The 72,089-nt window shown below is 38.9% G+C and overlaps 2 protein-coding genes across 6 annotated transcripts; one reads left to right on the top strand and one right to left on the bottom strand.

The window, feature by feature from the left end:
* The first annotated feature begins 9,762 nt into the window (after window positions 1–9,762).
* On the top strand, window positions 9,763–50,679 carry LOC117298339 (histone demethylase UTY-like). Of its 5 annotated transcripts, none has more exons than XM_033781543.1 (23): window positions 9,763–9,877; window positions 20,902–21,077; window positions 23,072–23,106; window positions 23,897–23,990; window positions 25,812–26,037; window positions 26,727–26,858; window positions 27,996–28,124; window positions 28,542–28,635; window positions 29,985–30,221; window positions 31,679–32,014; window positions 32,648–34,078; window positions 34,656–34,904; window positions 37,512–37,688; window positions 38,876–39,010; window positions 39,482–39,537; window positions 40,173–40,283; window positions 40,841–40,989; window positions 42,372–42,486; window positions 43,815–43,959; window positions 45,837–46,021; window positions 46,834–46,960; window positions 47,653–47,829; window positions 48,596–50,679. In XM_033781543.1, exons 2-23 carry the CDS (start codon window positions 20,984–20,986, stop codon window positions 48,620–48,622), a joined length of 4,461 nt encoding a protein of 1,486 aa, XP_033637434.1. In that variant the 5' UTR covers window positions 9,763–9,877; window positions 20,902–20,983; the 3' UTR covers window positions 48,623–50,679. The 5 variants fall into 5 exon arrangements, with proteins under 5 accessions (XP_033637434.1, XP_033637429.1, XP_033637430.1 ...); XM_033781538.1 differs by lacking the exon at window positions 9,763–9,877 and adding an exon at window positions 19,856–20,167 and having other exon boundaries at window positions 23,072–23,112; window positions 27,981–28,124; XM_033781539.1 differs by lacking the exon at window positions 9,763–9,877 and adding an exon at window positions 19,856–20,167 and having other exon boundaries at window positions 27,981–28,124.
* A 10,795-nt stretch (window positions 50,680–61,474) lies between these two features.
* On the bottom strand, window positions 61,475–68,220 carry LOC117298831 (F-box only protein 36-like). Its single transcript, XM_033782173.1, has 5 exons — window positions 68,090–68,220; window positions 66,771–66,879; window positions 65,078–65,250; window positions 64,267–64,398; window positions 61,475–61,995 (listed from the first exon to the last, which is right to left on the bottom strand). The coding sequence occupies exons 1-5, from the start codon at window positions 68,189–68,191 to the stop codon at window positions 61,924–61,926; spliced, it is 588 nt and encodes a 195-aa protein (XP_033638064.1). The 5' UTR covers window positions 68,192–68,220; the 3' UTR covers window positions 61,475–61,923.
* Between the last annotated feature and the right edge of the window lie 3,869 nt (window positions 68,221–72,089).

The following is a 72,089-nucleotide window of genomic DNA, read 5'->3' on the forward strand; positions in this document are numbered from 1 at the left end:
GGGTATCAAATATAATGATGATTACATTAGTATGATGATTATGATGCAGTATGATGATTACATGTAGGTTCAAATCCGCAAGGTTTCCAACGGTTCAACCACAATAGTCAATTCATCAACTAAATAAAAATGGTTTAAAAAATTTGAATAATGTGGTATGATACTGCATCTTGGTTGCATTAAGTTCTCTGAATAATGAAAACAATGCTTTATACAATACCCCTGTGTTCAAGTTTCCAGTTCCAGTACCAGAAGTACAACCCCCACCATTGCATACCCAAATCAGAGCAATGAATTTGATTGTCTAGCACCCTTCTCATATTGTACAATTCAACATGCCTTCCATTCACACTCCGATCAAGGCACCATGAATGCAGCCCTAAGACACCCGCTGTGCACGTTGGTATTTTTTGTTTCCCCTGTGAGATTTTTGTTGACCATGCATTATGACATCTGAGCTGTACAGGCGTGCGTGCGTTACATTTTCATGAAAGATGAAAAGGGGGGGGGGGGGGGGGGGGGTTGGACGTATCAATAGGGTTGGGTGATATTTCACATGTCATTTGGGAGAGCCAATGTTGAAGTGGTAAACAGGTAGTTGACTAATTCACGTAGGAATAATCAATATAGTGCATTGAATCATTCACCCACTGTGTTTTGTTCATATTTTTTCATTTCATAATAGATACAGGAACACACGGTTGAGGCAGAGATGATACAGTCAGACTACCTTATTGTATTTTGGTATTTTTATTCCCAAAAGTTCAATTGACACTCTAATGTTGCATTCTATTTATCTATTAATCAACCTCTTCTGATATATAAAGTTAACGTTTCTCTGATTATGGCGTTTCGTGGCCGAAAGGTTAAATGCACTGTACTCTGGTGTTTCAGAGAATGTGGTTTCAAGATATTGTGGGTTCAAGTACTTCCATCAAATGATAAAGGCTAGCCCTTGTACACCATAGAAGTGTTGCTACTTTCCCACAGATCATGCCTGTGTACAAGTTAGTCACTGTAACCATGGATGTAGAAATAGCTGTAGCTTATAATAAGTCACATTGTTTAGGTATGGACTAGACTTGCCCAGTATGTACACCTGTTTCTCTGGCTATGCAATGAGAAGTCTCATACATGTACAGTCTACACTGTAGTAGAAAAAATGGACCAAACCAGCTTTTTGGTTAAAAGAATCAGGAGATTGGGACTGTTGCCAATGTATGCTTTCAAGTATTAATCCCACAAAGCTGTGCTTGGTCAACCATTAAAGCCTGAGACCCCACTACCCCAGCCCCCCCCCCCCTCCCCCACCAGAACAATATATACACACCCTGTATTGAACATGTTATTAGAGTAATAAGTCTGTGAGCCAATTAACTCTCCAGTCAGGTCAGATTGAGGACAACACTGGGGGAAGTTTACCTTCAAGCATGGAGCATGTGGTGCTTAAAGGCAGTGTATACACCCTAGGTCAAAAACATCTACAGTGCATTGGACCAGTTTACACTGGACAGCCAAGGCCAGATGTTCTTCTGACTTCAGTCTTATTTTGTTTTTTGTTGGCCCTTTATAAAATCAGAAAAATTGTGATGAAATAGTCTGAAAAGTCTATTTAAGCAATATGAACATGTAGGTCAGCCCTTGTGCTCAATAAAATGCTCCCAAGGAACACGTATCATGCTCCTAGAAGGATACAAGATATGCACCGTTAAGTACTAGAGAAATGCATGAATAAAAGGAATGATTCGTTAGTTTTCCAGAGCAGGGTTTTTGTATATATCGCAGCCTGATTGTACTTCAGGTGGGGCATCTAAATGGGATGTAACTTCATTGGTATGCAGGAGATTGCATCCATTTCAACTCTCTCCTACTCCACAAATGCTCCATAAAGGGACGCTATACATTATTTGTGGATTGAGTTTCTGAGTATGATGTTCTTGTTCAATTTGTTCGATTCAGTTCATTTCAGTGAGCCATATGCGAGGTTTGATTTGATTCCTGGCAGAAAAAAATAATGAGGTATTCTGTACCCAAATTTGTTTATCCGAGGCATGCTGAATTAGAACAAGGTCTTTGAATGTTTTCTACTTGGTGTTTATCTTGGTTTTTAAACGCTCTCCGGTGCAATCTGGAGCATTCTACATTGTTTTCTCTTTGATGATTTTTGTGAAATTTTATCAATATTTAAATATTATTTTGTTGGCGTATCAGCAACAATTTGCATGTATCGATTCGCAATTTGTGCTTATCAGCCTGATGACACTGGAAGCTTATATGCATTGGAAGATCCTTGAATCACGTTCCTCAAACTGGTACAAACCAATCATCACTTAGTCCAATGCTTCAACTCGGTTCACCATATTGGTAAAACATTTATTTGGCCTACTACCTTCTTTAAAGAAATTAAAAAATTAAAAAATCTTGATAACAATTATAGTTCTAGAAGAAAATGGAATATTCAATTGACAGCGTTTTCGTTGTTTCTTAAGAATTTCTAGCTCTGCCAGCTTTTTGTAAATTTTTAAAATTGTTTGGTACTATAATTATGTTAAATGAACCTTTGTTGACAGAAGATACATGTATTTGTGATTTTGCTTTGCTTACTACAGTAAGACAAAATTAAACAATAATATTTGGTATGTTGTTTCCAAACTTTCTTCTACTTTTAGCCATGGCAAACACCTTTAAAGGGAAGTTTATTGATGTGGGTTTTGGTTTGCATATATGAACTTTTTCTTTACAGGCAATCCAAAGAGCAAGGCCAGGTTGTGGTCAGTGTGGTTGAGCAACCCAAGCCCTAATTAACCATGATGGCTGGCAGGCCTGGGACATTCTATTCACCAACTGTTTTTTGTGTAGACCATTTTAATTGAGAAAGAGAAAACCATCGCCTGGGTGATATTGGGGATAAAAGAAAGAAAGCTTTCCGCCTGTGAAAAGGTTTTCATTCGTTTCAATCGGTGGCAAGTAACAACTGTGATATGTGGTTACGTGTGCTAAGATTCTTAGGCCTGGCCCTGGGTTGGCCCCTTTTAAAAGTTTCTCACAGACTTCAAGATTTTCCAATGAAAATGGCAAATAAGTTCCCAAATTAAAATAGCCTTGCAAATTTCAAAGATGAAATTCAAGGCTTGTTATTGACAGTAAAATGCGATGGCAAACAATTTTTTCCCTAATGCATCTTGCCTCGTTGAAGTACTGCACATCATATGCATTGAGGTCGTACTGACCTCCATTTGACTGAGGAACGTAATTGAATATTTTTTTCTGGGACATTCTCCTCTCCACGCTATCCCAAGCCTTGAGTGAGGCCATGTTTAAAGATACAGTAGAGTTTGCGGGAGGAGGGAAATTCGCTATCCCCAGCCTTGAGTGAGGCCATGTTTAAAGATACAGTAGAGTTTGCGGGAGGAGGGAAATTCGCTATCCCCAGCCTTGAGTGAGGCCATGTTTAAAGATACAGTAGAGTTTGCGGAGAAGTGAAAGTAGTAAAATAAAACTAGAACCTGAAGGAAATTCATGAAAATCCACTGGATTGTCAACGCATAGTGCTGTAATTTTAGCATTGGGCCTGGCAACCCCATGCAAACAAACAAGTCATGCAGTCTTGAGTACCCCAACCAACCCCCTAAATCCACTCATAGAGATTTAACTTATTTACACATTAGCTTGTCAAAAGTTCAAGCAAAAAATGTGAACCAAAACAAGAAAGTTGTTTTCCCTGTAGTAAATGTTTTGAGGGACCAGAGATGTGGTCGCTTGGAGATTTCCTTGAACTTTGTACTTTGACCTCTTTGACCTCATAGGCCTAAAGCACAAGGACAGTATAAATTTGAAATAACAAACCTTTGAAAGTCTAAGCTAGAATTGGACATCAGAGTCTCAAGGAAATAGTTCAAATTCAACCCTTTTAATGACTGTTTTTGCTTGCAAACACTAAGTTTTGGACTTGCGAGATCAGATCTCATTGTTTTACTAATTTCTCAAAAAAATGTAGCACTTTATATTTAAAGGGAAGTTTTTCACCATAAACGGCTTTAGATCAAGTAAGTTATGTGCAAATCTGTGAACAGATGTATGGTAATCTTACCAATGTTATGGGTACACTTCAATCAATGGTAATGGCAGACATTCAAAATGCCTAAATGCAGTCAAAACAGCTCTATTAAAAAAAGTCAAACAAGGCATAAGAACGCCTCAAAAATGTTCTTCCATATTACTTCCGATAGATTGTTTTTAATGTAAAGGATCTTTAATGCGTTAGGTTTCCAAGTAACAACAGCAAATCTATGAAGAAAAAGCTTCCAAGTTGTCAGAAGTTGAGAGTTTTTTCAAAGAAGTTCACAACATGAACAGATTGATGACATTTTCCCGCATCGAACCTCCTCTTTAAGGACAGAATTTTAATCATCTTTTTCCATTTGTACATGCATACATCTTCATTATCTGGTATGCTTGCTGTTGGTGTGTTAAACATTGGGTCCTATAACCTTCTACATGTATGATCTATGTTGGGCAAAAATTGCTCTTTGCTGAACATGCATTATTTTGTCTCCCCCCCCCAAAAAAAAAAAAAAAACCCCACACCCACACATGTTTGTTGACTCAGTAAATTAAGGACTTCTCAACTCGCATTGTTTTGTCTGAGTTTTTGGGTGACTTCTTCATTGGTTTTGTATGTAAAAGTGAAGAGGGCAACAAAATGATTGCTTAATTGTCAACCCTTTAAAGCCATTATACACTTTCAGTACAGAAAAAAGAAAAAAAAAAGTTCACGGATTTACAAATAATTTTTAGGGTTTACAGAAGGTAATGGTGAAAGACTTCTCTTGAAATATTATTCCATGAAATGCTTGACTTTTTGAGAAAACATTAAAACAATAAAAATTCTCGTTAGTGAGAATTACGGATTTATTTTAAACACATGTCATGACACGGCGAAACGCGCGGAAACAAGAATGGGTTTTCCCGTTATTTTCTCCCGACTCCGATGACCGATTGAACCTAAATTTTCACAGGTTTGTTATTTTATATATAAGTTGTGATACACGAAGTGTGGGACTTGGACAATACTGTTTACCGAAAGTGTACGTATAATGGCTTTAAAGACCATTGTACTAAAATGTAGCTTGTACTAAAATGCCCATAGCGACCGCAAAGGTCCGCAAGTTGGCAAGGTTTGACCTACATACGTACAAGTTTCCATTCATATAAAGAGCTCAAAGTAAAGGTGATGTCCGGATATGAAATTATCCAATGTTTCGTATTTATGTTTACTACTCACATACATTGTAAGCATCCATTGTAAGTCAGTCAACTGCAAACATATTTGTGAATTTATCTTTTTTTGGTAAACCAATAACTGTATTGCTAAATTTTTAATGAATATTGAATGGCAGTGATCAGTTTTATTATATTGTGAAGTAAATGGATCCCACAACTTGTGTGCTTCCTTAACAGCTAATCATATGGACATTGGTTCATTGCTAAGTCCAAACCGCTGTGTAGGCGTTAAGTCTATTGCTTTTGATATGTACTTGAACGCAAAGACACAGGATTAACAGTAGACAGTGGGCCGACCTGAAAGTGGGTATGATCAGAGGTAATGTTTTTGTTGTGTGTGTGCAAATTTGATGCGCGGTTTACATGGTTTAGTGGTTGGTTGTGGGTGTCAGTTCCAGAACAAAAAACTGGTTTTTGTCTGATCTTAAAGAAACCAGGTGTACCTAGAACACCCAGTGGGTGTTTTTATCCCAGAAAGGTTAAAGTAACAGGACTTGCGGATGTACATGTTTCTGAGTGGGCGAGATAATATCAACGCATGTAATTTAAGTTGTGAGTATTTATTGTTTTGTTTATACCCATTTCAGCCTAGATTGTGGGCGTCGATCCCAGAAACTCTATACACCTTTTCTGGGTACTTTTAATGAATACACCACAGTGGGAGTCTTTTTTATTGTGTTGTTGATAAGTGCACAGCGGTGTTTCTGCGTAGCCTGTGAGGATTTCTACGTAGCCTGTGAGGATTTCTACGTAAACCGTGCTGAGTGAATGCATGGATTCAACGTAGCTAGCTCCTCGCATCTGCCTGGCTGATGAATGAAACATGACGTCCCATGGAGTAGCTTTTTGGTTTGCACTATGTCATGAGAGGTTTCGTTTCGTATCACAGTGTAGGTGATTGTCCCCTCCCCTCCTCCTCTTCTGATCTTTTTTTTCTTCTCCGTCATTCATGGGACTCTTGTTCCAGACTCGGAAGGTACCATTTTCCACTTGAGGGAGTACACAATCACACATGTGATGATTAACAAATCAATTTTAGAAAATGAATACTTTCATTAAAAAATACTGTTCATTCGGCATGTTTTCCTTGTGAGGCACTGTAACTCAATGGAATTCTAGCTTCACGCATGTAATGTTGGCAGATCATATTCACATACATCTTTTTGAAATGTTTCGTTTAAATGGGATGATTTGAAGACTAATCAACTAGTCTAATGCATGGCTGTCTAGCCCAGAGGACTAGTCAAATGCCGTGAATAGCCCAGAGAGCTAGTCAACTGCATGGCTGACTACCCCAGAGGACTAGTCAACTGCACGGCTGACTAGCTCAGGGGACTAGTCGAATGCATGGCTGACAAGCTCAGAGGACTAGTCAAATGCATGGCTGACTAGCTCAGAGGACTAGTCAAATGCATGGCTGACTAGCTCAGAGGACTAGTCAAATGCCTTGAATAGCCCAGAGGACTAGTCAAATGCATGGCTGACTAGCTCAGAGGACCAGTCGAACGCACGGCTGACTACCCCAGAAGACTAGTCAAATGCATGGCTGACTAGCTCAGAGGACTAGTCAAATGCACGGCTGACTACCCCAGAAGACTAGTCAAATGCATGGCTGACTAGCTCAGAGGACTAGTCAAATGCATGGCTGACTAACGATGTGTTTTGTATGAGCTCAGTTACGTGCTGCTTTTCTTGTTTTCCTGGGAGAAACATACAAACAAACCAACAAGCAAACAAACAAAGAAGGAAAGAAAGAAAGAAAGAAAGAAACAAACAACTAAACCTGTAGTTTCAGTTGTTCACTACACAATCATCAACAAAACCTGAGGCTGCGAAGAAAACAGATTTAAAGACTTGCTCCTTTTATTTATTGATTAGCTGATGACACTGGCATCCCAGGAAACCCAACACAGAGTCATGTTCTTGTCATGTGAAAAGAAGTCTAATGTTATTTCTTGGGTTTCCAGGGAGAAACCATGGACCAGGTGTGTCTTGAAACATTTCTACACTAGATGTTTTTTTTTATACCTACGTTTAGCATGTGCGTGCATGTGTGTGTTCACTGTTGAGGGCTGCATTACCAAAATAGGTCACTTTGAAAGAGGGCAAGTTGAAACCTAACTCCATGACTGAGTTTAGATAAACCAGATTCTTGTATCCACTCTGCACACTAAACCTACAGTCCGAAGGTTACAATAGAGTATATAAGCCTGCTTGTTATGGAACAATCTACAAAGAATGCAAGCATCTACAAAGTTGAGGACCAGCAGTTTGGAATTTTGTTTATTTATTTTTAAGTAGCAGGTAACTGGATTACAATTTTCATTTCATTCGGTGTTGTTAAAGTTTGACTTTGTTTTTGGTGCGAGCTGCACGAGAAAACTCGCCATCAGCTGCAGGCCTGTATGCTTCGTTTTTGAAAGGGCAAGAACACCAAGACATTTTCCTCTGGTAAAGGGGACCCTATGAGGAAATTGTATATTTCTACTTGAGTATTTCAAGGGCACCATGACAATAACCAGGGGGTGTGGAGGCAATCACCTTCAATGCCTCCTTAAAGTATCAGTAGGGCCTAGGCTGCATTGCCTGCCACGCCTGACCTACACGTACATGAGTAGGCCTACATCCAGTAGACCTACATCCACTACAGTGTGTGAAATCAGCAGTTTATAGTTCAGTTTTTAGGTTTTCACTGGTCTAGATGTACATTAAAATGTGCACAATGTTGTTCGCACGCAAGGCAGGGATAGGCTGTTGTCAGTGTGTTGAATGTTTAATGTTAATTTATGACTTCATGATCGTGTTACGCTGTAGTAGGTTTGACTGGTTAAGAGAGTGAACTCTTTGCAAACGGTTTGTACTCCTAAGATATACAGCCGTGTAAAAGTTATACATAAATCATAAATCCATGATATTAGAGACCCTTTGTTTTGAAATTGCCTATTTTTACCCATGAATGAAAGGGAATAAGTGCAGCACGCTGTAGGCATTTATAAAAGCAAAGTTCAACCTTCAAAAATGTTAATTGGATGTCTTCAAATCAGCGACGCTGTCGAGGAGTATTTTCTGTCCTTCCATAAAGCAAAATCTTTCTTATAGTGGAAGAGAATGTACAAATTTAGGGCCCTACATAAAATGTAATAAAACGCATGTACGGTAAATGAAAGCATGCAGCTTATTATGGTGTAGAATTGGTCTTTGAACCTGTTGTGGTAGTGTAGTTATTATTATAAACAGTTCATATTAATCTAGTGTCTTTAGATGGTTAACATTTGGAGGAAATGGTACAAATTCCAAATTTTAGCGATGGTCGACGTGTTTGTTTATGTACCAATGCAAAACCATCATTCTCCAACATGACTGCATTTGAGGCGGGAATATTTCTCTGAATTGTAGGCGAGTTCTTTATGTACAGTTGACATTGAAAATAATATTGGTAAATTGTTTTGTCTGGTAAATTGTGTTAAATGGTCTTTGAAGATCAAATATGGTTTCTTGTTTTAAGGAAAGAGTTTATGATGTCAGGACCATTTATGGTTAACCATAAGGAGAATCAGAATTTATTATCCAAATACGTGCATAAATCTACCATTTATTTTGCATGGTTAGTTCATGTTGACATAAACACTGAAGAGCTGATTAGAATTGCTTAAGTACATGCGATTATTATCAGTGAAAATTTGATGTATTATGAATGTGTGGTCTTCACACTCGGGAGTCTAGTGTACACTATAACTCGTCATGTATACATGCAGACAGTGTGATGTTCATCATTGTGAAACTCTGTACAGTACATCATTATCTATCTGCTTGTGGATTATTACCACCACCCCTATAATGATGTGCATTTCCCTCCCTACCCTCATCCCGACAAAATCCAAACACCCCCTTGTGATAATGGACCAAGCCAGCTCTTTGATGCAAACACAAAGAGCACTGGGAAGCCAACAGCATTATGCACACAGACTGTTCCCAATATAGCCTGTCCAATCCACATGTGCATAGCTAATGTATGTGAACTGGCTGTGATAACCATAACCTTCTCTCCAGTACACCCACACTGTTAGTTAGCGCTCTATTTCACCGGTGCCAGGGAGTGTGGCACCCGAGAGGTTGCTCTGGGTCTGATACAGCAAGGGGGCACAACATCTAGACATCACCACCAAGCACATTTCACCAAGTCTAGCCAGCGTAGGTGGAGGGAGTCCCCCACCCTTTTTCCTTTAAACCTTCCATCTCTCCAGCCAACGCTGCTGCCGGGGAAAAATCCCCCACACAACAAACCACATTTGGTGTCTCACTACTGGGGAATTCCTATGTGGAACAGTGCCAAGATCGTGGTCATTAGTGTATTTTAAAGAGACGCTCTGGCGAAACAGCCACATTGAAGGATTATAGTAGAGCCGCTGCAGGAGTGACCGGCCACAGTGTGGCCATGGACTATTGCACTCGTAGTTTGATTCTACTGACCGAACTGACCTGTCTGTAGCAGCAGCAAGCAGGGGACTGTCTATGGTCCTATTGATTTTCCCATTGGAATCTATACAAGTGGTTATTGTACCTTGTGGCCAGGCTACATCCAGTGGATAGAGAGGTGAGCACAGTACATTGGCATTCCTGCTACTCATTGTTATTATGGGCTTTTCATTGACTGACTGTATGCACATACATTACATTGTGGTGGTCGTGCATAATGCAGTGACTGCCTGCCAAGAAGAGGGAAAAAAATACCACATGGCTTATTGGAGTGCCTTTACTCAAACAGCCTCTGGTCCTTTGTCTAAAACTTGGCCACTTCATAAAGATTGTCGATTGTTTTTGCATTGAATGTGACTGTCTAATTACTATCTTTATCTTGCGCCAAGCTCTTTTGATTTGTGTGTCGGTCTACTCTGTGTGGTTATTTTTGGACTTCCTACTGTAGCATTTGGATTTTGTTTTTGCGAAGGATCACCTGGTGTGTAAAGGAACTTAGTACTTTGAGATTACTAATACTATTGAAATGCAGTTGGGGATGGCAACTGGCAACTAATTTGGTGAGTTCTCATAATTTGAGTTAGTTTAGATGGTTTTTATGCATTTTGCTGATGATTGAATTTTCTTTTTGTTAAGCAGTCGACTGAAGTTTACAGAATGAAATTGTATTAAACAGGACGTCTTTATTTAGTTAAGTTGTGATCACATTTCATTTTAAAATTTGTAATAATTTGCACAAGATAACATAGGTTTGTTGTTCTGCTCTAGATGTCCTGGTTTTGAATCCAATTTGACTAAGTATAGCCTGTGGCTTTTGAAACACTTGTATAGAATCAACCTTGTAGAGTTCCCCATGCTCATCTTGGCACTCCCTCATCTTTTTGCATGTACAGTTTCTCCACACAGGCTAATACAAGAACCTAAGAAGTGCAATCAACAGACTTTGTACAAAAAAAGTATGAAAACCATTTGTTTTTATAAACTTTTACATCTAAAATCAATGGAAATCCTCGAGTTTACTCAGTTTTCACAAAATAGAAAAATTATACCAGGATATGACAAATGTTGCAATCCAACCTGTCTTTTATTTTAATTTATTTGGTTATTGCCAATAGGGATATGTTTTTATTTTGACAAGGAAATGACGCATGGAAGTGTATGACAACACTGGCTTCCTTTTCAGGAAATAATTTCCCCTTTTCAGGAAATAAGTGAACTTGGTACATAAAAGCCAGTAAAAAATCTTTAAAATGAATTATCTTACAAGGACACAATGTACATGTTGATATACTCAAAATTGTTATATGCTTATAGTTGAAGCTGCAACTAAAGGCACATTTTCAGTACTTCAAAATGTTTGATGTATGGAATTCTTTGCTAAATAGCAACACGTTGCCTTGGATCAGTCGAGTTGATCCATGAAAAGCGTTTGAAACTGAAATGGTTAGAAAGATGTTATAATGATCCACATAAACATGCCTCGAAATTGCACGGTGTTCCTTATTATGTCATAAACTAACACAGCACGCCATTTTGTGGAGTCAAGTGGTCGACCGTGTTAGTTCCCCAAAAAAGGAAAACCATGCCGAGGCATGTTTGTGTGGATCCTTATTTTCTACTTTAAAACATCTTTCTGACCATATCGATTGCATAACAATTGATTTCAAACGCTTTTCATAGACCAACTCGACCATCCAAGGCAACGTGTCCCTTTATTCTTTATGAAATTGGGTACCAGACTATCAAAGCTCATCGGCAGACAAGAGACTTGTTTGAATCCCACAATTACATGTACTCCAGCAGTTGATGCCATTAGCTCCATGCTAGAGTGGGTCCTTTATCTGCGAAAGAATCAAGACAATACTGAAAAGCCTGGTTGGAAAATTGATAATCAACAGCGCAAGGATTTACATGTAATAGTGTTGTGTAGACCATAGACCAATGGAAGTTGTACATCAATAGAGACCCTATACTATGTAGATTTATTTAATCAATAAAGAAAGGTTGTAGCATTAACAGGTGACCTCTTCCTGGTGATTGATTTTTTTATTTGGTGGAGTGTGACCTTTTGGAACACACCTGCCCAGCATGCAAACATCTAGACCTGTAATAATACATAGGGCATTGTCCTGATGTGGTCAAGCCCTTCCTGTTATGGTCCTATCATGTCAATAGTCTGGATCAACTGTTAACTGTAGGTCTACTCCAAGCGTGTATAGTTTGTTTTTAAAAGGGCAAGGGCACCAAGGTACTTTCTTCTTAAGGGCACCCTACATGTACATGTATGAAGAAATTGTAAATTTGTTCTGGATTATCCTAAGGGCACCAAGGCAACGACATGGGGACATGGAGGCAATCACCTTCGTTGCCTCTGTGAAGTATGGTAAACCACACTACTTTGGTTATAAATTTACATCACTGAGTTTATCAACATTACAGAATGTTTAGTAACGCGGGTGGGGGGAAGGGGTCGTCTCGGTTGTAGTCATTCATGTGCCAAACATAATTCTTTTGTGTATAAAAGGACTGTGGGTGAGGAATTCCTCAATGGGTCAACCATGCACATTCATTACGTGGTTCCTCAATGGGTCAACCATGCACATTTATTACGTGTCCTACATGGTACATTTTGTTTGTATGGGATTGTTATTTGTTATTCCATGCAGATGCAGAGGTGATCTGTTTCTGCTGCAATGCACCTGGATATTTGTATGGAGTCCTTTGTAGTTGAATTCACACCTGTTGATGTGATTGTGGGGCTGGACAATACACTAAGATGTATATCTCTCTACATGTACCTCTGATAACTGGTTACTTGTTGTTGTCCTGTCAAGGTATACAGGACCAATTGGTTATTGCATGGGGAAAATGAACAGACTGTTAAAATCTACATTTTTGTACAGCAATGTTGTACTGATGTAAATTGCATTGATATTGTTATGGAACAATTTTTTTGTAACCCTGTACACATGCGGAACGTGCGGACCCGTACAACCATGTATAAATCTCTTTTGGGAGAAGTGTTGGTTCTGAGAAGAACGGGTGTGGTCTCGTCTGCAGGATCCACACTATGCTTAGCTTCAAATGTGACTTTTGTCAATTTCTTCCAAGAGTACTGGCCAAACTCTCACAGTTATCTAAGGATTCTCCAGTCACACACAGTCTGCCGGACAATCTTTTGGCTGGTAACCTGTTTTACATCTCTACAAAATTCAGCCTTGCAGTTTCTGAAAAGAGACTGATAATTATGTAAACTTAAGTTCAAATCTGGTTTGTTCAATCAGTATGCTCTACTCGTCATCAGACGAAAGACCCTTTAACAAGTTGGTACTGGTGACAATCCCCTGCGTGTTAAATGTCCAAAACACAACAAATGACAAGAAAACCCCCAATCTTCTTTGTGATGCTGTTTGCAAAAGCTGTAAACTTGCCAGTTGTACCATGTGGAGAGAAGTTTCTTGGCAAAATCTGTAACTGGCATTTAGCCAGGAATTCACTGGTAATGTGAACAATGGTTCTCCACAAAATGTTTGGTATTTTTGGAATATTTTCATACAACTGTTCATGTATGTGTACTTTGAGGTCTAGGTCGAATTCTACTTAGAGTTGTATACTACAGTGTACTTGCTATCAATGTTTACAATCTCTGTGAACTCAGAAGCGTGTTTGTGTGTGTGTACTGTTTATAATGTATTGAAGCTTGTCGTCACCTGTGCGTGTTACCTGATCCCGTGTAAGCAAGCAATGTTTTGATTTCATCTCTACTCCTGATACTATTGAACATGTCACGAAATACTCACGGCCTGATAACCTACAAAGTTGAACCGGTATACCCCGATAAGCATATCAACTGGGCAACAAGTTTGATCAGGAAAGTGTTGTCACGACAACGAGACGGTGAGACAAAAAATGGGCAGAGAGAGAGAACGAAAGATAAAAGGGATTCTAACTCGTGGACGTTTTGTGTGAATGCGTCAGAGTGCTTCTGTGTGACGGACGATTTGTCAAAATTATCTGTCATTATACAATGGAGAGAATGTTAAAAAGAAACAACCACTTGAATAAAGACAGAACTTTTTTTCTTTTAAACATACGGTGTATTTTGCGTGTCTGTGTGAATGAAGACAGATTGTATGAAAAGTCTTGAACCTTCAGCCTGAGGGTTAGGATGATGTATCGAAAATCAGTGTAAATATGATATCTAAGAAAATAATTAACGTGGCTGAAGTTCTCAATTAAATGCATCATCAATTACTCTTTTCAAGCAACTGCCTTTTCCAAGGAAAATTTTCTCCACCGCCCCATGTATGCTTCGCACTTGATCATTTTTTCTTGAGTGGGACCATAGCTAATCCAAGAGAGTTTACCAGGGATAGAAAAAGGTCCACAGGGTTCTGCCAACAGTGGTTGCTAACGGAAAACCCGCCTGGCACTCAGGATTCCCAAACCATCACTGAAAGAATTTTCTCTGTTTCCGACTACCACACTTTTTCAAAATTTTTAAACTACACTTGCAACTCCTTTTTTCAATTTCCAGTAAAAATGGTATCCAAAGCCATTCATTTTGACGCTTCTGTGATTTTAGTCTGTTTATATGATCTACCATGATCCATCTCGCAATTGCTTCCAGTGAAATGTTTTTAAAGAAATCCTAGGCAGAAAACCCTGGTCCCTGTATTGAAAAGATCTACCAAAATATCTTGGTGCAAGTACATGTGCTTAGTAACATCATAGAGAAAGGATGGTAACATACTATTGTGTGTTACCAATTAGGATGTCTGGCCAGTTACATTGATTGCATGGTAGGGATGTCCAGAAGTTGAGGAGACTTTCATGGTCAAAACTAGTTGAGGATAGAGAAAGTACAGATGTCTAAACATCTGTGGAACACTTACAAAATATAAAAACATTTGATGTACAGTAGGAAAATGCCAGGGAATGTACAGAAAAGTCAGAACTTTATATCTTAGAGAGCAGGGCCCAATTTCATAGAGCTGCTTTAGCATAAAAAGTAGCTTAGCACAACAAAATTATGCTTACCAGAATACGGTTACCAGCCAAACTATCTTGTCACTTTTAAAATTTTTGACTGGTATCCTGCTCATTTCTGCTAAGCAAAATAGTGGTAAGCAGTAAGCAGCATTTTCTGCTCAAGCAGCTCTATGAAATTCGGCCCAGCTCAGAGCGGTAGCAGATCAGGCATTACCTAATTTCTATTTCCAATGTGGAAGCCCCCTGTCCTGACGTTTGCTGAATGACACATCAGTCGTGATAGACGCAGCGTGGAAGTCCTAATTAATCTATGAATAGACCTTGTGGCCAACCGTAATCGCACCCGCAGATTTCCTACACTTCCTTGGAATCGGGCAACATTGCGTTGCAGCTAACCGCAATCTGGTTGGCCACGTACACTGGGGAATCTGAGAGTTCACTCTCCTGAAATGCATCTCTCCGAAACCTTCAACAGAGTTTCTTGAAAATAAAATTCATCCGATTTTAAGAATTCTTTGTCTATTTACTCTTTTCAGTGAACTTTGCAGACATGTAAAATGTCAGAGGTTAAACTGAGCGCAAATGTTAAAAAAATACTTGGTTAAGGAAAACAAGTGCTGTTATTATCTTAAGATATGAATAATGTCAACTGACGAGAGGCCAGTTTGAATGCCAGGGATGTGAATTGAACTATGTGTGAGCGCAAATGTTAAAAAAATACTTGGTTAAGGAAAACAATTGCTGCTGTTGTCTTACGATATGAATAATGTCTACTGACGAGAGGCCAGTTTGAATGCCAGGGATGTGAATTGAACTATATGTTTTTATATTTTTTTATTTTTTATTATTTTTTTAATTATATATAACTATTATTATTTACAGTTACATATATTATTTTGTACAAGAAGACCTTACGGGTCAGATAGGCCTCCTTAAAGGAACGTTACAGAATTGGTAAGAAACAAAAATGGTGAAGATCGCAGATTTACATAAAACTTACACGGTGTACTGATAATGATAGTAGAAAACATCCCTTGAAATACTTCTGCCTGAAATCTCATATTTGATGAGAATTAAATAATCTAGTTTCACGTTTGGAGTTTATTGCTCAGCGAGCGTTTGATTCATTTTGTGTTTTGGCATCGATGCAATACAAAATTTGTAATCGTTTTTTTTTTTTCACTATTCTCTCGTGACCCAGATGGCTGATCGATCTTGAACTTCTACAGGTTTTTCAGGTTATGTATATGATGGATTACATAAAGTGCTACACTGCCAGCAACTGTTTTGTTAGCAAAAACCAATTCTGTAATGTTCCTTTAAACCCTGTCTCGATCACTGTTGTTTATGCCATTCATGTTTATTTAATTATTACAAATTTTATCAAAACAGACATTGTTTCCTGACTAAAGTGGGGGAAAAAACTTCAAAACACTTTATCCTTTCCATTTTTAATGATATTTGTCATGATCTAAGCTAACTAAGCCCAAATCATGGGTGGCCATGTATGCAGTTATCTTTCATACCACAAGTTGCATCAAACAGAAAGCAATGCAGCCCCAACATTGCTGCAATTCCTGTGGTTCCATTTGCCATTCATTCATACCATGTTATTCATCCCCCTTGGTCAGTGGTATTGACTTCTTTGTTTGCTTGAGCAGATTAAGATTTCAGACATCTCGGTAGATACCATTTTCATGCCAAAGGGGTGTCTTCAAGCAATCAGCTGAAGAATTTCCTGGCCATTTATACATGATTTTGTACTGGTTACAAAATGCTTAGTTGGTGTTTAAAACTTGTTTAGTTGGCCCATGTAACCTGTGACTTCACATGTTCACAAAAGATCTACAGAGCTTCCTGCAGTAATGTGTACAAAGCTCGATGGAAGAAAACATCTTACACAAGTACATTTTATGAAAATTTCAGTTAATGATTAATTTTTTTATTTTTAAGAAAGGGTAAGGTATTGAGCATCTTGAAGTTTGCTTTAAATTTGTTTGTTACTTTGACAAATTTTCAATTTATTTGCTACTAATACTACGACAAGAAATTTGAAATTTGTCATTGTAAATGACGAGTGTTAAGTTTCTTGCCTGCTAGAAAATGCACTGGACATCCTTTTGTATTCATGATGACATGCTGAGGCTCTATGTTTTGAAATCAGTAACTTTCAACAACATGCCATACGTTTCACAATTTCTACATTTTTTAACTTGATGTGATTTTAATCATGTGAGGTGCCAGTGGTCATGTATAATGAAACAAGACAAAACATGTATTTTAAGCTCAATGGAATGTAGGTACATACATTTCTTAAAATGTTATGGCCACTGTGCAATTTGGTAAACCTAATATGTTGTACCTCGTTAAACTATAAATATAATTTGATTGCACTATTCATCCAAACAAATATCTAAACACACACGCCTGTATGTTGCAGCCACACAACAAAACAGTGGGTCGTAATAATTGCTGCATAAATATTTTATTGTGTTGTCTTCCTGTCCACGTGTGATACATAAACATACATGTACACCCCTAATGTGGTCTATACCTGATTAGAAATGCCTTTGTCCTTTGCTTTACTCCATAAACAAACAATAAAACGCAGCCCTGTCTGTATGTACTGGCCATGGTAATTTGTAAACGCAGCCCTGTCTGTATGTACTGGCCATGGTAATTTGTATCCCCCCTTCTTCAGTCTCCACCTAAACCCTTGTACAAAGGCCATTACAGCCTGTGTTTTCATCACGTAGACCAGAAGGCAAAATGAGGTCACATGCTCACTTGCTAACCAACAGCAGCTTTTTTTTGGTATCTGACTGGCTGCATGCTGATAGCCTAACTAGGGTACAGTCCATGCTGCGGGCAGGGTCATAAGTTCAGCCGAGCCATGGTGGCTAGCTGTGCACTGCACAGTACTCACATTCTGTCAGAGTCACTAATGGGGAAAGAACAACAAAGATCCTGGCCAGATTTATCGGACATTCTTATTTTAGAGAGACAGTTGTTATTATTCAGGATTGGTTTGGACAAAAAAAAACATTGTTTAGTTTTTGTTTGAACTGAATTAAAGCTCACTGATTGTGAAATTCATATTATGTACTAAAATTATTCTTTTTATGTGATATATTCCCTTAAAATAAATCATTTCAAAAAATGTGTATATGAAAACCTTGAGAAAAAGCCAGACAAAAATCACTGATTTTAGTTGTACAACTGTTCAATGTGTGTACATTGTACATGCTGACAATTCTACTGAAAATTGTGCAAATAAAAAATTCTCCCGACTCGCACTACGGATTTAGCCCAAGTTTTATGATTTGTTATTTCATCTGCACAAAACTTGAAAACTGTCTACAACCATTGTGTTGGCTCTATCAACCCCATACTAGGCCTATACCTTTAAATAATGATGAAATGCGCATCATTATTTTATATTTATTATTTTCTACCAGAAATAATTCAGTTTTTGTAGTTATTCTCAAAACACCGTCAATGCATCCATAATGTAATTTGAAGCAATACTGTCACCAACCCAACAGTTTTTAATGATCTAATTAATTCTATTAGAGCCTTCTAAAAAGAATTAACTGGAATACATAAAATGTGGGTTATATTTTCAAGTTAACTTGCAGGTTATATTTTCTTTGTTCACACGACAATGCACTCTGGATGCGGCACCATCAAGGTCATCTTCAATCAGATATGATGCACTCTGATTAAAAAATAACAAAAGACAGGTTGAATGAGAACAGACATGAAAACAGTCTCCCCTAAACAACCTACTAGATTATTGATACATAGTCGAAGCAATATCACTGGCTTGCTGTGCATTATGTATTGTAGCCACGCTTGTTGTTTTGGTTGGCTGTGTCGAGCATTGACTGTGAATGACAGGTGTTGTAGGTATTGTTTTGCCATACTGTAGTTGAACTCTGTCTCTCTCCTTCATTCCCACTGTCAATCACGAGGCTCCTCTGCTTCAATGGCTGCAATGTACACACTAGCGAGTTGTTGCTATTATAGGTTTTTCCCCTGATCACACATGTGAAAATAACCGATGACCCCAGTGATTTATGAGGTACATGGTTAAAGGGAACTTGAGATGTAAACCACTGTGCTAGAGCATGCGTGACAGTGTTATTTGATTGAACATTTGAGATTTATACAGATTTTCGTAGATTGTTAACGGGAAAACCTTCTTCAATGTTTTTGCCAGAGTATTTGAGAAATGGAACAAAAGAAATGTTTTCATGTTTTGAAATTGCATTTAATAAAAATCTAATGTTTGAAAACGGTGATATCAATTTTTATTTTATTTTAGTTCCCAATGATTGATTGTGTTTACTTTGTTTAGGTACTGGTCTTTAACAATCTTGGCTGGTTGCTTTAAAGCATAGTTAAATGAAGGCATTAGACAAGAGAATAATCAAACAAAAGTTAAAAATGAAATTTATTATTAGTTTTTTGTAAAATGTAGTAAGTGCACCTTGTAAGCACCCATGTATCAAAGTAAACAGAAGTCCTTTGGACATGTCTTAAAAATAATCTTGCACTGTTTTGGTGAGACCGGTGGAATACCTAGAAAACATGTACTGACTGGTAAAGAAACATTTCACAGAAATAAAAGGGGATTTCCCCTTTAGAGTTAAAGTTAAAATAGGGACTTTCCCCCCTTGGAAGAATTGCTTACACTCACATGTACACATGATACCTCAACATTTCCCCTAACAAAACTAGTGTACATACAGGATAGTTTTGCTTTCTGTTTCAAAAAGAGCATTACTACTGCATTCATTTCACAGTAATTATGCATTCTGATAATTAAACATTCAATGATTCAAAACTGGAACAAATAAGTTGACTTACTGGAATTTACTGGAATTTCTATGCATAGCATTCTCAGAAGCTTTTTAGCTTTCTCTTGTCTTTTCTTGTAAAACACCCCCATGAAGGGAAAAAAGCAAAAACCGAGAGACACTTCCGATATAATTTTTCCAGCTACGTAATGAAACGGCTATTTAAAACACAAGAAAGGTTAGTCCCCAAGCATTTCTATTCTTAGACCCTGAAGCAATCTAGATACTTCCTTCCTCTTTTGCCTATAGTCTTTGCTACAAAATGAAACAATTTTTCAGTTTGCTTCTGTAGGTCGTTTGTCCTTTGCAGTAACAGGTTGTGTGTTAAAAGTCAGTCTTGGGAATCTGTTGAGACCAGAAATTAGCGGAGTGTCTTAGAGGAGAGCCTAGGGTGTCCTGACTGAGTCCTGGTACGGGAAGAGTCGATCTGTTTGCTCCGGAAGGAGGCCCGAGAATTGTGCTCAACTTTTGCTTTTTCAGAGTCCACAATTGTGCCGTGGCGTAACTGTCTGCCGATAGGGAGTTGGTAATACATTACGTGACGGGGTTACCAGGTGGGATTTGAGTTAATGTTTGAGTAGGAGTATGTGATTTAGCTTCCTGTTCCGGTTCGGGTTTGCCTAATTCCAGTATTTGATGTGTGGTGATTTGTGAATGTGTGTTTGTTATGATAAGAAAGTGATGTGTTAGTATGATAAAGGGATTTGTCTCCTAGGACTAAAGTGTGATCAGTAGCTTGGTCATAGCTTTGGGGACTTCCCTGTGGTCTGTGGTTAACAGAGTTGGTTTCAGTTTGGTGTTCAGTGCTGTAATTAGCAGACAGATTTTGTTTTACTTTTCTATGAGGGAGACATTCGATGTAGACTTTCTATCGACATTTGTACTATCGTCATTTGTACAAAAGGTCAGTCATCACACAGTTTGAAATAAATGTACGGCGTAAGATTGAAGTACATGAATAACAGCAGCAGAAATCTCCACTTTGTAAGTCATCTACATGTACGACACCAGGATCATGTTACTCTACACTCTGATGTTACCAGTTGGGCATCATCATTCCACGATGACTCCTTCATAAAGATACTGGCTATCCCACACAGAACAGTTAGCGTAGAACACCAGACAAGTTGAACAATCCAAGACGTCTGCATTTTGCAAAACACCCCTCTCTCCCTTTCCTCGCACAATCAGCTGAATGATCTCATCTGATTCACCCATCATCAGTAAAATTAGTTTCTCTGACGATAAGAAAACAAACTTAATTTGATTCTTTCTTTGTATATTGCAGGGCCATTCGAGCTTTTCAGCAAGTTCTTTACATCGATCCTGGCTTCCAGCGGGCCAATGAAGTTCATTTAAGGCTGGGTCATATGTTTAAAGTCAACTCTGACTACGAATCCAGCTTGAAACACTACCAGCTTGCTTTGATTGATTCAGGTCTCTGCTCTCTCACTAAAGCAGAAAGTAAGTACAACTTTTATTATATATATAATTTGTTTAACAATCTTATCTTCTATAGACCTTGATCATGCTGCCTCCATCTTTGTCATGTACCTTGTATCGAATAGCAATAATGAATGCTAATAATCATTTTGCAAACAGGAACCAGACTATTTTGTCCTTCCAGCCTGGGTTTGGTAATATTGATATCAATGGGAGACATTCAAGATGGCTGCACCGTGATAAAGGTCTATTGACCCCTTCCCTCAATGTCATAACACCCAAGGACATTGACCTCAAAAAAAGCAAACAAGATTGTCATGATGATGTCAGTAAATTGGGTCACTACATGTATATTTATTGGCATGTAGTGGTCGAGCAGTCAAACTCACTGGACTCAAGCACTGGTGCAGGAATGTTTTGGTTTGAGACCCGGGCCCACTTTCATGGCTCTGCTTACCGCGGTATTCTGCGCTTACGATCACGATTCCACTGTTACGTGCAAGCTCCGAATTTCTGCGCTAGCCTTGTAAACGTAGAGTCCCTAGTAACGCTGAGTACGCACGCGCAGAAGCTAAAATTCGCCGCTAACCCGTGAAATACGCTTGCCGTAAGCACAGAATTCCCTGCTTCCGGAAGCGCCGATTCTGTGCTTACGGTAAGCAGAGCCATGAAATTGGGCCCTGGTCTTGTCACTTGTGTCCTTGTTTCCTTGTTCAAGACACTTAACCATAGTGCTTTGTCCTTTGGATTAGACTTAAAGCTGTTGGGCCTGTGAATTGTTTAATGCTGTTAAAAGAACCTAGTTACACTTTTAGCTCCGGAAGGGATTTGCCCTGGTGTGTAAAACATTGGCTACTGAATGTGCCGCAGCACCTTGTAAACCCATACATTGTGTGAGGTGATGTGTAAATCAGTCTCATAATAAAAACAAAAAATCTAAAACCTGTCTTGAAATGTTTAGAAACTGTCTGCTCAAGTGCCTTGAGTACCTTATATGTACACTAGATCTAGCTCTATATTCTGTGTTTTTCTTGCGGGCTCCGCGTTTTTCCTGACTCTGCTATGAATGACCGGTCCGCGTTTTTTCATTTTTTTTCGTCAAGCAGCAAGTAATTTTACTGCACAACACTCGCACAGAGCAGAGGAAGGGAACCTGTCATCTTCGCGATAGTCTTTGACTAAAGCCGTTGTTCGTTTTTGGATACTTTTGCCCACGTTGTTGTCCCGTTCCACCAAGAGAGGGCGCTTTACTGAAAACTGTATTAAAAAGCCAACACCTTGTGCCAAGACTAGGCGCACACTGTCTTTCACGCACGTCGACAAGTTGGAAACTAAATAATGGTAGTCGAGGACGAATCGCACTTGTCACAAAAAACATCTTAAAAATTAGGACAAACAACACATTGTTACCAGGTACGATTGTGGCCTATGTTTCTGTTAATGTTTTGTCATTCAGACTCAAAGTGCTGGCCCAAAATCCGGACACGGAGAGACCCGTAGCGCTGGCCCCAAATCTGGACATGAAAAAAGAATTTCCTTTTTTTTTCCATGACCCGCTCACATGCCTGATTAATTGATCTAATTTTCTGATTTTGTTGAGGTAGAAGAGTGGTCATTTAAAACTGGTAACTGTATCTTGCAGATTCTCAGGTCCAATTACATACATTTTTTTCCCCAAAAGCCCTTTATAAACTGCACTCTAATCAAATTGTTTAAATCTGATAATGTAATATAAGCCCAGTATAGTCCTCGGGTGTTTTCTTAGCTCGTTGGGATTTATTTTAATAAATCTGCTCTGACCTGAAATCTTGAAATCACGTTTCGTCTCACAGCATTGTACAGTGTTCGATATATTTAAAAAGTGAGTGAGGCCCCATTTTTTAGTGAGTTTTTGAAGAGCGTTTTTGGCCTGAAATTTCTTCTTGGAAGGCCGGTCTCAGGTTATTTGTTGTTCCTTGCTTGAAGATTGTTTATTCCGTTATTAATCATTTCTCTTTTCTGTTTCTTCTTTTCAGTCAAGTTCCATATTGCCCACTTGCATGAAATACAGGTACAAGTAAGTTCTAATTTGTTCCATCATTGAACTACAATAAACTTGTTCTTGAAGTGTCTACTAATTGGCCATTTCCTTTTTTTCCCACTACAATGTTACAAAGTCACTTTTTATCTAAGTGTGTGTTGGGGTCCCGTGCGGTCATGGTCATGGCACATGTGTCTTTCAGCAAGGCACTTAAACCCATCAGCACGTATACCACCCACAGCCACCTCGCCTATTACTCCACATACAACAATTTACAGTTCAGAAAACTTTCCTGAACAAGTTTTCAGTAAATAAATGTTTACTTCGCACATAAACAATGCTTCCTAACTTTGGTTGGTCTGTCTTATGTTTTCAACCTCAAAGCTTCACCTTGGTATACAAAAAGAAATGTGCAGATCATCCAAAAGATAACTTCATCCTTAATTATACTGAACTTGTATCATAAGAAAATAATCACAACAAAAGTTTTGAAGAATTTCTGGGTACATCTTAAATCTTGTTAATGTCCATGCCGTGATGAGGAGTAAAAAGTGAATAGTGTGGAGTGCTACAGGGGTTAACAATGGGTTGTCAATCAGATGCATTGTTAAGGTGTTGCCCCCCCCCCAATAATTTGTGGATATAAACTTTTAAGTTGTAGGTCATGTGTGTTGTGAAGTGCCATGCCAAAAGAAACCCAGTTCAAAACAACAACCTGTTGTAGTAGAAGATCTTGAATACTTGTAACTCAACAATTATCTATATTATAATTTTCACATGAGTTGGTTTTAACATTTTAAATTTCTGACCTTATTTCCAGGGCAAGTTGCAGACATCAGTAGAAGCGTATGAGGAGCTTTTATCCTGTAACCCTCTACCTGATACGGTCAAAGCTAATACACTCAGACAACTAGGTAAAATCATTTTCTTCTTTAATCTGAAGTCCATTTTTGTTTTTGTTTTGTATTTTCCTCCAGAAATCAGCAAAATTTAGTCTGAAAATTTATTCATAAACACCTCAGATAGTTTTCGTTATTCCTATTGGTGAAGAGCACGTCACGGTTCAGTGTTTAAACGTGTGTTATAAAAAAACTAGAAGTGTTTAAACACTTTTCAGACTCCTGATTCCCAATCCACTCAATGGCAGTAGATAAATAGCAGGAAAAATCTGAGCAGTTTTCCAATTCTGAATTCTGAATCTAAATAAACAGTAGGAAAACTGTTTCTTGTTTGAAATCTGCAATTCCCTGATTCCCCGTTGAATTCTTGGCTGTAGATAAACAAGTATTCTGGTGAAAAGGTCTGAAAACTTGTATAAATATGTTTTGGTAGGAATAAAATGCACATTTCTATTGAGTTGTAGACAGCAAGTCTTGCGCGTGTTCAAACTTCCAGGGGCAAGTTGGTCCCAACCATAGTGTTGGGAAATAAAATTAACGAATGAAATAGAAAGTAAAAACAGGCCTGATATTCTTCCTACTTTAGTCTATTTTCCAATTTATTTGCCCTTTTCGATATGTGGGAGACTTTCACAGTCTATTCTGATGAGAAATCAAGCTTTGAAACGGAGCATCCTGGGGACTCGTGGCTTGTAGAAGCTCAGGCAGAAACATATTTAGAGCCAGACTATCATCTATTGTCAACCATTAGTTAGTGGTGTGTCGTGGCTGAGCAGTCAAGTGCACCAGACGTAGGGAGCTTCTCAAAAAGTCAAAACCGTGTGAAATTGGATCAGAAAAGTATTTTAAAAATTTAACATGGGGCTAGTTTGTTGGAATGTTCCAAATGCTAAAATGCCTAGTCACTCGTGTAGAATTGTTCCTGATGTTCAGCACATTGTTGTGGTCCAGCAGAATGTTCTGTCTTACCAACCGGTTGTAGGCGTATGCCTCTGTAAATGCTCTTTTGCGCCGAGAATTTGACTGATTTTTGAGATGCTCCCTTTAGCTGTGTTGTTTCTGATCCGCAGAGTTATGGTTAAAATCCCTGCCTTGACTGACACTCATGTCCTTAAAAGACTCTTAACCATTTTTGCTTTGTCCTTGGTCCCAGGTCTTCTGTGTTGTGTAATACGCATTTAAGAACCCAGTACACTTATCATTAAGTGAGTCGGTTTGCCCTGGTGTGTTTGGCATTGTTGGCTGCACATTGCGCTGTAGTACCTTGTAAACCCTTATCAGGTGCTAATAAATATCATAATTCATAAACTTCAAAACCTTCCTAAAAAGTGTTTCTTTTGGTACAAGTGCATTGAGCATCTTATTGGTAAATACATGCGCTATTTAAGACTCCAATGTTGCTTTTATTACTACTTAGCAGCAATACTGGATATGATGATTTGTGTTTAATGAGTAGTGGTATTCTTGAGCCGAGGTGTAACACTTCAGCGTTGAAGCGAAACTCACTGGTAACCCACTTCTGATCCAGAACATTGTGATACAAAGTGCTATATTAATGTGTTTCAGAAATGAAAACCTTGGCAAACCTGTCTTGGAAACAACTTAAAAACGCTTCAAGACGTCTGTAGATAAAGCGCCCCTACCTGCTAATTCTTACAATTATGGAACATTACTCTGGAGGTCGTTGATTGAAGTCCTGGTCCTGTAAATTGTTCTTTGTTCAAACGCCAGATAACGATATTCCTGAGGCTAAAGGTCTATAGATTTGGAGCTTTACAAAGTTTTTACTGACCCTAAACTGACCCTAACCCTCCGTGAATTCCTTCCCTCTTGCAGGTTGGCTGAACCATAGCTGCGAACAACTTGGTGATAATTCTACCAGGGAGACCAAAGCAATCCAGTTCCTGATTAAGTCGCTGGAGGTAGACCCTAACAGCGGCCAGTCCTGGTACTTTCTCGGTCGGTGTTACTCCAGTGGTGGTAAGGTCCACGATGCCTTCACGTCTTACCGGCATTCTATCGACAAATCTGAAGCAAACGCCGACACCTGGTGCTCAATAGGGTAAGAAGCCTTGGAGGATTTTCCAATTCAAATGATTACTTGAAGAACATTGTGGCAGAGCGATTTTTAAAAAGTACTGTATTCAAATTCTTGATCAGCAAGCCTGTCATTTAAACCAACACGGTCATTATACCAAATGTTAACGTCAAGTGCTTTATAGAATGACCTCCCTCTTTCAGTTTGTTATAAATTTTACAAAGACTGTTTGGAAGAAACTATAAAAAAAATATTAGACTTGTGGGAACAATCATGTGTAAATCGCTTTTGTGGGAGTGTTGGCTCGGAAAAGAGCCGTTGGGGTATCATTGTTTCAAACAGTATTCTCTTGCTCGTCTTCAGCAGTAGTTCTGAACATGATGATTTGTGTTAAATGAGTAGTGGTATTCTTGAGCTGAGGTGTAACACTTCAGCGTTGAAGCAAAACTCACTGGTAACCCACTTCTGATCCAGAACAATGTGATGAAAAAGCGTCAATTATTATTCCCCTGTCTTTTTCTATAAATGGATATGTATTTGTCTGTACTTGTTTTATGCCTCTGAAGAAGGTCCGGTTTGGATCGAAAGCTAAGGCCATCTACCCTATTCATTATATATAATTTGTATGTATAATCTGTATATTATATACAAGTAAAAACACTACAAAGTTCTGTGATTTTTCCTTAAGATGTTTTTTTATTTGTTTGTTTCAGGGTCCTCTACCAGCAACAGAACCAACCTATGGACGCCCTACAGGCTTACATATGCGCAGTACAACTAGATAAGTCGCACGTAGCAGCCTGGACAGACCTTGGTATACTATATGAAGCTTGCAGTCAACCGACGTAAGTTTTTAGGCTAAGTTCCCGAAAAAACCTTCCCCTACTGGTTTGCCTGTTTAAGTGTTAAAGGGAAGTTACACGTTTGGTTATTTTGAAAACAAATATTTACTTAAAAACTGACTTGGTAACGAGCATTGGAGAGCTGTTGATAGTTCAAAACATTGTGGGAAACGACTCCCTCTGCAGTAACGTAGTTTTTGAGAAAGAGGTAATTTCTCAAAAGACTTCTAGCTAGAAGTCTTTTATTCCTATCTGAAAGCACACAAAATCGTTCAACAAGGGTGTTTTTTCTTTCATCATTTTCTCGCAACTTTGATGACCGATTGAGCTAAAATTTTCACAGGCTTGTTATTTTATGCATATGATGGGATACACCAAGTGAGAACATTGGTCTTTGATGATTACCAAACGTGTACAGTGCCTTTAAGTTAAACTGTTTAGTTAAATTTTTTAGTTAAACTGTTTGGTTAACTGTTTAGCTTCACGGGCATGCAACTTTTCAACTGATCGGCTGAGTTCCGCTTTTTTTTTTCTTAAATGAAAGTGCAAGATCTATTTATGGCTTTTCTTGGCTGAGCCTTCAAGTGCACTGGCTACAGCTCTGATGAGCAGAGTGTGGGTTTGAGTCCTGTTCTTGACACTCATTATAAGCAAGACACTTCACTAATATTGCTTCATTATTGCGGGGTGGGACGTAAAGCTGTAGGTCATGTGCATCGTCTAATGCACATAAAAGAATCTAGTTCACTTATTAAGAGAAAGGGTTTGCCCCAGTGTTGCTAGCAGTGGCTACAGAATGCACTGCACCACCTTGTAAACGTTTTGATGCTTCTAGTTTTCAATTGGTATCATAATTCATAAACTTTAAAACCTTCTGAAAAAGTATCTCTCTTTGTACAAGGTCTTTGAGCAGCTTACTGGTAGAATTGACGCTGTATAAGACTCCAATATTGCTTTTATTATTAAGGGCATTAGCAGCAACTCTGGATATGATGATTTGTGTTTAATGAGTAGTGGTATTCTTGAGCTGAGGTATAACACTTCAGCGTTGAAGCAAAACTCACTGGTAACCCACTTCTGATCCAAAACATTTGAACTGTTAAGTTGTTTAGTAATATTGTTTAGTTCTCCTTCCTGCAGTGATGCACTGACGTGCTACATGAACGCCTCGAAGTGTTCCAAGAACAACAACGCCACGGCGTTGGCCCCCAGGATCAAGCTACTGCAGGCACAGGTCAACGCACTGCCTAATCTACATATGCAAACCAAGTAAGTCAAGAAAACAGTCCTACTTAAAAGCGTGGTACATGAAGTTAGTCATTTGGGGTTACAAGGAAAACTTGACGAGAGCGGGATTTTTAACCTGGACTAACGGATTTGTTGTGCCAGCGCTCTACCTACTGAGCTAGTATCACAGCTCTGATTGTTTCAGTTTGTCATGGTTTTGCAATGGTGGTATTTTTTCCGGGTTTGAAGCTAAAGATGATATTTAACATGTGACCATGTATAAATGATCCAAACCATTAGTGCGATGCTGACTTGCAAGAGTTTTTTAGTTAACCTTTTTGGGGGAAAACTGGCCCGTCAGGTGAACCATAGAGGGCGCACTATATTGATAGTCTGCAATATTGAAAGAAAAAAGGACAGTGAGAAACCATTTGTGTTCATTGTTTATTTCTCCCACAGAAACAAAGCACTGCCAAGCATTGAAGAAGCATGGAGTCTTCCTATACCTGCTGAGCTGACATCGCGGCAAAGTAACATGAACACCATCCAACAAGTAGGTCTTGTTTATGGTTGCTACCAAAAACTCATGTTGCCTCTGTAGAACTTAACAAAACTTTAAAAAATACCACCTTGAAAAAATATTTCTGTTTAATGAACACTTGTTGTTTCAAAGAACATTGCTCAAAGTGGACCAGGGGTCAACTTTACAAAGCAATAAATTCCATCGCAAGACTAACTGTCAGTATCACCATAGTGATTTGCATTGTGACATCACACTTTACTAAGCAAACTACGATTGATTTGCAGTCAATCTTAGTTCCTTTTGTAATCGTTCCCTCGAGAATCAATTCTGAGCGGTCTGTTACACTGGACTTGAGAACTAATGTTGTCATTTTGTGGGTTTGGGACTCATGTTTCCTTCATTGACTTGTCAAATTTATTTTACCTTCATATATTTCATCAAGAAATTTTACCTTCCCAACAATGTGATTTCAAACCCTCAAAAATTATAATGATAAGCTATGCCAAACAAAAGTTTCAAGAAACAGACTTGGGCATAAGTAAGACTTATTATAGAAGGGACCATGTTGGCCCTGGAAGTTTGAATGGACGCGAGACTTGCACAGTATTACAATGTAATGTACTGTGATTTGCATGTGATAAACTAACTGTTTGCCATTACAGATGCTATACATGAGCAATGGCTGAGATACTAGCTAGATAGCCAATGCTTTCTGGCCACTCACAACTAAATTAGTTCTGGAGACTTGGTGTGTTTTGCCCTGGCATGCATGATGAATGTATACAGTCGACTCGTGTTAAAACAAGGTTGCTGGGACTGGCCAAATTACCATCTTTTATCAAGAATGTTGTTATTACAGGAAAGCAAAACAAAGAAACACAATGCAGAAATGAGATTTGGTAATTCAGAATGGACTCTTTATAAGCAGAACCTTTTGTTTACAGTGCTCTTAATAACGAGAGCTGACTATACACTGGGTGGTTTAGAATAGCTTCCCTGATGTAACCCGGTTTAAGTCAGCACTGAATAATCAAACGTTTTCTTGTTTGAGCCGTGTTGGACAGAGTAGTTGATGTCGATCATATTATCAATGCTATGATAGACTGTAACCCGGTTCATACTTGCTACAAATGCAAATGCGAATGCGATACGAATTTGGCGTGAATTTGACATCACAACTCTGTTTTCGTTGCGAATTGTTCGTTGCGAATTTGCGAAGATAACATACGCATCGCATTTGCATTCACAGGAAGTATGAACCGAATTTGAAAAGAAGGGGCTTATCTAAAACTTGTCTAATGTCGAGAAATTCTAAACCCTGTTAAATGTGAATTCAACTCAAAAGTCCTTCTTTTCCCCCTGTGTAACTTTTTCTGCAGGCTCGCATGATTCCACCCTCAGTGGCTGTCACCAAAGCCATGCCTCCCCCTCCCTACCCAAACCAACTAACCAATCAACTCACTGTGCCCAATACCGCTGCTACTGCTGCTGCTGCTGTTGCACCCAATTGCCTCCAGACGCCCGTCTCAATGGGTGGACAGAGTACCACCTCATCCACCCCTCAGCCCGGCAATGCACCCAAGCGCCGAAAAAACTCTGCTTCACAAAAGAAGAAGGTTAGTTCCCCTGTTAGTTAGTTTTTATGATCCTTGCTTTGCTGGTAAATCATTTGAAAAGAAGGTAATTTTAATAACCAAGTTTTTTTTGGCTTTGGCAATTTTTCTGCCTTGGTCTCGGTGTCCTGGGTAAATGTTTTCCCCGGAGATTCTGTCCCCCCTATGGTAAATTAATGTGGACGGAAGGAGGAGGATTCAAAAGAGGGCGCTATCAGAAGAAGTTTATACACAGTTTGCCATAACAGGGGGACGAATCTCCTGGGGTTTAGACGATGTGACCTCTGACGTCACTCGAAAACCATAACATGATTTGCTCGCATACCGCCGGGCAAAACCTTTGTGTTTTGGCAGCCAGCTAGAAAGTGTATGCAATCTTACCATGACTACGTGTCTTTTTGCCCGGCGAAACATGACATATACAGTGTTTTGTCAACAGAGGGCGGTTTAAATGTAAACATAGGTCACATTGTCTATAGAATCTCCTGTCCCACCGGTATCAACTTTGGAGCAGTGTGCATTTTGCATGGGTTTGAACAGAAATTGGAGCCTGGAGCTGAAGCCAAGGTTCCAACAAGAGGTTCAAGGTTCATGCTCTCTTGAGTCTGTTGATTTTACTTTATTGATTTGCTTTTTTGGTAAAAGTATTTTGAGTGAATAGAAAATTCAAAGACTAAAAGTAAGATTGGTTTTTTATAAAGCCACCATGGGTTTTTGCTGTCACCATCTTTAATAGTGATTTTTACACACAGAAATGATAATTTTTGCTCCATTGCCCCAAGAGTGCGTTGCGCTTGTTACATTAACCGAATACTTGGTTATAGCATTATTGATATCCATTTTCTGATGTTGAACAGTATAAAGGATAGGTAAGATTAGGTTTAAAAGATAGGTGTTGTCATGATCAAAGCAGACCTGTGGCTGTACATGGAACTATTAACTTTAACCAAGGTACCGCGTGCGCATGTGATTGTCGTCATATTACAATATGATGCGACGGCCAGCGGTGCGTGCAGTAACTGGGTCAGAGGTCATAATTCTATGTACAGCCAAAGGCCTGCTTTGCTCTTGATGACAGTCCCCCCTGGAAACAAATTCAGCATGTTCAGGAACACCCTTCATTACATAATGCTGTTCACCACGCAATTCTGCACTTATATTTGTGCTTACTACCTCAACATTCTGTGGTAGGTAATGATGTGAAACGAGGCCTGGATATCTTTTATGTACTGTCAGTGTAATGTAACAACTGAATTGCCCCTAAGATTGATTTTGAGCATGGGCTGTTTAGATTTAACATTAACAAATAGAACAAATGACTTGGTTGTAGCTAGCTGGGTGTTTTATTCTTGTAAAGTGTCGCTTTTATGTTCCTTTGTTTTTTACATGTTATGTTCTTGACAAAATGACAAAATAAAGTTTCTGACTGTGTGTGTGTTTCTTTCTGTGTATGGCAACAGTCTTCCACCTCAGTAGCTGAGCTCCTGAGTATACAGCAGCAACAACAGCAGCTGCTGCAGCAACAGCAGCAACAGCAGGTTATCAATCAGCAGACCAGCACTGCACCCAATCAGCCGCCACAACAACAGCAACAACAGCCTGCGCCAGCCCCTACGCCACCGGCACCTTCTCAACAGCAGCAGGCGCCCTCACCGCCGCTGTTCTACCTTACTCCGCAGCAGGTGGCGTTGCTGCAGCAGTTGCAGCAGAACCAGGCCAACCTGAACCCAGAGCAGACAGTCGTCATGCAGCATCTGCAGCACAGTCTGTGGCTCATGCAGCAACACCATCAGCAGGTAGAAATATATCACTTTTCTGACTTCTGACTTCACGTTTCATACTGAACACATTCTGTCTTCACGTTTTGAACTTAACTCATAACTTCATAGATTCCATGTTTTCTAGTATTGGATATCACCATTTCTTTAATATCCATATGGATGGTTGTTGATCTTTTTATTATTTTTTTTACGGGGGGGGGGGGGACTGTTTACTAGATACGGCTTTCTTTTGAAACCATCAGGGGAAGTTTTCTAACTGGAGATGAAGTCAGTATCCATATCCCGTGTGGCAGATACTTATCACTATGTAACCATCTAGGATCAAAACCAAGGGCGTTTTCCAAACCCTGGATTAGGTCCCAGGCTCTGTTTAATGTTGGAGCACATCATGCACACTGCTACAAATGACAGAGCCTTAGCTGTGAGCCTAGGCTTGGAAAAGGCCCCAAGTTGCTAAACTTAGACTTGAAGGGAATGCAGACCGACCACCTTTTCTTGCTACAATAATCAATGTACGGTATGATGTTAACATAGGGAACCTGACCAAGATAAGTGGTAAAGCTTGATAACTGCCACACATTCGCTGAAGCCATTTTTTAGTATCTCGTTCACCTTAGCAAATTTTTTTCTTACTTTGTTTCCTCATAGATGTTGAAAATGCATCAACAGATGCAGCAGCAGCAACAACAGCAGCAAGGTGGGCACCAGCAACTCCCAACAAATGGTGCAAATGGTGGACAACCCCAACTTGGAAGCCTTCCTAGTTTAAACCAACTTGGGGATCCAAGTCCCTCGAACACTCAGTCCCGGGCTGCCACGGTAGGAACCCCAACGGACGCGCTACCTACTTCAAACGGAAACATGAACTTTGATTTACTAAGTCGGACATCTGCAGGAAGGAATATGGTAGCACCAGGCGCGAGTGTCGTCACAACAGCCAACGGGGGAGGGCAGGTGGTGTGCACAGGTGGAGCATTTGTACCCTCAGGAAATGCCGTCACCAGTGTAGCCGGATTTGGAAACCTAGGCATTGTTGTGTCCAGTGCAGTGTCACATGCGCAAGGAGTGAACTTTGCACGGCACCCTTCCCCTGCCAGCACACCGAAACTCCAGGAGTTATTCAATAATCAGGCTGTACCCGGGGTCTCACTGCAGAGCCGCTCTGGTACAGCCTCCCCTCTTCATGTGCCAAAGAGGATTGTAACTCCACCGGGGTCTGCAGGCAGCCCTGGGCACTCCCAGACCCCACTCCAGAAGACCATGGACTTCCCGGCACCCAATGTGGTTGCCCCACAAAATGTGGACATGAATCAGAAACTGGCCGAGTTCAAATCCAGGACTGGTGGCGTGGAGGCCCCAAGTCTCATGTCCCCTCAGGAAATAGCTGATTCCATGCTGGCGCAGCTCTCCCACACAGACACTGCCACAAGCAAAAGCAGTGGGACCTCCTTTATAGGTGGGGCTAGCTCCCCCAGTGTTAACAATGCCTTGTCTGGTGAGAACCCTGCAGGTTTAAGACAACACAGTAGCGCAGGCAATGCATTCTTCAGTACTATGCCACATGGCATGGGGACAGGGACAGTGCATGATTCAATTAGCTCCATCAAGCAAGACAGTGGCAGCAGTGGGATCTTCAAGACTCCACCGCCAGTCACCTCCAGCATCAACTCATATGAGAGCATCCTCTCGCAAACATTCCACTCTGGCAACGTCGACAGCAAGCCGAAGACTCCAGAGCACCGAACTGCTGGGCTTGGTTCATCGGGTATGCACCCCCCAAGCTCTGTCCATCACCACTCCTCACTGGATGGACTGAACAATGTCATTTCGGGTCTGAGTAGCCCTGTCTCAAACTCTATGTCCTCCTCTCCCATTCATGGGGGGTCGCAAAGCACTACCTCATCCGGTAGTGTAGCAAACCGCTTGTCACAGTTAGAGAATGCACCCAAAGAGTTTGGTTTGAACTCTATATCTGGCATTGGATCGCCGTCTGGTATCCCGTCTCTTAGAAGGAGTAGTGGGTTAGACACCTGTGTACAGAATCATGTTAATGGAATGGGGACTGGTCAATATGATCAGGTATGTAAACAAATTTGTGATAAAGTTTGAATGAGCGAAGTGTTTAGAAGATTTCAGCACCTCAACATTAGTCTAGAAGAAAAAGTTAAGTTATCGGTATCCTTTTATTGTGCTTTTTCACAAGGCTTAAAGGAACACGTTGCCTTGGATCGGTCGAGTTGGTATTTGAAAAGCGCTCGTAACCGTTTGTTATAAAATACATATGGTTAGAAAGATGTTTTAAAAGTAGAATACAATGATCCACACACATTTGCCTCAAAATTGCGTGGTTTTCATTTTACTTTGCGAACTAACACCCTCGGCCATTTATGGGAGTCAAAAATTTGACTCCTATAAATGGCCGACCGTGTTAGTCGACGAGGTAAAAGGAAAACCACGCAATTTCTAGTGATACTTGTGTGGATCATTATATTCTACTTTTAAAATATATTTCTGATCATATGCATTTTATAGCAAACGGTTACAACCGCTTTTCAAAGACCAACTCGACCGATCCAAGGCAACGTGTTCCTTTAATGAAAGGATGCAACTACTTCCTAGTACAGATTTATTTTAAATTTATTGATTCTTGTTACAGCACCTCTCAATAAACACATCTAACGCGGCGGGTCCAGGTGGCCATTCAACTTCCCCCTGCCTCTCTCCATCTGGCCTCTCAATCTACTCCAGCTCAGCGAAGGTCCTAGAGGCGTGCCGGAAGCTGGGCAAGAATGGCCTGAGGAACAACAGCATCCTACTGGAGAAGATGCCCCCACCAGCTCCCCCAGAGCCCCCGTACCCACCCCTTCCAAAAGACCAGCTCAACCCAGCAACGCCTAGTGTTTATGTGAGTAGAAATTCAAAAGGAACAAAGCCGTCAAAAGTTTATTTTGAATTGGCATTTGAAAACCTGAAAGTTACGAGAGTAATAATTTAAAACTTACTCTGCTGCAGTTAAGTTAATAACGAGAAGTCTCCTTGATTCACGTAGTGAAAATAGTAGTTCTGGCCTATTTCCTTCCAGCTAGGTAGTACTTAACATGCCAGACAGTTCTTTTTTGAACTATGTCACTAAAGTAGTCTCCCCGAATTCCAAAATCTAGGTTCAGGTTTAGGCTTATAAATGAATAAGTTTTTAAGACAAACACAGTAAAGTAGATTTATACCCATGGTGGTACCGCAAACTAATGTCATAAAATCCAAGTAAAAGTATAAATATGTTTAAAATCAGTCCACCATCAGAAATAGTGGTGTCCATAAAAGAGCTCAAGCGGTCAGGTTAAATATGAGTAAACATACAGTAGCAAAGTGGTCAGGTTAAATATGAGTAAACATACAGTAGCAAAGTGGTCAGGTTAAATATGAGTAAACATACAGTAGCAAAGCGGTCAGGTTAAATATGAGTAAACATACAGTAGCAAAGCGGTCGGGTTAAATATGAGTAAACATACAGTAGCAAAGCGGTCGGGTTAAATATGAGTAAACATACAGTAGCAAAGCGGTCAGGTTAAATATGAGTAAACATACAGTAGCAAAGCGGTCAGGTTAAATATGAGTAAACATACAGTAGCAAAGCGGTCAGGTTAAATATGAGTAAACATACAGTAGCAAGTTGCTACACTTGACTCAAAATATTTGAGCCATCAGGAGACCTACATTTATTCAGGTCAGGGTTTTTGAATTATGGAGCTAAATTTAGTCTTCTTTTTTTAGATTGTTGTTTGTTTTACAGCTGCAGGGAGCAGTGCTAGGCATGATATTTTTTCCTTTCAGAAAATAAGACGAATTCTTGCTAAAAGGTGTTAAAAGCCCTTGTCCTCGATAGCATGTCATTTCTTAGGTTGTTTGTCGTGCTTGAGAGCTCTGGGAATAAAAAGTAGGTCATGTATTTGTTAATGACATTATGACTCCCAAGTTGTAAGCATAAGTGGAGTAATGGACATAAGCAGCAACTCTGGATATGATGATTTGTGTTTAATGAGTAGTGGTATTCTTGAGCCGAGGTGTAACACTTCAGCGTTGAAGCAAAACTCACTGGTAACCCACTTCTGATCCAGAACATTTTGATAAATATTGGGACTGCCGAGTGCAGCAATTCATTTCAAGTAAAACAATGGCTGTCTAAAGTGTACGCTATCCAACTGATTTTGCTGGTCTTGTTGAGGACAACATTGATAGGGTTTACAAATATTGTCTGAAAGTAAAAGTAAACCAATCTGGGCGTAATTCCATTGCCTTGCTTACAGCAGATTTCTGCCCTTAAAGGCCCTGGACACTATTGGTAATTTTCAAAGACCAGTCTTCTCACTTGGTGTATCTTAACATATGCATACAATAACAAACCTGGTCGTCGAAGTTGCGAGATAATAATGTAAGAAGAAAAAAACACCTTGTCCCACAACGTTGTGTGCTTTCAGATGCTTGATTTCAAGACCTCAAATTCTAAACTTGAGGTCTCAAAATCAAATTTGTGGAAATTACTTCTTTCTCGAAAACTATGTCACTATAGAGGGAGCTGTTTCTCACAATGTTATTTACTATCAACCTCTCCCCATTACTTGTTACCAAGTAAGGTTTTATGCTAATAATTATTTTGAGTGATTACCAATAGTGTCCACTGCCTTTACAGACTTAGCTAAAAGTTATTGAGCTTGGTAATAACAGTGTACAAATGGTGTAGCAGCTGAAATATTCATTGTTGTGGCTGGTGCCTACTACAGTCTCCTGATAGTGACTAGGGCACACTAGTCGTAATAACAGTGTAGCAGCTGAAATATTCATTGTTGTGGCTGGTGCCTACTACAGTCTCCTGATAGTGACTAGGGCACACTAGTCGTAATAACAGTATAGCAGCTGAAATATTCATTGTTGTGGCTGGTGCCTACTACAGTCTCCTGATAGTGACTAGGGCACACTAGTCGTAATAACAGTGTAGCAGATGAAATATTCATTGTTGTGGCTGGTGCCTACTACAGTCTCCTGATAGTGACTAGGGCACACTAGTCGTAATAACAGTGTAGCAGATGAAATATTCATTGTTGTGGCTGGTGCCTACTACAGTCGCCTGATAGTGACTAGGGCACACTAGTCGTAATAACAGTGTAGCAGCTGAAATATTCATTGTTGTGGCTGGTGCCTACTACAGTCGCCTGATAGTGACTAGGGCACACTAGTCGTAATAACAGTGTAGCAGCTGAACTATTCATTGTTGTGGCTGGTGCCTACTACAGTCGCCTGATAGTGACTAGGGCACACTAGTCGTAATAACAGTGTAGCAGCTGAAATATTCATTGTTGTGGCTGGTGCCTACTACTGTCTCCTGATAGTTACTAGGGCACACTAGTCGTAATAACAATGTAGCAGATGAAATATTCATTGTGGTTACTATTTTATATTTTGTTCGGCAATATATTGTGTGTTTTTATCGAGCCCTGTGTGGTGTTTATGTTGACAGGTGGAGACGAAAGATGATGCTTATTCGCCAGCCCTAGCAGAATACTGCAAATCTCACAATCAGCCAATCACGGTAATCCGTGGCCTGGCTGCTGCCCTCAAGTTGGATCTGGGCCTCTTCTCAACGAAGACGCTTGTAGAAACGCACGGTGATCATCCGGTGGAAGTCAGAACACAGGTATAATAGAAAAAAAAACACAGATTTTTATTTTGATTATGCTTTACTCCAGGCCTGGACTTTCATCTTTGAGAGGCCCAATTTCATTTTGAAAAGGGCACTTCCATTGGGAAATCTTTAGACCTATGGGAAAATTTTGAAGGGGCACCAAGGCGGGCAACAGAGGCCATGGCCTCCGTATTGTTCTAGGCCTGGTACTCTTACCCTCGCTCCCTTGAGTTATGTACCAGGATTCTTAAAGACACTAGACACCTTTGGTAATTGTCAAATACCAGTCTTCTCACTTGGTGTATCTCAACATATGCATAACATAACAAACCTGTGAAAATTTGACACAAAGTTGTGTACTTTCAGATGCTTTATTTCCAGACCTCAAATGCTAAGTCCAAGGTCATGAAATCAAATACATGGAAACAAAAAATTGTTTTCTCTCGAAAACTACGTCATTTCAGAGGGAGCCGTTTACCAATAGTGTCCACTGCCTTTAAAGCATTAAGACTTGGCTTTGCTTTTAATTTTTCCTTAAAATTTATGAAGATAAATTCAAGGGAAGAAATTGTTTTTAAAACTGCTATTTTTGTTATTATTATGCTGCAACGTTGTATAGCATTAGTGGGGTTAATAACATATGCAGCATCTCTGGATATGATGATTTGTGTTTAATGAGTAGTGGTATTCTTGAGCCGAGGTGTAACACTTTAGCGTTGAAGCAAAACTCACTGGTAACCCACTTCTGATCCAGAACATTTTTATGTAAATAGACCGCTTGGGACTGCCGAGTGCATTGATTTCATTTTACAAAGTGTCTGTTTTTGATGTTTCAACCAAGGGTGTGTCTGAATTGGACCTATCTTTTGTTGATAAAGAATCTGCACCGGTTGGCTTGGATGGCCAAATGTTAGCTACAGATGTTGTGCCCAAATTCAATATTTCCTGCAAACTTTCAGTTAAATAAGATACCTCCCATGACTGGGTGCTTTGTTTCCTACAAATCCAACCCTATATATGAATATTTGTGTGACATTGTTACAAACTGTAGCTGTCTGTTTATACTTTGCTTTGATGGCTTTCCAACCTTGGTTGGCCAACACTAGGGGCTGTGACGTTGCAATAGAAAGGTCTATGTGTGTCATGTATTGATCAAATCGTAGTTGCTTTTTCTAACATTTTCCGATTTGCCTTGACAGAGACAACAACCACCAGATGAGAACTGGGATCAGGCCGGTCTGAAGAAGGTTTGGAAATGTGAGAGTAGTAGATCCTTCTCTACCATTACAAGATACGCTCAGTATCAAGCCTCATCGTTCCAGGAAAGCCTTAGGGTAAGATGTCATTAAATTAAATAAAAAACACTTCTGAGTGATCCACCTTGTTCAAATTGGTTTATAATTTAAGATATTGGTCAATTATGTCAGAAAAAAAGCTGAAATTTTTATTCGCAAGAAAGTACAGTTTTCTTGCTACAGCCAGCCAATTTTTGGCTGTACCAGTCACAGGTTGTTCATAAGACAAGCTATTTTGGCTTTTTTTATTTTGTAGAGTCTCAAATATCATACTTTGCATAAGGCATGGGATAGGTTATGTTTACTTTCAGGATGTTTTCTGGATGTGATGATTTGTGTTTAATGAGTAGTGGTATTCTTGAGCCGAGGTTTGACACTTCAGCGTTGAAGCAAAACTCACTGGTAACCCACTTCTGATCCAGATAAAACTTGTATTTTTTCAAAATAGTTGAAAGGTAACTAAAAGAATTTGCATAAATAGTGCATTTGTTTGAATTTTTCTGTGCACAGGAGGAAGCCGAGAAGAACTCCAGACTTAATTCAGATGACCCATTCTCAGCGAAAAGGTAAGAATTACTTCGGGTTTGTGATGGGGATAAGTTTTGCATTTTAGAAAGAAAGTTGGAGAGGGTTCTATAGAACAATGAGCGGTTGCACAGAGTGGATCGTTATGTTACCTCGTTTTACCGTGGGAAAACTTTGGGGTAAGGTTTTTACAATGTGAAGATATTTTTTTAAATGATTACTGACAGACTGAAGTTAGGGAGAAATTCAAAACTAAGCAATTGGTAACTCCAGGTGAAACAATTTTTTTCTGTGGTAAAGCTTTGGGTAAAAATACTGCAAAGGCATTACACAGGAAGAATTTGTAAAGAGGGCTAAAGAGGTCTTGTGAGAGATCAGTCTTTTGTCGTGGCCAGAGGGTGGGGGGGGGGGGAGCTACTAAGTGTATAGGCTACAACGACTTGTTCACAAGTCTACCAAAGTGCCAAACACTCCTCAGGCGTCCTTATCCCGAAATACCAAACTTGCCGTAAAGAATCATCGCTAATAGAACAGGGAATTTCTGTGATCACTCTGGTAGAAAAACATGCGTAAATGTGTCTTTCATCAAAAATCAAGACAATTTTGACAGTGTGTGTTACATCACTCATCTACTTACATGAACTACCTAACAACTTGGGTTTTGTGGTTTTAACAGGAAAAAGAAGACAAACGGAGCGCCGGCGACTACAACTCTACGGGAAGGAGGCGGTCGAGAATTTAAAATGCTCAAATTTGGAACCAATGTTGATCTGTCCGATGAGCGGAAGTGAGTACTTTTTCCATATACCCTTTTTTGTTGAACTCAAATTTAATTTTGATTGTCAGTATATGTACATCAATGATGTCTAGCTTAAGACACTGTACTTTATAAAAAAAGGGAGTCCACATTTCAAAAATGCTCTGAGAGATGTTGGACACTCTCCTGGGATCGAAGTTGGGAGGAGATGTCTGCAAGACCACAGGGAAGGGCTTGTAGCTCAGAACGTTCACTGGACCAAAATTATTTTTGCCTGATCAGATGACCAGAAATTAAATGAGAAAAAAACCTACGTGTACACAGGTTAGGATTTGAGAAGATTCATCTCACTTCTTTCCACTGGCTGTTTAAATGTAGTGCGAACAAACTAGTGGTTTTTGAGTGATCTAAACGGCTTGAAGGCTGTTGTATATAATTAAGATTAGTAATGTAGAGATGTAGAGATTGTCCCATATGGTACTTATCCGCTGGTTGTCCTAGACTAATTTTGACAAGGTCCCTATTTCATGTAAGTGAGCATCATCGTCAATGCTTTTAATCTTATTGAATGTATGGTTTGCCTGTAGATGGAAGAAGCAGTTACATGAGTTGACGAAGCTGCCATCATTCACACGCATCGTTTCACCAGGTAACATCCTGAGTCATGTGGGTCACTCCATACTGGGAATGAATACAGTCCAGCTCTATATGAAGGTACCGGGAAGCAGAACGCCTGGTAAGCAAGTGTGAACATTACTTTGTGTTTCTAGTTGATAATTGAGTGTGCGCAACATGGGTAAGATATAGATGGTTAGGCGCATACACACTGGTTTGGGGACTTAAACACAATGGAATGAAGGTCTACACAATGCTTCTTTTTTTCTTCAACGACGGAATTCTTCAGAAAAGAACAACAATAGCAAGTCCCAACTATGATGTGGTTTAAAGACTTAGTGTTCACAGATTCACGCATAACTGACATGGTTTAAAGATTATTATTGGGAGAAAACTTTTCTTGAAATGTGTTGATTGGAATGCTTTGACAAATGAGTTGACAATTAGTTTTGGTCTTGCGAGTCCAAAACCGAATGAATTAAATACAGTAACCCCCCCCCCCCATCTTTGCTTTATTTATTTTCTGGATATGATGATTTGTGTTTAATGAGTAGTGGTATTCTTGAGCCGAGGTGTAACACTTCAGCGTTGAAGCAAAACTCACTGGTAACCCACTTCTGATCCAGAACTTCAAACCTGCCTATCACTGACAATTGCAGTGAGTTGCTAAACGCAATGTCGTATTGGGTGTGAAACGTGGACACAAAAATAGCGTAACTGCATCTTGTCCTCATAAGCCTTTTTGAGATATGGCGGACACAATGCTACAACACTATAAGGTTTGGGTAAATTTGTGTGTATACACCAAAACCAAACAGTACACTCCTATCACGTCCGCCATACCTCAAACAGGCTTATGGGTAACTTCATGGGCAATCAATGCTAAGTGAGGAATGCAAAATTAAACAAGGTATGCTGCGCTTAAAGGTTTTCCAGGGGTTATCCACGGTTCAACTTTGAGTTACAGATGGGTTAGCTGTGAGATTTTAAAAGGTTTGGCTGGGTTCTCCGGGATTGTCCAGGGTACAACCTCTAGTTATGGAGGCTACCTGCATGTTTTTCTGAAGGTTTTCCATGGTTCATCCTTGAGTTACTTTGAGGTACCCTTTAGGCCTCGACACAACCTTTGGCACACAGCGGTTGCCACGGTGCCCTGTGCAAACTCCCAATACAAATTCACATTTTCTTGATAGCGTTGCTCCTTTCCAGAGGGAATGTGCCGTGCTCCTTCAAGAGGGAGGTTCAAAGCCTGCGCTCGTTTTAATGTAAATTTCTTCCTATTAGTAGACACAAAACTCATTGCCTGCCAGTAAATTAATAGTGATAACATACAGATCAAGGAATTTAGTTACAATGTTTTTCCTCTGAACAAATTACATGCATTTGTGGTGACCTTTAAAACAAATGATTCAGTGGTTAACTTGTCAGTCATACTTCCAATTATCTGAAAATCTTTTTTGTTTTTCTCTCTTCATCTGAGTTATTGTTGATTTTTGATTGCAGGGCATCAAGAGAACAACAACATGTGTTCAGTCAATGTGAACATCGGACCGGGAGACTGTGAGTGGTTTGCGGTGCCCAATGCGTACTGGGGCGCCATCTGCAGTCTAACTGAGAGGTGAGTACATGTTGCATGTTCAGGGCCAAAGTTAATAGAGCTGCTTAAGCACAATAAAACTTAAGCTTACCAGAATAAGGTCACCAGCCAAAAAACTCTCTCATATAAACTATATGTGACTGGTATCCTGCTTATTTTTTTGCTAAGCAGAAATTGTTTAAACAGTATTTTCTGCTTAAGCAGCTCTATGAAAATGGGACCACTTATCAGATATTGCACTATCCTCCCCCCCCAGCTTGAACTTGGATGTAGTGATGGAATTTAGATGGTCTTATGTAATACTTCAATCAAAACAAAGCTGTTATGCAGACAAATCTGCTTAGCAAATTTACATGCTAAGTAAAGAAATGAGAAGGGTACCAGTCGCAGCAATGGTAACTGTATGGTAGTGTGAATGGTAACCTAGTTTTGCTGAGCAAGTATTGTCAATGCTTTAGCAAGTTTTTTGGCCGTGGGCAGTGTGTCTGGATATGATGATTTGTGTTTAATGAGTAGTGGTATTCTTGAGCCGAGGTGATACACTTCAGCGTTGAAGCAAAACTCTCTGGTAACCCACTTCTGATCCAGAACACAAGACACTCTGGGACTGATTTTAAAATGATTTGATGTTTTTTAAGGGCACGAGTTTAGCAAGTATCCTGAAACACACTTGACAATTGTACCGCTTTTTCCTGTTCTTCAAACTTCCTTCAGACTCCAAATATAAATGAAAGGCGTGAATCAGTCACGAAGGGGAGAAATAAAGCCCACGTTGGGGTTATAAATCTGTATTGATGTTTTTCTGGTGATGCACCGAGTCTTTTACTCGCTGAATATGTGAAGTTCCAGTTGGAGGGGGAACCTAGGCCCTTCAATCCATTTTCAGGAATCTACACATTCTTCAAATCTCATTCCTGAATCCCAAATCCTATTAAGGACAAGAGCAATCTCATTAAAATGTTGAAAATTTGTGAATAACAATGTGTCGTATGCAACTTTGCTGCTAACAGGTTTTCCCCTTTCTTTTAAAATACAAAAACGAAAAAAACTGAATGCCGACAATCAGGAGGTCGTTGGTTCGAATCCAACTCTAGTCAATTCTTTGTTTAACTCAAAAAATCATTTATCAAATTTGCCCAGTCAGTTTCCCCTGTGGTTTATACTGATCTAAGAAAAAGAAACATAAAAAATTGTAAAACATTGATCAAAGATGTATGCTAGCCTTTTCCTTTTTATTTATTTATTTTAAAGTTGAATGTCTGTAAAATACAAGTATTGAATTGAAACAGAAAGAGGAATTTATTGGAAAATATGTCAAATTATCAAGTTTTTGTGTATTTTTTCAACAGATATAACATCAACTTCTTGAAAGGGTCATGGTGGCCAGTGTTGGAGGATTTATATGAAGAGAATGTTCCTGTGTATAGATTCATCCAGAGACCAGGAGACTTAGTATGGGTTAATGCTGGGGCTGTGCATTGGGTACAGGCTGTGGTAAGTACATCAGAATATGGCTCAAGTCAATGTCAACAATCCTTTTAAATGCACTGCCGTCGATTTCACAAAACTCTTCCTAACTTAAGACTAATCTTAGGACTTAGGACGAGTCCCAACCCTGCACTGTAGCATGCGGACCTTAAGATTAATCCTAAGTTAAGACGAGTTACTCGTCCTAACTCAAAATAAGACGAGTCCTAACTCTTTGTGAAATCGACCCCTGGACACTATTGGTAAATCACTGTTAGCATAACAACTTTCAATTTGTTATTTATTGATCATTGGAGAGCTGTTGATACAATAAAACATGGTGAGAAACGGCTCCCTCTGAATTTAAGTAGTTTTTGAGAAAAAAGTAATTTTCCACTAAAATATTTGAATTTGATTGCGAGACCTCAGAATTAGATGTTGAGGTCTCGAAATCAAGCATCCGAAAGCACACAACTTTGTGTGACAAGGTTTTTTTTCCATTATTATCTCGCAACATTAAAGACCAATTGAGTTCAAATTTTCACAGGTTTGTTGTTTTATGCTTATGTTGAGATACAACACAAGTGAGAAGACTGGTCTTTGACAATTACCAAAAGTGTCCTGTGAAAATTTAAACTCAATTGGTCATAAACTTTGCGAGAGAATAATGAAAGAAAAAACACCCTTGTTGCATTACTCTTGGTGCATTCAGATGCATAATAAAAGGCTTCAGATGAAGTCTTTTATTATTTGAATGAGAAATTACTTCTTTCTCAAAAACTATGTTACTTCAGAGGAAGCCGTTTCTCAGAATGTTTTCTACTATGCTTGTTACCAAGTAAGTTTTAAAGCTAACCATTATTTTGAGTTAGTAACAATAGTGTCCAGTGCCTTTAAAAATATTGCAGAATCGCTCATTTCATAAGCGGACATTTCTGCTCAAAGAGCAATCCATACATGAAGGAGTTTACATGAAATTGTTAAGAGAGGTTTGCGATAACACCATGTGAATATCTCTTTTGAATCGTGTTGGTTCTGAATCGAACTGGTGGATGACGGTTCGCTAAAGGTTCTTAAGGAGTAACTGACTCTTTAGGAGTCATCATCCACCAGTTTTTTTTTAGAACCAACACTTCTCAAAAGAGATATTCACATGGTGTTACCGCAAACATCTCTTAGTTATGCTTCCACCATGCAAAGTTTCAAATCCTACTTCATTAAAATCACTTTGATGAAAAGGAATTTCCTTGACAGTGTGTCTGGATATGATGATTTGTGTTTAATGAGTAGTGGTATTCTTGAGCCGAGGTGTAACACTTCAGCGTTGAAGCAAAACTCACTGGTAACCCACTTCTGATCCAGAATATTGAGATAAATAGTTTCTTGAAAAAACTTTCAATATAGCTTTAAGCAAATTGTTGAGTGACAAGACGGACCTGCATTTCAAGCATGCCAGTTTGAATCCTAAACCAAAACCGATTAGAAACTTTGCTACCATTCTGACTATTGAGATACTCCCTTCCAGGTTTGTAGCTAGACCAATTTTAGATGTGGGCTATAAATCCATATTTTTCGAGCATGTTTAATTATAGGGCTGTCATCGCTAAAGTGCAAGCTTCAGCAATAATGCCAGGTTTTCAAACTGTTCTTGTTAGGGGGACATGCAATAAGTTGAATGGCCTTTCGACTGCTCTTTCTCTGTGTCGTTTGATACATTTAGCTGTGTTTCAGATCAATGCACAGTGGACAATATTTTTAATTAACTTATGGGAAATCCATGCTGGGCACTCAGCACAGTGTATTTTGCTTAGAGTCCTGGGCAAGCCTACCCAGCAACGCCCACAGAGGCTAAAACCTATAAATCTAAATGGATGTGTAATGTTTTTTTTGTTTTTTTTGTTCAGGGATGGTGCAATAACATAGCGTGGAATGTAGGGCCACTGATCAACAATCAGTACAAGTTATCAGTGGAGCGCTACGAGTGGAACAAGCTGCAGGGATATAAGTCCATCGTTCCCATGGTCCATCTCTCATGGAACATGGCCAGACATATCAAGATCACAGAGCCTAGACTCTTTGAGATGATCAAGTAAGTCTAGTCACTTGGTTATTTAGTAATGTATTTATTTCATTTCACATCCAACAACAGAGAAATAGGATAAATAGGAAATTAAGAGAAATTTTATATTTCAGAAGTGGGGGGAAACCAATGCAATCAGGTAGGGACTGAAAACCTAATCCACAAGAAAGGCTTTGGTCTGAAATGAGATTCCAACTAGAATCCACATAGGTGAAAGCCAGGTAAAGAAACCGCTGAACCAACCTGATCCCCAAATGCCCGCTGCTAATAAAAACATGAGTCCAGGCCTGGGATTACATGGGAGGGCACAGAGGTTTTGTTGCCCCTGGTCTTGGCCTTGGTGCCCTTTCAGAAGTTTCCCATAGTCTTTAAGAAAATGAAAATTAAATTGAAAATGGCCTTGTCCTCTCAAAGTGAAGTTCCAGGGCTATTAGTCTGTATTTATTTCCCTGTAATATTCATGTATTTAGTGTGATTAAAGGTCCCCATTTAGTGGGCCTGCAGCAGGGTTACTTTTGCACCACATTGTACTTAGATGTTTGTGCCATAGAGGTAATAAACTGAACTAATTCAGAAAGGGTCTCAAGGGGAGGGGATGTTGAGCAACATTTAAAACAATCACTGATGTCTCCCAAATTCCAAAAAGTCTACTCCGCGGTAGTAGAATATAAAGTAAAACAAGTTCTAAGAGAACATAATATACCTGGCAAGTAGATACACGCATGGTGTGACCGCAAACCAAATATGTATTTGTACCTCACCATGCAATGCCTCAAATCCCGTAATTACTTATGTGTCCCACTCATCGTTATTTTGTCTAGATACTGCTTACTGAGGACGCTGAAGCAGACTCAGATGACGTTAGATTTCCTTCATGAGATCGGGGTGGAGGTGCACTGGCACGGCAGAGCCAAGAATGAAACGGCGCATTACTGCGTCAACTGTGAGGTGAGTTTATAATCAGTAAGGAACGCATCTTGTAGAGTCTTGATCTTTAGAATCATGTAGGATTGTGATCTTTGAAATCGTGTAATGGTGCACAGGTGAGCCAAGAATGAAACGGCGCAATACTGCGTCAACTGGAAGATGAGATAAAGGTAGGGTTGTAGATTGGTTTTTGTCAATTTAATGCTGATTTATGGGGGAAAATGTGAAGAAAGATACAATAAAATTCAAATGTGAAAGTATCAGCTGAATACAGTGTCTACTTGCTGAGAAAACAGAATGTCAAATCCATCCACATTTAGCAAGTGACAATTGGTACCAACCACATCTCTGGCCACAGCATTCGCAAACTGACACCCTCAGAAATCTGAGAAACATTTCATGCATAAATTCTTGATTCTTGATAACATAATGTTTTGGAGTGAAAAATTGTCCATAGCCATATTATTTCATAGTGAATCCTTTCTCAAAATAGTTAACGGTCAACAGCTGCTCACCAAGTCAGTTTTTTTGTCAGTAATTGTTGGTGGTTTTCCATCTATGACCCTACCTATGCAATCTTGAAACGTTCTGAAATCATCTTTGAAAATGTATATAGGATACTGGAATATTTCTTGTAGACTTTGCACCAAGATTGATGTTCTTCCAGTTGATTATTTTGTTATAACTTGTTTGATCCTTTTTCTGTATTTCAGGTGGAGGTGTTTAATATTCTATTCACGACGGAGAAGGATCGTAAGTACGAGGTACACTGCCAAGACTGCACTAGGAAGGCTAGCCATAACCTTGAAGGCTTTGTTGTCTTACAGCAGTACAAACTAGAAGATCTTATGGAAGCATATGACAACTTCACCATTCATGTACCTTCAGAGGTATGTTGAACACAATCAATCAATCAATCATAAACGGTTTATATAGCGCCTAAATCATAGGTTTGCTCAAAGGGGCTGAGGCACGAAAGAAATAGTCATTGATTGTATGGCCTCCTGAAACAAGTGGGCTTTCAGAAGTTTGTTGAATGTGTTGAAGGATGTTGTGTCCCGGATGTGATTGGGAAGTTCATTCCAGAGTTAGTGTCCTGACTCTGAAAGCCACAGAGCTGCAAACTCTCCCTAATTCTGCAGAATGTTCCCTAAAAATATACTTATCTTTTGGAGTGCTTGTTATCAAATTTTAACCATTTCCCTGATTATGGAAACTTTCCCCCGTTTGTTGAATGTAGTTCTACAAATCTCCCTGGTTGTTGGTTTCCCTGATTGCAGGATGCAAATCTTGGTGCCTCTGAAGGCACAATATTCTTTGAGTAGGCTGGGACCTATAACAAAAGCAGACAGTAGGGTCTACGGTTCGGGAAAGGTCCACAGTTGGAAAACGTGTAAAAAAAGTTCTGAGTATAAACATAAGAGGGACATAAAAGGTCCATGGTTGCAGGCAGATACAAGCTTGTGAAAAAAAAAAAAATAAATAAAATGTAGTCCATTCCGGGTCCTCAATAGGTGAAAGCAATACACAAGTTGTCAATTCGTTATAGGATCACAGCATCCATGCACCCCCTTGACTCTATTTTCCCATGAAATGCTGTTAACAACTAACGCTAACAGAAACCCACCAACGTTCCCTCCTCTTTTTTCATTTCAGAAAGACGAGAACAAAAATTCAACATGACGGAGGCCCAGCAGCCACTAAGCTGCTGCGGAGTACCAGCTATGGTCTACAACCTTAACATAAATGACGATGACACAGCAGTGAAGAAACTAAACAAAGAAATCGCAGACGTGAACAAAAGAAACAACCCAAGAAGGATGAAATGTGGGTAGGAAGGAAACATCCCAAAGTAATCCTACCAGGAGTATCTATGACTAGTCACAGTGTCTAGTCATTGTCATTCATGTTGAATGTCTATAGATTTCAAGAAGCCAGCATGGATAGCTCCTCTCTTCAAAGGGGATTTTACCCTCTCAAGATTTGATAGAAATGAACTACAAAGTCACAGCATCACAAGAAAAAAAGGCAATAAAATAACTGTCCCCGTCTATTAATACTCAGTCTCCATGATGATGGAAGTAATATTCCGCAGAAGAAATTTGCTGGAGAGTAATCTCTGTTGGTCCTCCCCCGAGTGCAAACCATTTGTTGCTCAGCAGAAACACCCATCTGGAGTTGCTCATATCACTACAACTCGCCTAACTGTGAATTATTGAGAAGAAAAGACAAATAGGTCCACAAGTTTGTTAGGATGGAGTCAACCTGTAATAAGTCCATAAGGCCACATCTTATCAAGATAGATGACTACCTCATTCTTTGGAAATGTGGGGTGTGGAATTTCACCATCATCAAATTCACACTCAATGATCATTGAATGGGATTATCAGACAGGCTCATCTCGTTGAGCAGCTTTTTAAATTTGGCCAAAGTTGTTGAGTTATGTACACACACACACATCTACACCATCAAGGCACAAGTCATCCTACATTAAATACTCAAGTTCTTCATCATAAAACAACTGCCACCTTGGTCTGATCTCCCGTATCCGACAATAATAATACTGCATGGCATCTTGGGAACCTGGCTATTTCATGTCAAGGCGTGGACTTCATCACATGGTATGGTAGGGCACAGGATCACCAGTCAATATTGTGACGTATACCAGTGACAGTTTCCAGGATCTGCAATGTAGTCAGTTGGAATTGTTCCTGCTTATTGCTCGGGAAAATGAACAAGTAAAGCTTAGAAGAAACATCGTTCTCTTGGGCAATGAAGCCCCCCCCCCTCCCCCCCCCTAATCCCTGATACTAATAAAGCACATCCAAAGCTGATTTTAGGCGGACAGTGTTTAACATGCAGGTGTGATTCAGATCAAGATGTTTCTGTAGTATGCACTCGTTTTAAAAAACTGCCACGGAGAAGATTTTGCGTTGATATATCTTCAGAACAGAGCTAACGCGTTTTGAGGATGGGAACATGTTAAGACGTTGAGAGGTATTGACCTTTGGACTCCCAACAGCGTAGAGGAGAAGGCCAGGTTTTTCTCAATTGATGCCTGTCCCACATTTTAAACAAGAATATCTTTTGTTACTACTAAACAAATTAAAAACAAAAAAACAAAACAATGCTGCATTTTGTCAGATGCCCATCGAATGAGAAACTGTGATGTTTTTCCTTTTTCTACAAAACGTTTGTGGAGTTTTCTTTGTTTTCCATCTCTCCATTACGACTGTCATCCTAAAGTTTGGACGTGTTTAACACCCGATTCAATGTTTTTTGTGCCATTTTGGGTTTTTGTTGGTAATTTGTATATTTAGCTTGTATTTTCAGAAACAGGTTGTGTGTTATTTCCGTATGGAAGGCCTATTTAAAGTTTTGATGGGCCGAGTTGTATTTGTTGTTTTTTTCACACATTAATTTGAGGCTTTAATTTGATTAGTATTTGATAGGTTTTCAAAAGGACACAATCATCTAGTATCACATTGAAACGAGAAACAAACCTAGTTTGTATCAAGTAAAGCCAACTAAAATCACTTTTTATCAAATTTTGACACTCTTCAAAATAAATGCCCATCAACTAACGTTTGGTTGGCATTTGGCAACGTTGGTTTTTAATGTAGTAGCTGTTTTTATGCCACCGGTAGCCACAGACACATCCATCTTAGTTAAAGACAGTGGACACTATTGGTAATTGTCAAAGACTAGTCTTCACAGTTGGTGTATCTCAGCTTATGCATGAAATAACAAACCTGTGAAAATTTAAGCTCAATTGGTCGACGAATTTGCGAGATAATAATACTGAAAGAAAAAACACCCTTGGCACACGAAGTTGTGTGCTTTCTGATGCTTGAATTCGAGACCTCGAATTCTAAACTTGAGGTCTCAAAATCAAATTCGTGGAAAATTACTTCTTTCTTGAAAACTACGTCACTTCAGAGGGAGCTGTTTCTCACAATGTTTTGTACCATCACCCTCTCCCCATTACTCGTAATCAAGAAAGGTTTTATGATGATAATTATTTTGAGTAATTACCAATAGTGTCCACTGCCTTTAAGAAACACCAAGAACTGTCTCTTACAGGACTCATAATGCCAAACCCAGAGCCAAAATCAGACACATCTGCAAAGTGAAAACACTGAAACCACCAGTATGGATCCATGTGATGTCATGTCATTAACATTCTAATAACACCTTGCATCAAGGTTTCATTCGGCTACTGTCATTTTGGGGGTCAAATTGCATGTACAAATTTATTAGCTCGTCAACTGCTGTGTAGCCTAAAATGCCCACTGCACTTTATAACACACACAGACGTTGACTCCCAAAATGGCGCAACCAAGATTGTTGTGATTATATCGGTTGTCATTGTTAAAAATTCTCGTCTATTTGAGGAGAAAATGGTCCCAGTCTTGAGTTTTTGCAGGAAGTGTCTGGGTTTTGGCATTCCAGAGTGCAATACAAAAATAGATGGTCACTAAGTTGTGCATGATCAAAAGACATCACAAAGTTGCTTACTGTGGATGCAACACATCTATTCTTTGCCACCCATTTCAGTCATGCTAGTATTAGTATGGTGTTCCCCAATCCCCTTCGTCAACTTTGAACTATGCAAATTTTATGTTAATTGTCACAGTGTAAGTCTTCTGTTGAATATTCATTTTGGATAATGATGTTGCAAGTACAAACACCTAATGTTAGTGTGTGGTTGTAAGGACTCCTTGTGAATCAAACGCTAACCCCACTCTCCCCCCTTCAAGCAGTTAGAAAGAATCTTGCAAAGCAGATGACTAAAACAGGATCGTTTCTCAGGCATCAGGAAAAAAACCTTTACAACTCACTTTTTAAGTAAGCGCATGTCATAGGTTACTAGTGCGCTTGTGACCCAAGCGCTTTCCTTGCGCACACAGGACTTACAATTTTGGTGCAGACCCTGCATGTGAAGAACGGTGGCCAGAAGACACAAGCACAGAATTCCTCAGTAAGCAGAGCCATAATTTGGGCAACATGGCTTAAATTTATTCCACGTATTTTCGTGGAAATTCAAAATCTCTAAAAGGCCATTTCCAGAAGACATTGTACCAAACTGCACACCAATAATATTGTCTTGCTTTTCAAAAGCAAAAGCTGGTTGCGATGAAGGAGTCACTTGTTATTGTTTCAATGGACATGTTCTTGATATCTCTGTTTGTCAGTAACACAAACTGAAGTTAAAGGGATGCATTGCCTTGGATCTGGCGAGTTGGTCTATGAAAAGCGTTTGAAACCGTTTGTTAAAATAGGCATGGTTAGAGAGATGTTTTAAATGTAGAATATAATGATCCACACAAATATGCCTTGAGGTTGCGTGGTTTTCCTTATACTTAGCGAACTAACACGGTCAGCCATTTTATTGACAACTTTTAAGTAAACCATGCAATTTCGAGGCACGTTTGTGTGGATCATTATATTCTAATTTTAAAACATCTTTTGAACCGTATGCATTTTATAACCAACCGTTTCCAAACGCTTCTCATAGACCAACTCGCCCGATCCAAGGCAACGTGTCCCTTTCAATCTTCTCAATTCTAAGTCATACTACATGTACACCAAAAGTGTCCATCAGAAATCCCAAAGTCCCCCTTCCCCTGTCGTCGAATTTCACAAAAATTCCAATAAATGAGAAAACGGTCTATTTATCAACATATGGAAACAAAATGGTGAATCTTTTTTGTTTTCTTGTTTGAAAAATCAATAAATAAATGTGTGGCTGACATGAAATCCCAGCCAACGTTTCATGAAGAAGCCATTTTCAAAGGCCTTGCGTCATAAAACCTGTCAAAGATACAAACTTAGGTTTGAACTTGAGTATTGAGTTATTCCAGTGAACAGCAATATTAACAGACTGCTGTATAATATTGATCGTGCAGTAGATAGTATCAACTAGTTATTATTATTATTTTGTCTTGTAAACTTGACACCAATTATCTCAGGGATTGTCATATTATGTTATGTGATTTTACTTGAGCCCAGTTTAGTCAAGAGGACGTAGCGTAGATAGAAATATCGCAATTTAAGTTCGGATTTTGAAATTCTTTACGATAGTGGAAGAGATGGATTTGAATGCACATATTATGTTAACCAATTTTGAGACATGAAAGAAAGGCAAATATTAAGTTTTTTAATTTCTATGCATAGATTTAATTGTAAGAGAATCCTGTATGGTTTACTAAAGCTACTTGGTTTGTTACATAATTGTTTGTTTGGTGTGAGGGGGGGGGGCTGTTTTTTATGTTTGTTTTGTGTCCCCCGATTCCATTCAAAAGTGTGTTTTGAGTTTGAACAAATCTCATCTTGTATGAGCTGGATATTGCCTTTCATTTTGTAACCTGCTCTCTGGCTTATCTTGAAATTTCATTTCAGAATTAGGTCAACACAATTTGTAAAAACGCTTTGGGAAGGTTGCACATTGGGCCATAGGACTGGGTCTTTTCTTCTTTGTCACTAAGACCTTACTCTGCTTCAGAATGGAAGTTGGATTGGATAATGGCATTGTCGGCACCATGTCCGGTGCCCTTGGCACCCTGAATGCCCTGTGACAATGATTGTGCTTCAGTCTCATAAAAAAGGGGGACCCGACCATTATTCCCAGCCTTGGTGTTGTCATGCCAGATTTAATTGAAGAACTATGAATAAAATGGCTTCATGGTGGTCAAAATCTATTGCATGGAAGGCGGTATCTTTTGTAACGTTGCTTTGTTATATGAAATCTGTTTTGGAGAAAATGATGCCAAAACAACCAATTAGCTTGTGGTGTACATATCAACTTCACATTAGTTTGCATACGTTTTATACCTGATCAAATCATGTTAACAATTGCAATTTTTTTGTAAGATGAGATTTACTTTGATATCAGTGTGATCTTTGTGTGGAATGTTTGTTTCTTCGTTCCCCACAAGGAGCGTTGGTTTTAATGCAGTTTGTGTTCCTGCACATTAAGTACAAATCACAGTCATAGGATATGAAGACAAAATGTGTGGCCTGGTTTAGAAATGAATGAATTCAAATCCAGGAAATTTATCCGGAAGTGTCTCTTATGAGTTGGAACAAAAAGTACCAGATTTATAAAAGTAGGGGGAGTATGTTACAATCATTGTTTCGATGTAATACGACTTTGCAGTTTGGTGTTACTGTGAGTGCCTCGTTTATTTAACTTTTTTAAGGTAAAAAAACAACTTGTTATTGAATCTCAAATCCAAAACGTCAAAACTTAAAACTGAAACAAAAATAATAGACACGTATTGAATCAAAAACTGATTCCATGGCCCAGTTGCATAGAGCTGCTAAAGCAACAAAAAGTAGCTAAGCACAAAACAGCTGTCAAATTTCACCTACAATTTGTGGCATACCATCCTGCTTACCTTTGCTTAGCAGAAAACTTGCAAGCAAAGTTTATGCAATTGGGCCCAGTTTCTCCCTTTTCTGGTTGCTTCTTAAAATTTCACATTTGCATAAAATATAGAATGAATTAGTTGATTATGATGTCCACTCCATAGTAACAAACATTTCTAACATGAAAATGGTGCAACCAATTGTCGTGGAGGTGATGATTGAAGGTGAATGTGTGAATAAAAGGAAAGATTTCTTAAGGTTAAGAACTTGTCAGTCTGTGACGCCTACATTGTGGACTGGTGACTAGACTACATTACGAGTAGGATGAAGATGTGTTACTAGATTGGGTATTTCATGTACACTGTAGTTCTCCACTTGTTGACACGTGAAATCATGAAATGTAAATGCTGGGTGTTGTATGTGTCATTAGTGACGAAATGGAGTGGTGGGCCTTATTGCGGGGAGTGTTTCATAGCAACCTCGTTGACAAAGCACAAACCTACGGAATCATTAGTTAAAAAGGAATTCACATGTAGATGACATTTTAATGATTCAAGTCAAGCCATGAATCAAAGACAGCAATCATTTAATGCAAATTTACATCCTTAAAAAAAAAGGAACCAGTCTATTTGCCCGACCTGCTTCCATCGATTTCATTGCTCTAGTGTTTCTTATTAAAGTGTAGCATCATACTTTTATACCATAGTCTATGGAATGAAAGTATGATGGCACTTCGTGCTGTCCAGTGTTACTAACAAAAAATCATTTGATCTGAATTATAATGAGAGGCTTTGGACACTTCCCGTCGGGTCAAGTTTCTACCATGGTCTAGGTTTACATCTTAGTATCATGTTGTGTTTTCCACCACTAATTGTTTTGTTTTTTTCTTTATAACTTTGTGCCGTTTCCCTAATCTGTTGTCATGACATTGCTATAATGTTTCACAATAATTGGTCTCACTCCATCACACTGTAAGTTTAGAACTATGTTTATACAATATATAATAAATTTGTGACCAACATTTAGCAGAAAACCAAACAAAAAATGTATAAAAAAAAGATTAAAAAAAAGAAGAAAAAACATTTTACGAAGACTGAATGACAGAACATTTTGTACTCACAAATTGTATTTACTTGTTTTAGCTTGGCTCCATTGAAGTAGCCAGGTTGAATTTTGTATATTGTAAAAAAAGACCTAATTTTTTTTCTGATGTTTTAGACGAAACATTAAGATTTTTGGGGTTGAACAAAGAATTGACTAGAGTGGGATTCGAACCAACGACCTCCGGATTAACGTGCCGGCGCTCCACCAACTGAGCTATCTAGCCCTATATTGGCGGTGTCCCTATTTTGTCAATATATTGTTCGGGGGTGCCAGTCAGAAGGCACGTTAATCCGGAGGTCGTTGGTTCGAATCCCACTCTAGTCAATTCTTTGTTCAACCCCAAAAATCATTTACAAATTTACCCAGTCAGTTTCCTTTGTGGTTTATATTGAAACATTAAGATGGTAGAATATTGTGTATCTAAAGTCAGATGTTGTATTAAAAAGAAGATGTAATATTTTTGTTTCTGTGAATTGTCACAGAGGTTATAGCTGCAATTTTTTTTTCTGTTAAAACTGCTGAAACAGAAGTGATTTATTTGAATCTGATGCAGTCATAGGAAATTCAGACAATTTCTGTGCGGATAATTTTTGGTTGCATTTTGTTGTTTTTTTATTGCTCAAGTCTCAAAATGTGTGACTCTTGAGTGGAACGTTTGAAGACGACGATAATAAGTCATTCCTCTGTGTGCATAGTGTTTAGATTGTATCCGGTTAGGAATAGATTACTGTTTCAAGAAGAAAAAAAGGGTTGTTTTAGACGCTCAACACAAACAGATGAAGAGCGTAGTGGTCTATCTTTTCCTGTTTTTACCATAGTTTTTTGGATTGATTTATACAAGTAATAAGGAGGTTTGCACATTTCATTTTTTCATGAATTGAATAATATTGAAAGTAGTTTCTGACTTTTTTCCTCTCAATTTGGTATAATTGTACATTGTCACTTTATTTATGAAATACATATTTATTGCAAAAGCAAACACTTGAATGCGATGTTGTCTGGACTCTTATTAATGTAGGAGTTCTATCTGTTTAAGAAATGACAAGACTGACCCTTTTTTATGTAATTTTATGAAACTTTGTGCTCCAGCCCCCCCCCCCCCAAAAAAAAAAAAAAAAAACAACATACAAACTGTCATATTTTAAAAGGTATATTGTACAACAGACTTGGTCAAAGAATCATACCCTTCAAAAAATTTTTTGGATAGTTGTTGTGGCATCAAACATTCCACAATACTAGCCCGATGTAACTTTTTTTAAAGGTAAATTTAAGAAAACTCAAGGCTTAAGCCCCCCAACACTAAGAGACAAATTTCCCCACTGTGTTTAATTGTCATGTTTTAAAAGGAAGACTTGACAGATCAGCCCTTCCTTGGTGAATCAACTGGAAATAGTTGTTTTCTTATAAAAGAACATTTACGGGTGAATTGAGGGTGTTTTTTTCCCATTTCAAAGTTTCAAAGGCATGCTATATTAGTAGATGTGATTGCAACATGTCCCATCTCAGCTTCTTTTAGAACATTTATCCGTTTTATCTCTGGCAAAACCTTTCTAAAAAAATAAAAAATAAATTCCATTTTGGCTGTTTTGCTGTGAAAGGGCCGAGATTTTGTCAAAAACCCAAAGGCTTATATTTGAAACCTTTTTGTTTATTATAATGTTGGTTGCATCAAACATTCCATAAGGCTTGCCCCATGTACTTTATAAGGCAAACTTAAACAAATTTTAAGTTTCCAGGTCAGGGGTACCTCTTGTAATGTTTTAAGCAAATCAGAATTTCTTTTGTCAAGAATTTTAAGGCAATTCAAGAACATTCACGTTGACACAGACGAGCCTAGATTTTTCTCCTCAATGGTAAAACTTTATTTCAGAAAATCTGTTTACATTTACACATCAATATAATGGGAAAACAAAAAAACAATGCAGAATACAATTTATAACAAGCTTTTAATTGCAAGGGTCATGGTTCAAACCCCACCCGAGTAACATCCCTGTGATATTTTTTTCACAGGACTCGGGGGGAAAGTACTGAGTAAACAGTGCTAACACACATCGGTGTATGGGAAAAATCCAAAATGAATAAGCTTTTACTTGTAACACAAAGTCAAATAACAAATAATACTGTCCTATGTAGTGTACTATGGAGTTTTAGAAGCACATATTTTACATAATGATAGCATGTGAAATTTTCTTGTGTCAAACAATGCAGCTTTCTCTCACAATGCTCACGTGAGAAGCCACTGGCGAGTAGTATGTCCATCTGAATCAATGGTAACACTTAAAATTGATTTCCTATGAATAGAGGCACTTGCTTTTTCACATGGTTAAGGGCAAGCTTTTCTGTAGTAACATGAGTTTGTCAGCGGTTCTTCAAAGACCCATCACAGCTCATGAAGAGTGTTATGTACCTCCACAAACCTCACCTGATTACAAACAATGGGTTGATAAATAGTTTACCAATATGGAGGTTGCTATCCAAAAGCTTGCTCCGAAGCATGTAGCGTAGCAACACCATTTCAAGAGACTAGCTTTTCCAGCAGGCCTTTCAACTGTATTTTTACAAGTCAAAACAACAAATCTTGTTTCACAAATGAAGTGTGCTTAAAGAATGTGGTGAAGTACAACGAACCTTGCCCATTATGCAATGTAAAAGTGTATAATTAGTAAGGAATCAGCAGATATATATCAAGTGAAAACCAAATATTATCATATTTTTTTCACAGGACTCGGGAAGTACTGAGTATACAGTGCTAACACACATCTATTGGTGTAAACATTTCCATTTAAATTCAATGGCCAAATTTCATAGAGCTGCTTATAAGCACAAAAAGTACACATACACAACAAAATTATGATTACTAGAAAAAGGTTACCAGTCAAACTACCATATCACAAGTACAATTTATTGACTGGTATCCTGGTCATTTCTGCCGAGCAGAAAACTGTTACAGCAACATTTTCTGCTTAAGCAGCTCTATGAAATAAGGCCCTGGCATCCACCAAAACAATGTCCAACTTGGATAAGCAAGTTTGTGCATGAGCAAATAAAAATTTTTGCGAGCTTTCATCGAAAGCATTGTTTTGAAGACAGTGGACACTATTGGTAATCGTCAAAGACCAGTATTCTCACTTGGTATATCTCAACATATGCATAAAATCAAAAATCTGTGAAAGTTTGAGCCCAATTGGTCGTCGAAGTTGCGAGATAATAATAAAAGAAAAAAACACCCTTGGCACACGAAGTTGTGTGCTTTCAGATGCTTGATTTCGAGACCTGAAATTCTAAATCTGAGGTTCCAAAATAAAACTCGTGGAAAATTACTTCTTTCTCGAAAACTCAGAGGGAGCTGTTTCTCACAATGTTTTATACTGTCAAAAGCACCCCATTACTTGTTACCAAGGAAGGTTTTGTGCTAATAATTTTTTTGAGAAATTACCAATAGTGTCCACTGCCTATGTAAGTAAAATAAATCTACAAATATAGGGGGATGGTGACAGGTATATCTACAGTTGGTTCAATATTAATTACATACTTTCACGTTACATAGACCCTAAAAAAAGGTAGAGTACATGCAGTGCGGCACATGTTGTTTGAGAAAAATGATGGTTTTCCGTAAAAAATAATCAATTTGAGTCTGCAAAAAGATGGCCATGTAATCAGAATGCCCTTGGTGTATTTCTTTCTTTCCTAGTTACACATGTATAACAATTGTGCAACAATTTCCATCAATTTCCTGAGAATTGTGCACTTGTTTTGAATAATAATATTCTGGCCAAAAGGTTTTGCTCAGAAATTAAAGCTAGATATATAGTAAATATACATAAAGCACATGAACTACAACATGTACATGCACTGCTTCAACATAAAAAAAAGAAAATAATAAAATTTATATATACACGCATGCAAATAATTAAAATCTTTACAGATAATATGTGAAAACAGGAATCTATTAAACTACCAGTAGTTTAATATGGTTAAATCTAGCACTATGAAAATCTGGATTTGGATGTGAGGGTCGTGGGTTCAAATCCCACTTGAGTCCAATGCAGAGGACAGGACCTGGTTAAATGTAGCAGTTAACCATTTCTTGTTGGGTGACAGGTTTATCTGCAGAGCTTTTGGGACAAACTTACGGCGGGCATTTTTTAACGCCCAGAACAGCTTTGGACTTTCCTCAATTTGTTTTGCTTGCAACTGGAAGGCTGACATTTTTATCAACGCTGACTTTCCATTGTGCACAGGCAGGCAACTTGTATGATTCGCTTCTGTTTCACCTGTGCAAAGACTAAGAGTGACAATGGCTTATAGAAAAGGTGCTTTGTAAAATCCCTTTCTTGGGGTTGTTGAGTACGCCCTGATTCCAGACCTTTGTCCTGTTGTTCAAATCCCACCTGAGGACATGACTCCATTAGATCTGCAGTTACAAATATATTGTGGGTTCAAATCCCTCTTGAGTATCCAGGGCCAGAAATGAATCAGCATTAGGTGCTTTACAAATGTCTTATTATTATTACACTGCCAATCACACGTTGGTGAATGGTAAGATCCTAAATAACATATAATCTATTTTTTTCAAAAAAATTCCTAACTGTCTAATGACATTCAAACAAAGCAAAACAAAAATTACCTTAAAAAATACAAAAATTACACAGGATCTGGCAAGTTAAATCTACTCCCAAACAAAGCAGCCTTGGTCCTAAAATCATGTTCAAAAGTTACATTTTACCAGTTATAGTGAAATCTTTTTAAACAGTACATGAAACTCAAGTTCTACCCTGGGATTGAAAGTACATTAACTGATCAAAAGCAAATACTAAAGGGAATGTTGTTTTTGTTCTCACTGCAATTTAAGCCATGTGAAAAGGGGCTCTCTGCCTTTTTTCTTTTTAAAGCCATTGGACCCTTTCGGTAAACAGTATTGTCCAAGGCCCACACTTCTTGTATCACAACTTCTATATCAAATAACAAACCTGTGAAAATTTGGGCTTAATCGGTCATCGGAGTCGGGAGAAAATCCACCCTTGTATCCGCGCGTTTCGCCGTGTCATGACATGTGTTTAAAATAAATCCGTAATTCTCGTTATCGAGAATTTATATTGTTTTACTGTTTTCTCAAAAAGTAAAGCATTTCATGGAATAATATTTCAAGAGAAGTATTTCACCACTACCTTCTGTAAACCCTGTAAGTTATTTGTAAATCTGTGAATTTTTTTTTTCTGTACCGAAAGGGTCCAATGGCTTTAAATCACATACAAAATAACGAAATAATGAAAGTTGTGTGCTTTCAGATGCTTGATTTCTAGACCGCAAATTCTAAATCTGAGGTCTCAAAATCAACGCGTGTACAATTACTTCTTTCTCGAAAAGTACACCACTTCAGTTCAGAGGGAGCCGTTTCTCACAATGTTTTATATTATCAACCTTTCCCCATTACTCGTTACCAAATAAGGTTTTAGGCTAATAATTATTTTGAGTAATTACTAATAGTGTCCACTGCCTTTAATGGCAAATCTTCAGAGCTAGTAGGTAATATTGGTCAAACACCCCAAGATGACAAATGGCAGATGAAACTCACACGGAAGGTAGCTAAGTGGGCTGCCTCGCATTGCAATTGGCACGGGGAAACTTAGGTCAATGTCAACCACACTCATTTAAACTTTACACACAGGACCAAATTTCATAAAGCTGCTTAAAGAGTACTTTTTCCTAACAAAAAACACAATGTCCACAGATTTACATTTAACTTACACAGTTTGAAGATTATGATAGTAGAAAGCTTCCCTTCATTTTACTTACTGAGGTGCTGTAGTTTTTGAGAAATGAGTAAAAGTAATAATTTTCATCTCAGTTTTAGCATGTTAAAACGTATAACCAGTTATGCTATGGTTTTGGTATAATATCATAACTGGTGAAGGGGATCTTACATGCTAAAATCAATTTGGTCTCATGAGACCAAAATGATTTTGTGTATTCTTTTTACTCATTTCTCAAAAGCTACACAACCTTAGTTAGTAATATTCGAAGGAAAGCTTTCCACTATCATTATCTTCAAACCCTGTAAGTTTAATGTAAATCTGTGGACATGTTGAAAAAGTACCTGAATCCTTTAAGCAGAAAATACTACTTAATACAATACTGCTTACCAATAATGGGCAGGATACCAGCCAAAAATTGTGCATGTGACATGTTTTTGTGACTGCTAACCTACATTCTGGTTGGCATAACTTTGTTTTGCTTAGCTTCTGTTTGTGCTTAAGCAGCTCTATGAATTTGGTCCCTGCTCAGATAAGAGAATAGTTGATGCAATATTGCAGTTACATCATCATTTGCAAAGGTCTCTGCACTGAGGTATTCATTTTCTCCAAGACACATTCATATTTATATCAACACAATCAGAAAAATTTCAATTTTAAGAATATATTACAAGAATGGGACAGACTTCAAGTGGAATGAAATATCTTTGTAATTTATTTGGTGGACGGAGTATGCAGTGGGCATGGATAGTCCCTCTATGCGTCAGTCAGGAATGTTGTACCGCCCTCTGGAGTTTCTTGCTTGTTCTGATGGCGTCGCAGTTTCACCTGCAAGTCAATTTTACATCAATTATTAGTTTTTTAATACAGAAAAGATCTTCATCATCATTCAAGAAAGGTGCACACATTTTTAGTTTTCAACGGAAGTATGCTTTTTTTTAAGACAGTGGACACTATTGGTAATTGCCAAAGACTAGTTTTCACAGTTAGTGTAACTCAACATATGCATAAAATAACAAACCTGTGAAAATTTGAGCTCAATCGGTCGAGAAAATAATAGTTGCGAGAAAATAATGAAAGAAAAAACACCCTTCTCACATGAAGTTGTGTGCTTTCTGATGCTTGATTTCCAGACCTCAAATTCTAAACTTGAGGTCTGGAAATCAAATTCGTGAAAAATTACTTCTTTCTCGAAAACTACATCACTTCAGAGGGAGCCGTTTATCACAATGTTTTACACTATCAACCTCTCCCCATTACTCGTTACCAAGTGAGGTTTTATGACGATAAATATTTTGAGTAATTACCAATAGTGTCCACTGCCTTTAAAGTCTTTTTTAGAAACTTTGAAGAATAACTTTCTGTAACTACTTTCTGTATGATGTAGTCATCAGCCTTGCTCTCCTCTCATTATGTTCAGGGCTTTATACAGTACATGTATCTAGATGTTTATGGAGGTTTTATTTGTATAAATTGGCTAGTGGGTGATTGATTTTATTTTACCCCTGCCACAGCTAACTAATTTATCATTCTTGGTTATTCGTTTTTGTAATTCATGATGTTTATGAAATTTTCTGCTTGCTTTAATATACCTCGAGATTGTTTTTACATGCCTGTGAGTTAGTGTTCCCATGGTGTTCCACATGAATATAAAAATTCATTATGTAGTTGAGGAGTGCTGAGACTAAACTGTCAAGTTTGTCTTCAAATTTAAAAGGTTTATGGATGTTTTTAACAGGAAAGGTAATGATGAAAGGGAAGAGGGAGCCGTTTTTCACTAAGCTTGTGTCCAGATATGAACGTTTTCATTGAAATAATGTTGACAAAGTACAGTAGTATCCCATGACACAACACACAATTTTCTGTTTCAAGTTAATTCTGTTGACATTTAAACTGCCAAAATTTGATGAAAGAAATTAACAATAATAATTATTTGCAATGTCTGGGCATTATGTGATGATTATAGTGAAATGAATGACCTCTTAAGGACTGGTGTACGCTATTAACTGAGTAATCAAAACAACAGAGACATCATTTATTCTGTTGATTAGTTGACTACATTGTACACATTAACCTAGCCCCACAAAAACATTTTGGACCAATCTATTTACTTCACATGCTGAATCACATTACAAACAACCAAAAACAAACACAGCAAAAAAGACAAATATCAAGAAAGCGCTTCCCAGTCTAATTTTGTGTACTGTTGCTACAGCAACCAAACGGTCATATTTACACAAAGGCAGCTTGGTTGGTCTACTGGACCAGTTAAACCACACAATGCATTGTTAGGGGGTTCACCTGAAGCACTGCAATGGTGACTGCCAATGTACATGTGTGCAGACACATAACAAATGAACACAAAGCCCCTTAGACTTTACATGTACTCTTAAAAAATATTCCATAAATAATATAGCTCAGTTTACAAGAAAACTTAATGCTCTACATTAGATTAACCAAAGAGTATTGAGTGCACAACAAATTCATCAGACTCAAAACCAGGCAAACACAACATATTTAAGCATGCACTTAGCATGTTTGTACTCATAGTAGCTTAAAAGCCCCCTTTTCAGAAAGCTGTAACTGCAGAAAAAAGTTTTCAACACAGTCCTTAATTTGGGGGAATTGGGAGATATTGTAAACGGTTGTTGGTTCCTCAAGTAACATGCCTGTGATATTTTTCCACAGAACTTGTGAAGTATCGAGTAAACAGACAATGCTTACAAACATCAGTGTATGGGTAACACCAACTAGGAATCTGTATCCCCAATTTAGCATAATGTCAAAAGAGTTAACTACTACATGACTTTATCAAGGTCTGATTGCTCATGCTTAGCTTCAGCCATAACCCAATCCAAAACCCAAGCCAAAGCCCAAGCCAAAGTCAAAGCCAAAGCAGGACCCCAATCCAAAGCCCAATCCCAAGCCCAAGCTGCAGCCCAAGCCAAAGCCCAAGCAGGAGCCTAAGACAAAGTCCAAGCCCAAGCCAAAGCCCCAGCTGGAGCCCAATCCAGAGCCCAAGCCGAAGTGCAAGCCAACGCCCAAGTCGTAGCCTAAAACGGAGTCGTGGTTAAGAAAAAGGCCATGTAGTTTATTTACCTGAAGTTGCAACTTATTGGTGAAGAACATTCGTTTCCATCCCATCTCATGAGCCAAAGATCGCATCTCATCCGTCACTGTATCACAATGGTTCTCATAGATCTGTTCCCAAAGAGCTTCAGTATTGCATATCTGAATGTCAAAAACAAACAGGAACAAAATAAAGGTGTGATATCAATCAATTAGTCTCACTGTACACTGCCTGATACTTCGCCAAAAAGATTGTCAAAATTAGAGCAAGAAATGTTGCATATAGCCGCAACGATTTTGAGTGTATCACATTAGTTTATAGCCACCAATTGTTACTGAAATAGACACTTTGATTGGCTATATTTCTCCTGCTCTTCTGGATCCTTCCCTTAATCACTTTTCCCTCTTTTTTTCTATTAATGGATTTATATTTGTTTGTACTTGTTTTATGCCTCTGAAGAAGGTCCGATTTGGATCAAAAGCTAAGGCCATCTACCATACTCGTTACATTTTGACCGTTTCAAACTTGCATGTAATGCTATTATTAAGAGAAACAGCATTTTTACACTGACACGATGGAATTTAGAGTTTCATTTTTCCGAAAGATCTTCGACAGTTGATGCTGTTTATGTTTAAGAACTGTCTAGCGCAGAGTAGATTTTCTGAATTCAGGAGACTTCTCACTTCTGAAAAGAACTGTCCTGCTTTTTAAATACTACGTGGGTGCAAGGTAGACTTTAGCTTTTAGTGGATCGTTATTAACTTCACTATCGCAGAGTGAGTTCTTAATTGGTTTCAACGTTTGGACCAGCTTGCTCTAGTCCTTGTTCAGCAAACTTACATCATACATGAGCTTGGAGGTCTGTGAGAGAGCAGCAATGTCTTCAAGCTCTAGATAAGACACCATGTAGATGAGCAGAGGGCGTGGCATCCTCACTAGGTAGTCAATGTTCCCTCTGCATAACTCCAGGGCATAGTTCAAGGTACGCTCATCAAACACTCTACCAACGTCAACTACATCGAGAAGATACAGCAAAATTTAAAAGAGGGGAAATGACCTTATGAAAGCAACTGACACCTTAAAGGATTTGGGTACTTTTTGAAACACAAAACACAATGTCAACAGATTTAAAATTAACAGTGTCATGAAAATACATTTTTACATGCTAAAATAATTTTCGTCTCATGATCACTGAGACGAAAATTACTTTCATGACAATGTTTTACTCATTTCTCAAAAACCACAGCACCTCAGCAAGTAATATTTTCAGGAAGCTTTCTACTTTCATTATCTTCGAACTGTGCAAGTTTAGTGTAAATCTGTAGACATTGTGTTTTTTTGTCCAACAAAAAGTACATAGACCCTTTAAAATATTAGACATACGATAGACATTATTGGTATTTTTTTATTGTTATGTTTTGATATACTTAAATCTGATTGAATCACTTTTTGTACAAATTGTTCTGATTTGAAATGACAGTACAGTTGAAAACTTTTGTGTACAACTTTCCATTGAATCCTGATTGATTGATTGATTGAATTTATTCGGATAAAAATACAGCAAGAACATGCCCCAAATACATGCGCAACAACATGATAAAATACATTGAAATAAGATAAACCAAAATAGAATACAAGATAGAAATAATTTCAAAGGTCATATGTCATCCTCTACTAAATTAACCAAACGAGTAACACATGATTTCTAGATTATGCATTAATCTTGTGACTTTTTCCTGCCCTGTTTAGTGAGAGAGTGAATGACAAATGTTGATTTTGAGCACTTAGTGCTAAATGGGTTAAAGCAGAGGGGGGGAGGAGAAAGGTTCGGCACAGAAAATTACTGTTTAGCAGAAATTGGTTAACAGCCAATAAAACCATTTATATAACACCCAAGCAGATCCTTGCCATTTGATTGGAGGATTGTACGTCACGTGATAGCAAATAAAAGTACTATTGCACGCTGAGTCACTCATGTTGCATTTTTCGTTCCATCCGAAAAGTACTATTGCACGCTGAGTAAAAACATCCGCGTGCGCGTGTCTTTGGTAACGCAGCAGTGTTACTGCAAGGCACATACATTGGGCGTTGACGTGTCTCAAAATAGCTGTACATAACACTCATTGTGACTGTTGAATCCAACAGGCCGACCCAAAAGAAACGGGTGTAATTTCACAATTAAAAATTGTAGGCCTAAGCTTGGTTTGTTTTGAAAGTTGTATCCTCCAATCAAATGACATGAATATCTACTTGGATGTTATATAAAACAAATAATGAATGTTTTTCATTTGTGCAATAGTGCGAATATTTTCATTCGTTGAAAGATGGAATGTTCCACTCAACTCAGCTCCGCCTCGTAGGGTAGAACATAATCATCTTCAACTCATGAACATATTCGCACCATTGCACTCATAAACATTTATTATTTGTATACTAATCTACAATTCTCATGACTTGTTCCCTGCTGTTTTTTTTTTTTTTACAAAGCAAATTGAGGTTTTTTTAAGTACTGTTATCTGTGTTTCAAACCTACACTGCATGCGATCATCAAATGTGAAGTCTTCATGAGATTCTTTTACTTCTCCGGGGGCCAGTCTCCTGTAGTCGTTCCTTAGCGTGATCTTCCATGTCCGCCAAATAACCTGTGAAACAAATAAAATAAATTCAAGAATCCTTTCTGAAAAATGTAACAATTGCAACAGGGATGGGCTCCTAATAGCGCTCTGTCACACCCCTAGGGGTGTATTCAGACAACTCCTCGTCAAACAACTTGACAGTTGAGACAACGCGATCGTTCGGATAAATCAACTGACGTTTTTTTCAACTGTCAGACATTCAATTGCATATTTATGGCACTTATCAGCCCAGGATTTTAAACTGTTAAGATCTCTTTGGAGAATGACTTGGTCTTCTGCGTTGGAGATTGATCTGTAAATCAAACAGTCTTCTGCGAAGAGACGGATGTTAGATTGAATGGAGTCTGGAAGGTCATTTATGAAAGTAAGGAACAGGAGGGGACCAATTACTGTACCCTGAGGAATTACTGAGCTTACATGGCACCAGTCAGAGGCTTCCCCATCCACGACAACTTGCTGGGATCTTTTTGTTAAGAAGGTTTGCATAGAGGTTCTTACGAATGCCTTGGTAGTGTTAATAAGATTAGAAATTAATTTCTTGTGAGAGTAGTAGAAAGAGACCTTGTCAAAAGCCTTTAGGATAGGGAAGAGGTGGGGGGTTAGGGTTAGGATTAGGGTTCGGGTTAAGGTTAGGGTTATAGGATGGGATAACTTTCCGTATGGCGCCACCAATTATTCACTAATTTTTACAAACAGGGATATCTCATTGAGGTAAATTAGATACTTTATTATTTAATATCGAATGAAAAAGTGGTGGCGCCATCCGGAAACTTTTCCTTAGGATTCACATGAAATTCGTATGTCAGTAATGGATTGGAGGTCGACCGTTCAACCATCAACTTGTCTTGGCAATCCGTCAAGTTGTCTCAAAGTCGAGTTGTCTGATTTTTCTGAACCGTCGAGTTGTCTCAACACTCCAACAGGCGAGTTGTCCGAAGGACGAGTTGTCTGACAAGATATCCAGTTAAATTACGTCTACCCTCTCTCTCCCACCCGTTCCTAATGTCGTTCTGTGTGGTGTGCAAAGATACAGACATCCCCCCCAAAATCCCTCTCGCACAAGAATGTCGGCTCGCACATACACGGACCAGCATGACCAGGCGGGGGCTTCGCAACAACAAAAAGGGTCATGAAGGTATACCCATCGCTAGTTAGCTATAGTTTAGTTACGTTCCCAAACAATACACAGTAACAATTATTTTCACCAAATGTTCACCTCTTGTCGCTGGATGATCAGCTGATTGAAGTCTTTTGAAGGCGGGGGAGCTTGGTTGCTAGCCTCAAACAAGACGCCGTCGGCTGGCAGTAAAGACGCCATTTTGACAACTGTATGGTACCTGGTAAATCTGATGGTGTATTTTCACACAGCTGTGGTTAGTTACCAGACTACTGCACAAATGGGAAAAAATTGTACCTGAATAAGTTGATGAGGGTCCCTTGTAGAAAGTAGCCGTGCGGTTAGTTTCAGGTGTAGAAACCATGTCAAATACCAATTTTCTGCTAGAAGAATATGAAGGTTTTGAAAAAATGGTTTTACCTGAAAGTAACTTAACTTATTTTGTTATTATGTAATAGTTTTTATATTGACTGTGTATACTTGTATTTGGCCAGTGCATGGATGTCAAGTTTCTATGAGTTTTTAACGTGGACGAATAAATCCAATTGTATCTAAATTAAATTCCCATTTTCTACTATCAAACAATTAGAAAATTGCGTTGTCCACTTTTGGTCCTCCATACAATGTCACAAGCGATTCATAAGCAGCCATGTGGAGTTAGTGTCTTGCGGTATATGATGGGGACTACTTCCACGGTGAAGTAGTGCAAGTAGGTGAAGAAATTGACTTTTGTTTAAGGGATGCACCCTGCTGGAAAGAATTGGAAGTTGGGATAATAAAGAGGAAACATTTTATTTTAAGATTATATTAGGAAACTGGATGCCCTTGATCAATTGCATGCACTACATATGTTTGTACAGCAACTGAAACAATAAATAAATAAACATGTCTATAGCTACTGTTTTGCTCAACATAATGTCATATGATGTGCAACTGATATTGGTTGATAAGTTTACTCAACAATTTAAATAACATCAACAATGTAGGATGTATTGAAACGTGTGTTACCGTTTTGCATTTATTTTAATTTTTGACCAACAATTAAGTGTTGATGTTTTTGACCGAAAAGGTATTTATGAATCAAAGTGTGTTGTATCGGTTTTCAACTAGTGGTTTAAACCCGCCGAGGCATGGTTCTTGATAATTTACCTCGACTTCGTCTCGGTAAAAATATTATCAAGAACCAGGGGCCTTGTTCATAAAGCCCTCGTAAATCGGTCACTTACGTGGCTCTAAGTAAGACTTCAGTAAGACTTTAGTAAGCCCTTACGTGTTATTCACTAAGCATTATTACCGCTTTATTACCGCGTTACTTATAGCCTCTCGTAACGCCTTCTTAAGCGGGAACGCGCTTGAGCTGAACAGTCATGGATTTGTTATGTAATTCACTGGAGCGTGATCTCATTGTCCAGAACGAGTATTTATAGAGTGACTGGACTGGCTACAGCCATTTAGAAGATATTTGTCACCCTGCAAACATGGAGAGCCAGCCTAAAGCAACCATGTAGTTTTAGGCTACTACTAGTAAAGGCAGGAGACATTCATCCCAACCCTGGCCCAATTCAACCTGCCCATGATGTTTCACACCAGCCTACATGTACACCACGTTCTTACCCTTGTGAGAATCAGGCTCCACCCCTGAGTCATCAACTTTTGCGTCAAAAACATTCGCTTATCCCTTATGACAGAGCCACCCTTATCAACCTGCAAAGTTCAGCTCGAGTTGAACCAAGCCTTTGGACCACTATTCGATCACTCGGAATTGCGGCCACACGACCGACTCGGCGTGGTTCAAAAGGTGGAAAGTCAAGACGAAGACGCCAAGCCGCAAAACAACGTAACACTTGCGATCACAGTGCGGGTTTTTCAAAGTTTGCACTATGGAACGCCAGGTCTATCAAGAATAAAACCCATATGATCTGTGATTTGGTGATTTCATCTGATATTGATATCCTTGCACTCACAGAGACTTGGCTTAGTGGAGATGCTCGTGACAACAGGTCCCTGGCTGATCTAACATCTACTCTTTCTACTCATCACTTCTTCCACGTTCCTAGGGTGAACCGAGCGGGAGGAGGTGTCGGGTCTGCATTCGCAAAAGCTTTGAAGTTCATGAGACAGAAATCGCTAATAATTTTGAATCATTTGAGTATATTAGTATCCTTATCACAGCTCGGAGTCAACTGCCTTTACGCCTCATCGTTGTTTATAGGCCCCAGAGAACAAATGACAGGTTGCCATCTTCCCAAATATTATTCCAAGAATTTTCTACCTTCTTGGAGCAGGCAGTGCTTGAGAGAAACCAAATTCTTGTTTGTGGAGATTTCAATTTTTACGTAAATGACCTAAGTGATCGCGAAGCCAAGATGTTTGCTGATCTTATCTCATCATTTAATCTTAAACAGCATGTCACTTTTCCTACTCATCAGAGAGGCCACACTCTCGATCTTATCCTCACCCGCTCGTCTGATTTGTTCATCTCCAATGTCTCTTCAACAAACTATTTGTCATCAGATCATGCTGCGACTGAGTGTCATCTTCGTACCGGTAAACCGGACACTGTGAGGATGAACATCAGTTTTCGTAAAATCAAGCAAATAAACATCGACTGCTTTCGCAAAGACATCATCGAATCTGACTTGTACACATCACCGTGTTACAACCTAGATCAAGCAGTTCTTCAGTATGAAACACAACTTTGAACCATTCTTGATAAGCACGCTCCGTTGATATCACGTTCCATCATAATATGTCGCCCGCAAGCTCCATGGTTCACAGAGGACTTACGAAAAGTAAACGTTCACTTAGACAACTAGAACGTCGCTGGCGATCATCTGCATTGGAAATTGATCACCAATTGTTCAAAACTGAAAGCCGAAAATATCATCTCTTGATCGCCCAAGCAAAGAAGGATTACCATCAGAAGCAATTTCAACACTGTGACACACGCCAGTTATATCAGAGGATGGATAGGCTATGTACACCTCGTAAGACCAGAACTCTTCCAAGGCACAACGATAATGATACTCCACTCACAGATCGCTTTTGCAATTTTTTTTGCAGAAAAGGTCAATCGAATCGCTAAAGCCTTGGAAGAATCACCTTCGTATGTGCCTTATGATAGTGAAATTGTCAGAACAGATCTGGTGTTCGATGAATTCGTTCCAGTTCCTGAGAGTCAAGTCGTCCGTATTATCACTAATTCGAGATCTGCAACCTGTGGACTAGACCCTCTTCCAACTTGTCTTGTCAAAAAGTGTGTTCTCGAATTGTCTCCAATCATCACTCGTATTATCAACATGTCTTTCCAGGAAGGATACTTTCCTAATCGTCTTAAACATGCGAATATCTCTCCGCTCTTGAAAAAGGTTCAACTTGATAGCGAGGAACTGAAAAATTACCGACCTATAGCAAATTTAGCTTTTTTGGGAAAGATCGTTGAAAGAGCTGCTATCTCTCAGATCATTGAACATCTATCATGCAATAACTTGTATCCTTCTTCTCAGTCAGCATATCGATCACACCATAGCTGTGAAACGGCACTTGTCCGGGTGTACAATGACATACTTTTGGCACTTGACAAGGGAGAAGAGGCAATCTTACTTCTTCTTGATTACTCGTCAGCATTTGACACTGTCCATCATGATGTCCTGATACAGCGACTCCGGGAAAGATTTGGCATCCAGAATCTTCCTCTGAATTGGTTCAGATCGTACATCACAAACAGATCGCAATCCGTAGTCATTGACCAGTATGAATCCGCCACTCATTTTCCATCCCAGGGTGTTCCACAAGGGTCCGTCTTAGGACCTCTTGCGTTTACCTTGTTCGCCTCTCCCCTTGAAGATATCATCAAAAATCACGACATTTCTTGCATGCTGTACGCGGATGATACGCAAATGTACCTGACCCTTAAACAAAATCAGATGTCCAACAGCGTTCCCAAACTTCAATCGTGCATTAAAGATATTAAGAACTGGTCTACCAATAATGGATTGAAATTAAACGAGGATAAAACAGAAATTCTCCATTTCACTAGCCGTTACCGTGCCTGTACTCCTCTTGTGTCACTCCAGCTTCACGACGATAACATCAATCC

The sequence above is a fragment of the Asterias rubens genome, chromosome 13 (genome assembly GCF_902459465.1).
Source record: "Asterias rubens chromosome 13, eAstRub1.3, whole genome shotgun sequence".
NCBI classification, from domain to species: Eukaryota; Metazoa; Echinodermata; class Asteroidea; order Forcipulatida; family Asteriidae; genus Asterias; species Asterias rubens.

Excerpts from the sequence above, each read along its gene's own strand:
- LOC117298339 (XM_033781538.1), top strand. The coding sequence starts at position 20,984 with ATGTTTAAAGTCAACTCTGACTACGAATCCAGCTTGAAACACTACCAG. Across the intron at positions 26,859-27,980 it reads GAAGCTTGCAGTCAACCGAC|TTCTCCTTCCTGCAGTGATG; the intron begins GTAAGTTTTTAG and ends AATATTGTTTAG. Across the intron at positions 37,689-38,875 it reads CGGTGGAAGTCAGAACACAG|AGACAACAACCACCAGATGA; the intron begins GTATAATAGAAA and ends TTGCCTTGACAG.
- LOC117298831 (XM_033782173.1), bottom strand. The coding sequence starts at position 68,191 with ATGGCGTCTTTACTGCCAGCCGACGGCGTCTTGTTTGAGGCTAGCAAC. Across the intron at positions 65,251-66,770 it reads ATTTGATGATCGCATGCAGT|TTGACGTTGGTAGAGTGTTT; the intron begins GTAGGTTTGAAA and ends TTCTCGATGTAG. Across the intron at positions 61,996-64,266 it reads CCAATAAGTTGCAACTTCAG|GTGAAACTGCGACGCCATCA; the intron begins GTAAATAAACTA and ends ATTGACTTGCAG.